The sequence below is a fragment of the Zophobas morio genome, unplaced genomic scaffold, assembly GCF_036711695.1.
Source record: "Zophobas morio isolate AGI-343-1 ecotype UQ-CSIRO unplaced genomic scaffold, CSIRO_AGI_Zmor_V1 ptg000023l, whole genome shotgun sequence".
Lineage (NCBI taxonomy): Eukaryota > Metazoa > Arthropoda > Insecta > Coleoptera > Tenebrionidae > Zophobas > Zophobas morio.
In genome coordinates, this window is record NW_026972128.1 from 3,836,112 (window position 1) to 3,894,389 (window position 58,278).

General features: G+C 34.5%; 7 protein-coding genes across 11 annotated transcripts; 6 read left to right on the top strand and 1 right to left on the bottom strand.

Annotated features, from left to right (window-relative positions):
- The first annotated feature begins 1,893 nt into the window (after positions 1–1,893).
- LOC135134356 (probable cytochrome P450 12a4, mitochondrial) lies at positions 1,894–8,296 on the top strand. Of its 2 annotated transcripts, none has more exons than XM_064063007.1 (10): positions 1,894–2,145; positions 2,187–2,497; positions 6,499–6,592; positions 6,649–6,755; positions 6,836–7,068; positions 7,115–7,280; positions 7,329–7,485; positions 7,541–7,789; positions 7,840–8,055; positions 8,104–8,296. In XM_064063007.1, exons 2-10 carry the CDS (start codon positions 2,196–2,198, stop codon positions 8,215–8,217), a joined length of 1,638 nt encoding a protein of 545 aa, XP_063919077.1. In that variant the 5' UTR covers positions 1,894–2,145; positions 2,187–2,195; the 3' UTR covers positions 8,218–8,296. The 2 variants fall into 2 exon arrangements, with proteins under 2 accessions (XP_063919077.1, XP_063919076.1); XM_064063006.1 differs by having other exon boundaries at positions 1,895–2,145; positions 2,196–2,497.
- Positions 8,297–20,642: 12,346 nt separating this feature from the next.
- LOC135134491 (cytochrome P450 CYP12A2-like) lies at positions 20,643–23,334 on the top strand. Of its 3 annotated transcripts, none has more exons than XM_064063186.1 (10): positions 20,643–21,083; positions 21,143–21,390; positions 21,438–21,537; positions 21,597–21,703; positions 21,760–21,992; positions 22,040–22,208; positions 22,258–22,417; positions 22,471–22,719; positions 22,772–22,987; positions 23,035–23,334. In XM_064063186.1, exons 2-10 carry the CDS (start codon positions 21,173–21,175, stop codon positions 23,146–23,148), a joined length of 1,566 nt encoding a protein of 521 aa, XP_063919256.1. In that variant the 5' UTR covers positions 20,643–21,083; positions 21,143–21,172; the 3' UTR covers positions 23,149–23,334. The 3 variants fall into 3 exon arrangements, with proteins under 3 accessions (XP_063919256.1, XP_063919257.1, XP_063919255.1); XM_064063187.1 differs by having other exon boundaries at positions 20,643–21,079; XM_064063185.1 differs by having other exon boundaries at positions 20,643–21,060; positions 21,110–21,390.
- A 3,099-nt stretch (positions 23,335–26,433) lies between these two features.
- On the top strand, positions 26,434–28,391 carry LOC135133997 (probable cytochrome P450 12a4, mitochondrial). The gene is made up of 9 exons (XM_064062564.1): positions 26,434–26,651; positions 26,700–26,799; positions 26,870–26,976; positions 27,025–27,257; positions 27,301–27,469; positions 27,521–27,677; positions 27,725–27,973; positions 28,025–28,222; positions 28,278–28,391. The coding sequence occupies exons 1-9, from the start codon at positions 26,434–26,436 to the stop codon at positions 28,389–28,391; spliced, it is 1,545 nt and encodes a 514-aa protein (XP_063918634.1).
- Positions 28,392–31,833: 3,442 nt separating this feature from the next.
- Positions 31,834–34,798, top strand: LOC135134493 (probable cytochrome P450 12a5, mitochondrial). Of its 2 annotated transcripts, none has more exons than XM_064063188.1 (10): positions 31,834–31,936; positions 32,281–32,575; positions 32,627–32,717; positions 32,770–32,873; positions 32,934–33,166; positions 33,213–33,381; positions 33,430–33,589; positions 33,638–33,886; positions 34,283–34,498; positions 34,550–34,798. In XM_064063188.1, exons 2-10 carry the CDS (start codon positions 32,295–32,297, stop codon positions 34,661–34,663), a joined length of 1,617 nt encoding a protein of 538 aa, XP_063919258.1. In that variant the 5' UTR covers positions 31,834–31,936; positions 32,281–32,294; the 3' UTR covers positions 34,664–34,798. The 2 variants fall into 2 exon arrangements, with proteins under 2 accessions (XP_063919258.1, XP_063919259.1); XM_064063189.1 differs by having other exon boundaries at positions 31,843–31,936; positions 32,287–32,575.
- Positions 34,743–46,244, bottom strand: LOC135134490 (non-lysosomal glucosylceramidase-like). Its single transcript, XM_064063184.1, has 12 exons — positions 45,802–46,244; positions 45,656–45,744; positions 45,423–45,603; positions 45,215–45,371; positions 36,930–37,053; positions 36,397–36,880; positions 36,196–36,318; positions 35,903–36,147; positions 35,577–35,847; positions 35,282–35,528; positions 35,046–35,234; positions 34,743–34,999 (listed from the first exon to the last, which is right to left on the bottom strand). Exons 1-12 carry the CDS (start codon positions 45,960–45,962, stop codon positions 34,808–34,810), a joined length of 2,463 nt encoding a protein of 820 aa, XP_063919254.1. The 5' UTR covers positions 45,963–46,244; the 3' UTR covers positions 34,743–34,807.
- On the top strand, positions 39,150–39,904 carry LOC135134494 (uncharacterized). The gene is made up of 3 exons (XM_064063191.1): positions 39,150–39,251; positions 39,301–39,635; positions 39,689–39,904. Exons 1-3 carry the CDS (start codon positions 39,204–39,206, stop codon positions 39,843–39,845), a joined length of 540 nt encoding a protein of 179 aa, XP_063919261.1. The 5' UTR covers positions 39,150–39,203; the 3' UTR covers positions 39,846–39,904.
- Positions 46,245–48,931: 2,687 nt separating the features above from the next.
- On the top strand, positions 48,932–52,313 carry LOC135134444 (uncharacterized). Its single transcript, XM_064063122.1, has 3 exons — positions 48,932–49,117; positions 49,174–49,256; positions 49,315–52,313. Exons 1-3 carry the CDS (start codon positions 49,057–49,059, stop codon positions 49,876–49,878), a joined length of 708 nt encoding a protein of 235 aa, XP_063919192.1. The 5' UTR covers positions 48,932–49,056; the 3' UTR covers positions 49,879–52,313.
- Positions 52,314–58,278: the final 5,965 nt, after the last annotated feature.

Sequence of the window (58,278 nt, forward strand, 5' to 3'; positions counted from 1 at the left end):
AAATATATTTGCTTATCCCCTCCAAAAACTTGATGACGTCAGCTCGAAAGTTTGCCGAATAAATCATATCTAAAATGTACAAAAATATGATGAGTCTGTACTTGTCATTTATCACTCCATTCATATTTTTTGGATTTGCATATACAGAGTGACTCAAAAAAATTAATGAATGCGTAAATATATTTTATTGATTTAATCAGGAACTACAAAACGGAATGCTCTGACATCTTGCAGATGTTTTAAGGTTATAAAGAGCATAATAAATGTTTAGTCAAAATATATTTGTTATCCCCTCCAAAAACTTGATGACGTCAGCTCGAAAATTTGCCGAATAAATCATATCTAAAATGTACAAAGTATGATCAGTCTGTACTTGTGATCTATCACTCCATTCATATTTTTTGGATTTGCATATACAGGGTGATTCAAGAAAATAAATGAAAGCGTAAATTTATTTTACTGATTTACTCAGGAACTACAAAACCGAATGCTTCGAAATCTTGAAGATATTTTAAAATTATCATAAGCATGGTAAATTTTTGATCAAAATGTATTTGGTCGTCCCCCCTAAAAAATTTATGACGTCACCACAAAATTTTGCTGAATAAATCCTATCTAAAATGTACAAAATATGGTGAGTCTCTTCTTGTGATTTATCATTCCATTCAAATTTTTTCGATTTGCATATACAGGGTGACTCAAAAAAATTAATAAATGCGTAAATTTATTTTATTGATTTAATCAGGAACTACAAAACCGAATGCTTTGAAATCTTGCAGATGTTTTAAGGTTATAAAGAGCATAATAAATTTTTAGTCAAAATATATATATAGGCATGCAGTCGTCAAGTTTCCGACAGCGAGGGAAGTACTGTCTAAACTCTTTAGACCAATTTTTTTGTATTATTATTTAACACGTATTCTTTGATCTATTTAAGTCAAAAATCTTTTTAGTACTAATGAGTGGGTTTCAACAATTCTGTGCAAAATATAAATTAATTAAAAAGTTTTTGTTTTTTCATTTTTAGTTTAAGTTAAAGCTAATCAACTCATAATCTTTTGATAATATCGATTTTTTAAAATCATTTCTGAAAACAGTGTAAAATCAAATTCAGTCTCATTTTAGGAAAAAAATCATCGTTTTTGTTTGTTTTTTTTTCCCACTAAAATAAGTAATATTTCATTAACAGGAAGCCAAAAAGCCACAAAAGGATAAATCTGCGAAACCATAAACCCGAATGAATCATTAAAAGTCATAATGAAATCATTTTGTTTCAAATGCAATTTCTTATAAAAACTAAAAATCATTTTTATTTTTTCTTAGTTCAAATTCACTATAATTTAAACTAAATGACAGTGACTGTATTACCAAAACAAAAAGAAAAATGTGATCAACATAATTATTGTGAAATGCAGCTGTTTATTTCCTTATAAATCTACTCTCAATGAACAAAAGGAAGAAGAAAAGATAACGAAAGAAAAATGTAAATTTAAGGTTCAACAGTGGTGAAACCAGAGGAATATACAGGCGTGATTGTTTCTTCTTTTCTTCTCTCCTCTCGAAATAAAAACCAATATTTCAACTGAAAAAACGGAAAAACAAAGTTAAAAATTTCGAAGAAATCAAGTGTATTGCATTCTTAAGAGTTCTTTAAATTGTCAAAATGATTTTTTGTAATTCCAAAATTGCCAATTGTTTTGAATTTTAAAAAATTATCAAATATTGATAGACAAATTTCAAAAGTATGTCAGTTTATTCATACATCTTTTTTATTTGGCAACTTAGATAAGTTTTGCAAGTCAAGATTTGTTGGTTCTAATAAATAAGTTTATTCTAAAATTTGATAAGATAACGTTCTTGATAACCTGTAATAGTTTTGATAGTTTCTCCATAACAGATGGTTTCTTTTAATTCACGACTTTAATGGTCACCATTAGATAAAATGCACGTAAAGGATAATGACGTCTGATGGTATGTGGCAATTCTCTCCATGACACACCAACGCGCAGCTTTATTGTTCGTAATCAATTGCTCGTCATCGTAGTTAACATTAACCTTGTTATGATTGCCGACCATTCTGAATGAAAAATACAACGACACATCTAAATACTTATCTCCACTACATGCGGGCACGTGTTTGAAAAGGTAAGAGTGAAAATTTTATTTTGGTTTACACCTCACCGAAGTTATCACAGATGCTCACAAAAATGAATACAAAAAGATTATTTGCCGCCACCCTCAAAAATAATCCAATGAAGCTGCTAATGAGCACACAGACTGAATTCGTGGAGGCTTTGAGCGACAAAAAACTTCAACATTACAGAAATTTGAACGCTTTGGAAAACAACGACACGAAACCCTTTGATTGGGAGCAGGCGAAAGCTTTCGAGGAAATTCCAGGACCTAAACCTCTGCCTCTTGTGGGAAACACATGGAGATTTCTTCTCCCGAAAGTTGGAAATTTTTATGGCATGGATATCTTGCAAATACATAAACAGTAAGCGTAACAGAGGGTATTTTTCACTAAACTTTCATTAAATCTAACATTAAAAGTACTTTTGTAAAGCAGATGTTGCACTTTAGAAAAAAATATCGTTTACTCTAAATGGTCACTGAAATCCCACTTGTTTATAAGTATGATCATATTTGTTATTTTTGTACTACAAAATATTATTTTTGTGCTGTAAGTATTTCACATATGTATAATTAATTCGCCTTGATATATTACAATTTATGGTGTTTGTAATCTAAAAGGAGTTTCTTTTTAGATTAAAATACAGAAACAAAACACCTTTTTGATGTAGGTACTTATCAGCTTATCACAGCTACTCGGAATAAGCAATTTTTTTCTAATATGTATGAACAAGGTTGCTTATATTTTTAATTAGTTGAACAATTCAAGAAAGTTTGGTTGTTGTGACTATCGTAGCTTGGATGAAATTAGTAAAACCATATCAGTATTAAATTAATTAAAAAAAAACACAGATACTCAGTTTAATACGAATTTTTATCAAGAAATGTTAATTCAAACTAAAATCCATCATTCATTTCTTTAATTGGCTGCATCATACTGAAAAACTGTCTAAAGCGAAGAAAAAATATCAAAGCAATTGCACCCATCAATCTTTAGACAGTGATTCAGTAATCTTGAAAAAAGTTTTTTCAAGACCAACCAAAACAAATCTGTCGTTAATCGCACAACAACAAAGTAAGGCGTTAAAATCTTAACCTAAACATAAATCAAATAAACAACTCAGTAGACTTTCCGAAACTGGTCCGAATTGGTCCACATGCGATTTTACAAGGAAGAATCTGTAGATCGTATCGTCAGCGACTTTCGTCGTTTTGTTATATAATTCCTTCGTCGTGGTTTAACCTAATAATCTTTCGACAGATGGTGAACACAACGTGTTCTTCTCATAGTGTTTCTACTCTACATATATGCACTTGTACAATCTTTTAGTAGAATATTGCAATATAAGTCTGACTAACTAATTCGAATAAACATATTTTTTGCAAATAAAACCGAAAATTGAATCAATACCTACCAGCATCCAAAAGAATTTTCGTTGACCGTGATTAACCACTTAAGTACTAATACACTGATTTTAAAATACAAATTTTTGCAACAACTGGTGATTCTTAATAAATTTAATTCCTAGCATCATCGGACAAAAAATAGGTACTTCAGATACATTAACTTTTAGTGGAATATCCCGTAAACAGTCCACACTTCTTACATCCCTGGTGACGTGAATATTGCTATGACGTCATAGAAAGCTGCGGTTACCTATTGTTCATAGACACAAAGTAATATAATAAATAAACGAAAATAAATGTTCAAATTTGATTAGATTTACACAGACAAATTACATTTTTTGCAATTTAACCAAAGTAATTTTCGTTGGTAAATTTCTCTTATACATGACGTATGCTAAAGAACATTAATGGCTGTTTCTTAATATCTTCTAATATATAAAATTCTCGTGTCACAGTGTTCGTAATCGAACTCCTTCCAAACGGCTTGACCGATTTTTATGAAATTTGTTGTGTATATTCAGTAGGTCTGAGAATAGGTCGTAAACTATTTTTTGTACCCCTAAGTGATAAGGGTGGGCCACTCAAAAAATTGTTTGTTGATTTTTTGGACACAATTTTTATTTTTATTTTTTTAAGATTTGGTATCAAAAAATACATATAACTCTAAATTTTCGCCCTTCTACCACGAACCCCCATTTTTTAATAACGATATTAGTATCTCCAGAGGTGCGCAATAGGGTTGCAAGATGGTTGTTGAATATAATCATTCTCGTACGATAAATTTTTATGTATAATTTTAATTATAATTTATTTATTTATTTTAATTTTATTTTTTATTTAACTATCATTATTCACTAGAAATAATTTATATGTATGGCAAAACAAGGTTTTCCGGGTCAGCTAGTAACTACATAATATTTTTGCAAACTAACAGTTAATTTGGTACTCCCGAAATTAATTACAAAACATGTAGTAGTTTTCTTTACAAACGTAAACACAATGATGAAAGTCGAGTGCTCAAGTACTACAAATAAACATAATAAGTGCAAGAGTACTTAAACATAAATAATTAATCTCCATACAAGATAACAAAATGTATTATTTATTGTTTAAATTTAAAAAGATTATGTAACAAATTTTTTATTAACTATTCCAAAACATGACAAAGAACAAACAGTTAAACTGATGTGATGATTTACTAAGTTTTATGAAAGGTCGGCTGTAAAGTACTTTAAACGTCAAAGCCATAAACGCCTTAAAGGTTTGAGGGAACTTCTAATGGTACAGATTCTCGTACTCCTCACATGGTCCGAAATGAAGTCACTTTATTATTATTTTTTTAATACACCGTAATTAAAAAATGTTCGAAGGTTGTTTGATATTGCGATTCTATTTATTTTTTATAAGGACTCCTGTATGTTCAAATAAACATATGTATGTAATATTAATGTAAATGTAAAGAAGCGTGTTACACATATGTTTGAAATGAGTTTTTGCTTTACAAAATTTTGTGATGACGTCTTCAATTTTTTTTTGGGGATAACGTTCCTTTTGTATACAGTAGAATTTTATGATGGTTTATGCCAGTTAACTTCACAGTGGTCCATACCCACCATAAATTGCAATTTTAAAACCGGACAAATATAAGACCAGTAATCCGAGCGGTTCTTAGCTACCCTTCTTCAGGTTGAAAAAAAGCGACGTATTCCAAGCCGGTGGAACACTCAGTGTGTGAACAGCTTAGCCAACCCCTCGTAATGACATTGTAAAATTTCATTGTATAAAAATTGAACGTTTTTAGTATACATTTTGATTACCATGCTTACAATAACTCAAAACGTTTACAAGATTTTAAAGCATTCGGTTTTGCAGTTCCTGAATTGATCAATAAAATAAATTGACTCATTCATTATTTTTTTAAGTCACTCTGTATAAGCAAATCTTAAAAATATGAATGGAATAATTAGTCACAAGGATAAACTCATCATATTTTGCACATTTTAAATAGGATACATTCGGTAAAATTTTTTAGGAGGGATAAGCAAATATATTTTGATTAAAAATTTATCATGCTTATGGTAACTTTAAAAGATGTACAAGATTTCAAAGCAAACGGTTTTGTAGATTCAAAATCACAGTTCTAAATTAATTTGCAAAATGTTTTTTTGTTTCCAAAAATCTGAACGTTTCGGGTCAAAACTCAACACAAATTCATAAACTACACGTGTAGGACTATGCTATTTTATACAATTTAAAACCCATTTGCTATGGACAATTTTGAGGTGACGTCATCACATTATGGGTGGGGACAAAGTTTGGTTAGTTTTACCATCTGCACATAAAACACATAAAAAATTTTGACAACAATAGGTTCAGTAATTTCGGAGATTATCTGTCTAACAAAAATCTACACGGACGGCCAACAGACAGACGGACTAAAACTAGAGACCCGTTTTTTCTTTTTAACTTACGCTCAAGAAGTAAAAATATACATATTATAGATTTACGCAGAAGATTTCTACAGACCGCCGGAATAAAATCTGATGAAACCATTGCCGCCGACTATAGAAATAAATTTGAGTAAGCTACGTAGTTTACTTCAAAATGACATTATGCAAAACGAATTATTTTTGGGAACCATTACATTTTATTTACAAATATGGTGCATATTTACGAACCATTTCATGTCATAAAATTGATTCACTTACTTGTGACTTTTATTAAAAAACTAAATTTTGTTCGTCTGTTTATTGTTTATATGTATCATATTATTAATCTTTCTCGCTCTCTCTAACTCAACTGAGAGAGTAACTACTCTCCTTACATTTTTGTTTTACAAAATGAACACGGCAACACATTTGAAGAGAATCATCTAGATTATTTTACTAGTGTGGTAATGTTACTCGTTACTTCTCATAGTCAAAATCTAGTAGGAAAATGTATTCCATTTTTTTTTAGAATGAGACAACAGTACGGAGATATAACCATTATGAAAGGACTAGTGGGTCTTCAGCCAATAGTCGTATTATTTAATCCATCAGACATAGAAAAGGTAAAATTCTATTAACGTATAAGTATAATAAAAAACTCACAACTAACCGATTCTAGTTACATCGAAACGAAGGCGTTTGGCCAACAAGACACGGACTTCCATCCTTTGCACACTACAGGAAATTAAGAAAAAATATCCTGTCAAGTGGTGGATTAATATGTCTGTAAGTTCACTCAAAAACCAAGAATTTAAACACCAAATTATTTTCCACAAAATTTCCTTAAAATGTTAACACAATTTCAGCCAAGGTGAAGAGTGGTTCAAATTTAGAACCGTAGTAAACCCAATTCTAATGCAACCAAAAAACGTCATTCACTATGCGGACAAAATGAACTTCGTCGCTGACGAGCTAGTCGACAACATTAAGTATTTGTCTGAAGAGAATGAGCAAGGACAGATGCCTGATGACTTCCACAATGAACTGTACAAATGGTCTTTGGAATCAATTGGTGTCGTCACTATGGACACACACTTGGGTACTTTTCACCGATTGTGGTTCTTCGTAACCAAACTGTGTTTTAGGTTGTTTGAAGCGAGGCAGTGTGAACGAAGAAGCCCAAAAGCTAATCTACAGTGTGTTAAGGATGTTTCAACTCATGTACAAACTAGACGTTATGCCTTCTGTGTGGAAGTACATAAGCACTCCATCTTGGAAGGAGTACGTTCAAGTTTTAGACTTCATGTTAAAGTACGTCTCTAAAGTAAAATGTTTTGTGTATTAGGTTGTTTCTTTCAGAACGAATCTGAAGCATATTAACAGATACATCGAGAAAATCGAAAAGGGGGAAATTGATAACAACCAAATAACTAGTGCGCTTCACCAAATGATACAGATAGATCGAAATACGGCAACTGCAATGTCTGTCGATATGATGATTGCGGGAGTTGATACAGTACATATTAACTAATTTTATTAGAAGTTATAAATTCAAAGTGTGTCATTTTCAGACTGGTAGAGTTCTAGCAGCAGCTTTGTACTACTTGGCTAAAAACCCCGATAAACAAGAACTACTGAGATCTGAAGCTAACAATCTACTAAAAGTTAAAGATGCACCTGTTACTAAAGAAACTTTAAGTAAGAATGTCTACACCAAAGCTGTTGTAAAAGAAACCACCAGGTTATCACCTATTGCTATTGGAAATCTAAGAACAACCAAAAAAGATTTAGTCTTGGGTGGATATCAAGTACCTTCCGGGGTAATCTGAGTACTGTATTATTCAGCGTTTATTTAATTTTGTAATTGCAGACAGACGTTTTAACTTCTACTTTGATGCTTTCTCAACAAGAGGAGCATTTCCCAAAGGCTAAAGAATTCTTGCCAGAACGTTGGCTTAAAACAACAACTGGAGAATTCTCGCATAAAAATACGAACCCTTTCGTTTTTGCACCCTTTGGGTTTGGTGCAAGAAGCTGCATTGGCAAGAGATTTGCTAATTTGGAGTTAGAAACTGCGCTATTGAAGGTAGCGTTTTCAACATTTTAAAATTGTTCTTATTTGCAATCTTTGTAGATTATTCGAAATTTTGAACTACAATGGCCGCACGAAGATATGGTGTTTTATACAACAACGCTACATGGGATGGCAAAACCTTTAAAGATTCACGTAAAACCCGTAAATAATTAGTTAAATTTTAATTGTAAATTATGATTCTTTGTGATATATTTTAGTCTAATAAATAAAGAGCGGATTTATATAGATGAAATTTTGTTCAAATATTAGCACGTATGCCTACTCGTGGAACATGATAAAACATCCATATAAAACGTTGAAATGATTTATTTTAGGATTCGTGATGCAGTACCTGTCAGATTGCAGAATTTATATCTTACCTCTGCTTGGACTTTCATCTAAAAAATATGCGACATGTTAAAAATGACAATTACAACTTATAAACTAAGAAATAAAAAATTGGTCTAAAGAGTTTAGACAGTACTTCCCTCGCTGTCGAAAACTTGACGACTGCATGCCTATTATGTTTTTTTTTCTCATTACATTTTTGTAGTGGGAATTTAAAAAAAAATTGTGATGACGTCATCAACATTTTTGCAAGGACACGTATATCAGTTGGGATAGATGTAGTGTAATACTAAGAATAAAATTATTGTGTTCCCAAATTTTCGGGAAAATGAATTGGGTCGTTTTGAATATTGATTTCTTATAATCAATAAAATAACGAAACAATTTACTCACGTATACGGCGCCGGTGTGTAATATCTAGAGAGCGGATTTCTGTCGGGCTAGGCAAGGCCAAACTCGGTACGGCTCGCACGCGATGCGAATTCATTGCCGTTGCGGACTGCACTTCGTTTATTTGAGATTAGAATAACGTTGTTTCGTTGCACTCTGCTGTTAATTCCCGTTCTCATTTACTTAGCCGTTTGATTAATAAATCGTTAATTATATTTATGGAATCCAGCACGTCCCCCCCTATAATCGTGACGTAGCCCGACAGAAATCCGCTGTCTAGTAATATGAGGGGCAACTGAAAATCGTTTATGTATAAACATTCTTAATTTAAGATGACAAGCGTAACAGCATACGTGAGAGCCAAACAGAGAAACTGTAAACAAAACGACCATCGGTTTTATTGCTTCGACTTCCGCTTATTATATAAAACATTGCGTTTTATTTTAATTCTTGACGGTGAAATTCACAATTGGTTGATTATAAACATGTCTATTTCGCATTCGCGGAACCAAGTGACCGCATAAAACAAATGCAGGTCTGTAATGTTAAAGTCGATGTAAATAAGCGTGCTACTCTTATGTTTCAACCGAGTTTTTCCTTTAACAAATTTTGTGTCTACCAAATTGGGTTGGTTGGGGTGTAATACTAATAATAAGTGTTGCCTTTAATTTAATCAATAAAATAAATTGACTTCATTAATTTTTTTGAACCACCTCTTAAGAAAATCTAAAAAATATGAATGGAATGATAAATCACAAGTACAAACTCATCATATTTTTTGCATTTTAGGTAGGATTTATTCAGCAAAATTTAAGGGTGACGTCATCAATTTTTTTAGGAGGGATGAACAAATACACTTTGAACAAAAGTTTACCATGCTTATAATAACTTTAAAATATTCCCAAGATTTCAAAGCATTCGGTTTTGTAATTCCTGATTAAATCGATAAAATAAATTCACGCCTTCATTAATTTTTTTGAGTCACCCTGCATATGCAAATCCAAAAATATGAATGGAATGATAAATCACAAGTACAGACTCATCATATTTTGTACATTTTAGATACGATTTATTCGGCAAACTTTTGAGCTGACGTCATCAGTTTTTTGTAGAAGATAACCAAATATATTTTGACTAAAAATTTATTATGCTCTTTATAACCTTACAACATCTGCAAGATTTCAAAGCATTCGGTTTTGTAGTTCCTGATTAAATCAATAAAATAAATTTACGCATTCATTAATTTTTTTGAGTCACCCTGTATATGCAAATCGAAAAAATTTGAATGGAATGATAAATCACAAGAAGAGACTCACCATATTTTGTACATTTTAGATAGGATTTATTCATCAAAATTTTGTGGTGACATCATAAATTTTTTAGGGGGGACGACCAAATACGTTTTGATCAAAAATTTACCATGCTTATGATAATTTTAAAATATCTTCAAGATTTCGAAGCATTCGGTTTTGTAGTTCCTGAGTAAATCAGTAAAATAAATTTACGCTTTCATTTATTTTCTTGAATCACCCTGTATATGCAAATCCAAAAAATATGAATGGAGTGATAGATCACAAGTACAGACTGATCATATTTTGTACATTTTAGATATGATTTATTCGGCAAATTTTCGAGCTGACGTCATCAAGTTTTTGGAGGGGATAAGCAAATATATTTTGACTAAACATTTATTATGCTCTTTATAACCTTAAAGCATCTGCAAGATGTCAGAGCATTCCGTTTTGTAGTTCCTGATTAAATCAATAAAATATATTTACGCATTCATTAATTTTTTTGAGTCGCTCTGTATATGCAAATCCAAAAAATATGAATGGAGTGATAAATGACAAGTACAGGCTCATCATATTTTGTACATTTTAGATATGATTTATTCGGCAAACTTTCGAGCTTGTAACGGATTTTTATTTAATTTTGAATTGATTTGCATTCGAAGTGGTGGGGCATCTATCACGCGTAGTGTTGGTGCGAGCTACGGGAAAAAACGAGGAGAAAAAGAGAGATAAGAACAAGGGGGGAGATAGCTGGGCAGGGGCGAGCTCGGAGCTCGGGAGGAAGAGAATCAAGTTCGGGGGCTTTTGAAGGAAGATTTTCGGGAAGAGAAGGGACCTGAGAACCGAAGGAAGAGTCAGGAGCCTCCGCCGCCTACGCTGGGGAGAGAAGAGGTGCCCTTCCGCATATTTTAACAGTGATTGGCTTATCGTATGTAATACCTTTAATAATATAATTAGTCGTAAACGTAGTTTTATTGGGCTCCGGTTGAAACCCACTTCGTGAGGTAACAATACAGTAGCATTTATTTGAAATCCTGTAAGTAGGTTACATAATTTTTGGCGCCCAACGTTTCGTAGAGTCCTTTAAACTGCGTTTATGATGGCAGGATCCTATTTTAATATGGAACCAAATTTTTTGAAATCGAGCGAAGTTAATCACTAGTTAAAAGTGCGGGGGGTTACGCCCGATCGCTTAGATCTAGATACAAAGCGTAAACAGCTGCGACGGAGATTACGAGAAGATTTGAATCGTGGTGAAGTCATGTATGCTAATCCCAATTTCGATTTTGAGGCGGAAAAAACGGAGGTTGAAACAACACTAAGTGATATCCGAGCCTTGTTGGATTCTTTTGATGGTCGACGGGGGGATGGGAACAGGAGACTTCTCACCAAGTACTATCATGTAATGGGTCGCTTACATCGATTCCCAGCGACGGCGCCCGTAGCTGTGCAAGAATTCAAACATGATCAAATGGCGATGGCGGAAGCATTGGATGAAACCAGGTATGAAATGGTGGAACAAACCTCTCTACCTCCAGATGATGCGACCGCGAGTCCGGCGGGAGTCAACCAGAACACTACGATCCTTAAGCCTACTCCGGTACACAAGTGGAATGTAACTTTTGATGGTAAGTCTCAGCATGATTCGGTCAATGGGTTTTTACAACGGATAGAGGAATTGTGAGTGGCTCGAAATACCTCAAAAGCGGAATTATTTAGGTCCGCTGTAGATTTATTCGATGGAAAGGCACTTTTGTGGTATAGATCGATAAAACCATCAGTCAGTTCGTGGGATCAGCTGATTCAGGCTTTAAAGCGAGATTTTTTGCCGCCAGATTATGATCAGGAACTTCTTAAGGAAATTCATAATCGAACGCAGGGATCTCGTGAGTCAGTTGTTTTGTATCTGGCGACTATGCGCAATTTATTTAATCGGTTGTCGGATATTCCACCTGAAATTTCCCAATTGCATATAATTCGTCGTAATCTCTTACCGGTTTTCCAAACCCACCTCGCTTTGCACGACATTAAAACGTTTACTCAGTTGTCGGATATCTGTAGGACCCTGGAAAGCGTTTTAGCCAATCAGGAAAAATTTCGACCACCTCCGCGGCGAAACATCGCTCTGCTAGAACCCGATTTAGCTTGTCCAGACGGGGATAACCAAGAAAATAAGTTATTCTCGACCCCTCAATTTCGTAATACCTCTAACATTTCTTCTCCACACCAAAAAAGTGAATTGACATGTTATGCATGTCGGAAACCGGGTCATTTTCGGCGTGAATGTTCTAATAAAACCCCGAAAAAACCTACTTGTGCTGGCTGTGGAAAAGTAGGTGTCATCCACCCTAACTGCCCACGGTGTAGGCCGGAAAACTAAGTGGGGGAAAGCGCTTACCATCGGGCCACCGCTTTCGTTACTTTCCTAAGGCCCCTAGCCAAACTACGTGTTCACAGCGATTAGTTTCAGGGAAGGAAACAATTAATACTTTACTTGTAGAGACATCTCATGATAATCGACCTTATTTGGCAGTAGAAGTTTTGGGAAATTCAATTACAGGACTACTGGACAGCGGCGCGACTCATTCTATCGTTGGTGGGGAAGGACTTGGTTTGTTAGATCATCTAAATCTATCCATTTATGAATCGGAGGAATCCACTGTAGGGACTGCTGATGGTGTACAACAGCAGGTAGTGGGGTATGTATATTTTCCGGTTACTGTCGATGGTATCTCGCGTACGATTAAGTTTTGGGTAGTTCCATCTCTCAAACACTCAGTTATTTTTGGCAGTGATTTTTGCCGTCAGTTTGGCTTAGCGATTGATTTTTCTTCTTTTAGCTGTACGGCTCAAAGATGATATCGTAGTGGCGGCGATGCAAGGTATTCGTTCACTACAGGACTTAAATCCGTCTCAAATGGCAGAGCTTCAGAAGGTCAAAAATCTCTTCTATGAGTTATCGTGGGAAAAAGGTACGAAATTGGGAAGAACCACACGAACCGTTCATTTTATAGATACTGGTAATGCGCGACCAATTAAGCAACGTCATCATCAGATCTCAACTTACATGCTGGTTCACCTCAATCGGGAACTAGACAAGATGTTGGAGTTGGGAGTTGTGCGGCCTTCATCGAGTCCTTGGTCCTCTCCTGTTTTATTGGTAAATAAAACAAACGGTGAGAAGCGCTTTTGTTTCGACGGTCGAAAACTTAACTCTGTGACCAAACCAGATGCTTACCCTTTACCTAAAGTCGATTACATCTTAAACATGTTAACTGGAGCACGGTATCTATCAAAAATTGATCTTAACTCCGCTTTTTGGCAAATTCCCTTAGAGGATACGTCCTGCGAAAAGACTGCCTTTGTTGTTCCCTCTCGAGGGCTTTATGAATTCGTGGTGCTACCGTTCGGTCTGTCGAATGCTCCTCAGACTTTGCAACGTCTAATGGACCAAGTGTTAGGTCCTTCGTTGGAACCATATGTGTTTGTTTTTTTGGATGACATTGTTATCTCGACACCAACGTTTGAACAACATCTTCAAGTGCTTAGGGAGGTTTACCAACGCTTGAAAGAAGCCAACTTAACCATCAATGCAGAGAAGTGTGAGTACTGCCTACCATCTTTAAAGTACCTTGGTTTTGTTGTGGATAAATCAGGTTTGCATACAGATCCAGAAAAAGTCGCCGCCATGGCGGAATTTCCTAAACCCCAAAGAGTCACAGAAATGAAACGATTTCTTGGGCTCTGCGGCTGGTACAGGCGCTTTATTCCGAAATTTTCAGATTTCACCTCTCCTTTAACAGCTCTTCTCCTGGGCAAGCGAAAAAGAAATAGGTTGGTGTGGACGCAGGAAGCGGATAATTGTTTCCACCAACTCAAAAATGCCTTGATAAACGCTCCTTTGTTGGTAAGCCCAGATTTTTCTAAACCCTTTACCATCCAGAGTGATGCTTCGGATGTGGGAGTGGCAGCGGTTCTAACACAACCAGATAGCAAAGGAGGTGAGGTAGTGATAGCTTACGCTAGTCGCACTCTTTCGCCGGCTGAGAAAAAATATTCGGTAACCGAAAGAGAATGCCTGGCAGTTCTATTCGGGATAGATAAATTCAGGCTGTATATTGAGGGGGCAAAATTCACCGTAGTAACTGATCATCACAGTCTCCTGTGGCTTGACAACTTAAAGGATCCCAGTGGTAGATTGGCAAGGTGGGCAGTGAAGCTGCAACAGTTTGAGTTTGTTTTAGAACACCGAAAGGGTTTTATGAACGTGGTGCCGGATGCCTTAAGTCGAGCGCCACTGCCAGAAGTTTCTGTAATTCAGGTGAGGCCGGGAAACACAGATAAGTGGTACCATAGCATGCTTAAAAGTCTTGAGAAACGTCCAAACGATTATCCGGATTATTTAGTTAAGGATGGTGTCCTATATAAACATGCGAGGCCTCGGTATCGAGTCCCAAATGTCCTTCCAAGTTGGCGAATAGTAGTACCCAAATCACAACGGCTGGAAGTGCTTCGTGAAAGCCACGACTCTCCTCTAGCAGCTCACCTTGGATCATATAAAACTCTGGAACGGATACAAGAACTCTATTTTTGGCCTGGCATGCAAACTGATGTTAAACGATATGTCTCTCGATGTTCAACTTGTTCAGCTCAAAAAGCAACTAATGTAGCTGCTCCCGGATTGATGGGTTCTTCTAAGAAGGCTATTTTCCCATGGCAATTGATTTCAATTGATATTTTAGGTCCTCTTCCTCGTAGTATGCAGGGACATTGTTATATTTTAATGGTCTGTGATTGGTTCAGCAAGTTCATTTTATTACATCCTCTTCGTAAGGCAAATTCCAAGTCAATTATCAAATTTGTAGAAGAAAACGTCTTTTTGATGTTTGGTGCCCCTCAAATCCTCACCTGCGACAATGGTACTCAATTTGTTTCGCGTGATTTTCGGAAGCTAGCGGATTTGTACAAATGTAAGATTTGGTATAACGCAAAATACCATCCCCAAACAAACAGCGTAGAACGAGTGAACAGAGTAGCCGGGGCTGCTATTCGTTCCTACATTAAGGATAATAATCATCGGTATTGGGACGTCCATTTACCAAAAATTGTGTTTGCGCTTCGAACGGCCATTCATGAAGCCACCGGATTATCTCCTACGTATATAAATTTTGGTCGGTACGTACCAATTTCAGGAGATTTTTATGACAGGAACAGCGACCCATCGAAAGTTGATTTAACGAACCCTGACCGGAGCCAATATTTTGAAAATTTGGAGGGCTTGTCTGAAATCTACAAGACAGTGCGTCAAAAACTAACGGCCGCGTATAAAAGAAATTCTCACACGTATAATTTACGACGCCGTCCTGCTGATTCCTATCAAGTAGGTGACCGGGTGTGGAAACGCAATTATGTACTTTCAGACGCATCAAAGCACTTTTCCAGTAAACTGGCTCAAAAATATGTTCCATGTATCGTCACCAAGGTTATCTCTCGTCTCGTATATAGATTAGCGTAGGCTGAGAGTCATCAAAACCTAGGAAACTGGCACGTTAAAGATCTTAAACCGTTTCGGGGTGATGATCGTGGAGACAGTAGTACCGACGAATGATTTTTTTTACGTCTATGTGCCTGAGAGAGAGAATATGACGTATGAGTGATCTCGTGTATGTGGTATGAATGTGGTGAGTGGATGAGTAGGTTTTTTTCCGACGCAGGACAATTTGATTTTTTTTCCCAATTACGACGTGTGCACACAATAAAACCCTGATTTTGACAATTTTTTCTCGATTCTGACGTTTACTTCCAGATTTTGACATTTTATTCTCGATTTTAACATTTAACTTTAGCCCTTCGTCGATTAGCAGTCAGAGGTTTCATATTCTCCCGATGGAGGATGTTTTTGTTCGTGACTCTCTGAATCTGCAAATTCTTGGATTCGAATTCCTATTCAAAGAGACTTTTGCTGTTTCACGAAAATGGCTCTCAAAATTCTTTTGTTGTTTACTCCTTAGAAAATTCTGGAGTATGACTGGAATCTTTTTTTATTTACAATTTCTTTCCTTTTTCTTAGGTGGGATACATCTTATGGAAAAAATTTTAATTATGTTTAATTTAAATTTTTTTGTTATCATAGGGGGGTGTGTAACGGATTTTTATTTAATTTTGAATTGATTTGCATTCGAAGTGGTGGCGCATCTATCACGCGTAGTGTTGGTGCGAGCTACGGGAAAAAACGAGGAGAAAAAGAGAGATAAGAACAAGGGGGGAGATAGCGGGGCAGGGGCGAGCTCGGAGCTCGGGAGGAAGAGAATCAAGTTCGGGGGCTTTTGAAGGAAGATTTTCGGGAAGAGAAGGGACCTGAGAACCGAAGGAAGAGTCAGGAGCCTCCGCCGCCTACGCTGGGGAGAGAAGAGGTGCCCTTCCGCATATTTTAACAGTGATTGGCTTATCGTATGTAATACCTTTAATAATATAATTAGTCGTAAACGTAGTTTTATTGGGCTCCGGTTGAAACCCACTTCGTGAGGTAACAATACAGTAGCATTTATTTGAAATCCTGTAAGTAGGTTACAAGCTGACGTCATCAAGTTTTTGGAGGGGATAAGCAAATATATTTTGACTAAACATTTATTATGCTCTTTATGACCTTAAAACATCTGCAAGATTTCAGAGCATTCGGTTTTGTAGTTCCTGATTAAATCAATAAAATATATTTACGCATTCATTAATTTTTTTGAGTCACCCTGTATATGCAAATCCAAAAAATATGAATGGAGTGATAGATCACAAGTACAGACTCATCATATTTTGTACATTTTAGATATGATTTATTCCACAAACTTTTGAGCTGACGTCATCAAGTTTTTGGAGGGGATAAGCAAATATTTTTTGACTAAAGATTTATGATGCTCTTTATAGCCTTAAAACATCTTCAAGATTTCGAAGCATTCGGTTTTGTAGTTAATGAGTAAATCAGTAAAATAAATTTTGCGCATTCATTAATTTTTTTGAGTCACCCTGTATATGCAAATCCAAAAAATATGAATGGAGTGATATATCACAAGCACAGACGCATCATATTTTGTACATTTTAGATAGGATTTATTTGGCAAACTTTTGAGCTGACGTCATCAAGTTTTTGGAGGGGATAACCAAATATATTTTGACTAAAGATGTATGATGCTCTTTAGAGCCTTAAAACATCTGCAACATTTCAAAACATTCGGGTTAGCAGATTCAAAATTAAATTGCAAAATGTTGTTTTATAATTTTGATTTTTTTTCAAAAATCTGAACGTTTTGGGTAAAAACTGAATTCGGAGTCGTAAACTACATGTGTAGGACTATGTTATTTTATACAATTTAAGACCTATTTACTATGTACAATTTTGAAGTGACGTCATCGCATTAGTGGTGGGGATGATTAGACAAATTTTGGTTAGCGTTTTACCATCTACATGATATTCCTAATATAAGTACAAAATTTCACAACAATCGGTCCAGTACTTTCGGAGATTATCTGTCTAATAAAAATCCGGGACGGCAGACGGACAGACGGACGGACAGACGGACGGACAGACAGACGAAAATGGGAGACCTATTTCTTCGTCTTCTAGGGGTCATGAAAGATCGAGAAAACGTAAAAGCAGAGAGTCGGCCGACGGACTCGATTACAATACTTCCTTTGCTTACGCTCGGGAAGTAAAAATCTATCTATATTTAACTAAGTACTTATATGAGTATGAATAACCCTTACTGTGCTTAAAATTTTACGAATGTATATATGCATATGTAATATACTATATGTACTCATTCATATTAACGAATATTACATTTTTTAACTGGTTGAATAGTTTTTGAACACTTTTCCCAATATATTTAACATTATGTTATAATCTTTGTCTAGTTAGCTGTTAATATATTAAAGATGAACCAATTTTAATATCTCATTTTGTTCACTGCGGGATGCTTCAGCAACGTTGTCTAAATCACCTTTATCTTAAACAATAATAATGTCATCTATGTACAGCATGCATCGATTATGTAGCAAACAACAAAGTAAATCATTTATGTAATTTAAAAAAATTGGTCTAAAGAGTTTAGACAGTACTTCCCTCGCTGTCGGAAACTTGACGACTGCATGCCTATTGTGTTTTTTTTTTCTCATTACATTTTTGTAGTGGGAATTTAAAAAAAAAATTGTGATGACGTCATCAACATTTTTGCAAGGACACGTATATCAGTTGGGATAGATGTAGTGTAATACTAAGAATAAAATTATTGTATTCCCAAATTTTCGGGAAAATGAATTGGGTCGTTTTGAATATTGATTTCTTATAATCAATAAAATAACGAAACAATTTACTCAGGTATACGGCGCCTTTTTTTGAACCACCTCTTAAGAAAATCTAAAAAATATGAATGGAATGATATATCACAAGTACAAACTCATCATATTTTTTGCATTTTAGATAGGATTTATTCAGCAAAATTTAAGGGTGACGTCATCAATTTTTTTAGGAGGGATGAACAAATACATTTTGAACAAAAGTTTACCATGCTTATAATAACTTTAAAATATTCCCAAGATTTCAAAGCATTCGGTTTTGTAATTCCTGATTAAATCGATAAAATAAATTCACGCCTTCATTAATTTTTTTGAGTCACCCTGCATATGCAAATCCAAAAATATGAATGGAATGATAAATCACAAGTAAAGACTCATCATATTTTGTACAATTTAGATACGATTTATTCGGCAAACTTTTGAGCTGACGTCATCAGTTTTTTGTAGAAGATAACCAAATATATTTTGACTAAAAATTTATTATGCTCTTTATAACCTTAAAACATCTGCAAGATTTCAAAGCATTTGGTTTTGTAGTTCCTGATTAAATCAATAAAATAAATTTACGCATTCATTAATTTTTTTGAGTCACCCTGTATATGCAAATCGAAAAAATATGAATGGAGTGATAGATCACAAGTACAGACTGATCATATTTTGTACATTTTAGATATGATTTATTCGGCAAATTTTCGAGCTGACGTCATCAAGTTTTTGGAGGGGATAAGCAAATATATTGTGACTAAACATTTATTATGCTCTTTATAACCTTAAAACATCTGCAAGATGTCAGAGCATTCCGTTTTGTAGTTCCTGATTAAATCAATAAAATATATTTACGCATTCATTAATTTTTTTGAGTCACTCTGTATATGCAAATCCAAAAAATATGAATGGAATGATAAATGACAAGTACGGACTCATCATATTTTGTAGATTTTAGATATGATTTATTCGGCAAACTTTCGAGCTGACGTCATCAAGTTTTTGGAGGGGATAAGCAAATATATTTTGACTAAACATTTATTATGCTCTTTATGACCTTAAAACATCTGCAAGATTTCAGAGCATTCGGTTTTGTAGTTCCTGATTAAATCAATAAAATATATTTACGCATTCATTAATTTTTTTGAGTCACCCTGTATATGCAAATCCAAAAAATATGAATGGAGTGATAGATCACAAGTACAGACTCATCATATTTTGTACATTTTAGATATGATTTATTCCATAAACTTTTGAGCTGACGTCATCAATTTTTTGGAGGGGATAAGCAAATATTTTTTGACTAAAAATTTATTATGCTCTTTATAGCCTTAAAACATCTGCAACATTTCAAAGCATTCTGGTTAGCAGATTAAAAATTAAATTTCAAAATGTTGTTTTATAATTTTGATTTTTTTTCCAAAAATCTGGACGTTTCGGGTGAAAAGTCGATTCAGAGTTGTAAACTACATGTGTAGGACTATGTTATTTTATACAATTGAAAACCCATTTACTATGTACAATTTTGAAGTGACGTCATCGCATTAGTGGTGGGGATGATTAGACAAATTTTGGTTAGCGTTTTACCATCTACATGATATTCTTAATATAAGTACAAAATTTCACAACAATCGGTCGAGTACTTTCGGAGATTATCTGTCTAATAAAAATCCGGGACGGCAGACGGACGGACAGACGGACGGACAGACGGACAGACGGACAGACGGACAGACGGACAGACGGACAGACGGACAGACGGACAGACGGACAGACAGACGGAAATGGGAGACATATTTCTTCGTCTTCTAGGGGTCATGAAAGATCGAGAAAACGTAAAAGTAGAGAGTCGACCGACGGACTCGATTACAATACTTCCTTTGCTTACGCTCGGGAAGTAAAAAGAAGAGGGGCAAGAATTGCTCCTAGAAGTTCACCAAAACTGAGTGAGGGCATTGATAAATTTTGAATGATGAGTGAAATAATTGCATGGTTGATAAATAATTTATATCTCAAACCAACTTGGTTTTCACAGAAAAATGTATCCTATAAAGCGGTCATAAACTTGGTTATTTAAAGAAATTTCTGATATTTTTGTGAAATATGGTCCACAGCTTAACACCCGGTATATCGGCGGGACCATACAGCAATGATTATTAAATTTACTGATATTGACTGTACTGATATTACATCAGCCTTATCAGCTTATCACACGGGAGAATCTCTTTAAGAGTCGATAACTTCGTATGAAATTAGTTTGAATATAAAAATTACGACGAAACTTCAATTCGTGGTTCCTTTGTTTGACCAGATAAACACGTGACCACCTGAGGCATCTGTTTACCAAGCTGACGCTAGGAAGGAGTAACTTAAACCTAATAATACTATTTATAAAACACCGTTCATATCTCACACGAAAAACCTTATTTTTAGTAAAGTTACGTCCGTATTCACAAATTCCGTGAAAACAACACAGATCAGAATTCACCACATTTTTTGGTACAATTACATTACATTACATTACATTACACCAAATTTCATTAGAAAACAACACAAATACGTTCAAGGTTGCGCTTATTACAACTAAATAACCACATAAATATAACATTCAGACGCAACGCACGAAACACGTTCTGACATTTTTATTTCGTGAAAACACGTAAGCATATCCAGCTTTTGTAAGTATGTCTTTAATTTTTTTATTGTAGTTTCACAAAATGATAACGACAAATTTATTAAAGAATGTTACGTCCAAAACACCAAAACTCTTCATGTCCACGAGTGCCGAAAGTATCGCATTTGAGAAAAAACTTGAACATTACAGAAATTTGAATGCTGCGGATACAGCAGACACAAAGCCACCTGGATGGGATGAAGCCAAACCATTTAAGAGCATTCCGGGTCCTAGGTCCTTCCCTCTCGTTGGAAATATCTGGAGGCTAATGTTACCGTTATTCCGAGGGCAAGACATTCTAGAAGTTCACAAAGGGTGAATATCAGTAATTTAAAAACAAAACCAAAAGCACTTTTTTGCAGTTTATATAAAGAATTTGGCGACATTTTTGTTCTCAAAGGCATGGCGGGTTCTTGGATTAAAGAAATAGTTACATTGTACAACCCGAAAGATTTTGAAACGGTAATTAAACGTCCAAGAAGATACACATGAATTAAAATTGTTTGTTATTTATTCATTAGTTAGCTAGAAATGAAGGTGTGTGGCCTATAAGAAAAAACCAACCATCACTGGATTATTACCAAAAAATACGAACAAACCTGTTTTCTGGTATAGCACTTGTTGGACAGTACGTACAATCGTTCTAACTGTAACATATTTTATTATTAGTTTATTAATTTTCAGACAAAGAGAGGACTGGTTTAAATTTCGTACTATAGTAAACCCGATTATGATGCAACCGAAAAATATTGCCCAATATACTGATAAAATGAACCTTGTGGCAGACGAGCTTGTCGAAAATATAAAATATCTCGCCACGCAAAATAAAGATGGGGAAATGCCCAGCGACTTTAAAAACGAATTGTATAAATGGGCGTTGGAATCTGTTGCTGTTGTGACATTAGACACACATTTAGGTACTCGTCTTTACGAACTTTACTTTAATTTAAATGGATTTTTTCAGGTTGCTTGAAACAGGGCTTAAAACCTGATGCTGAACCCGAAAAAATGATATACAGTGCCACACAATTTTTTGACTTGATGTACAAGCTTGACATTTTACCATCTGTGTGGAAGCTGGTTAGTACAAAAGACTGGAAAAAATTTGTGGGAGTTCTTGATTTCATGATTCAGTATGATTTTTAGTTGATGCAAATCAGACATTCCAAAGATTTGTTTTAGGACCAACATAAAGTACATTAATCGTGCTTTAGACAAACTGGAGAAGGAAGAAGTAGACACGGAAAACGAAATAAAAAGTGTACTGCAGCAGTTGTTAAAAAAGGACAGAAAAGTTGCCATTTCCATGGCTATAAGTATGATGGTGGCTGGCATAGATACCGTACGGTACTCATAAACCACTAATTTTTTCCCTACTGTTATCTATACTTTCAGACGGGACGAGTTTTAGGCGCTGGTTTATATTTCCTAGCAAAAAATCCCGATAAACAAATTAAACTCAGGGAGGAAGCCATAAGTCTACTGAAAACCAAAGAAACCCCTATAACAAAAGAAGTTCTAGCGAAAGCTCCGTACTTACGAGCCGTTGTCAAAGAAGTTACTCGCTTAGCACCTATAGGTATCGGAAATTTTAGAACAACAGTCAAAGATATAATTCTAGGGGGCTACCAAATACCAAAAGGGGTAAATAAGAATACATATTTGATAGTACACACTAACCTCTTATAATTTTCAGACGGATGTTCTAACGTCTAATTTGATTCTTTGTTCAATGGATGAACATTATCCAAAAGCTAAAGAATTTTTGCCCGAACGCTGGCTTACCACAACCTCTCCTGAACTTTCGCACAAAAGTGCTAATCCCTTTGTGTTTGCACCATTTGGACATGGTTCCCGGAGTTGTATTGGAAGGAGGTTAGCTAATCTGGAGTTACACGTAGCGTTCTTGAAAGTAGGTTCGGGTTCGGTAAATAAAAAAAAATACGTCGTGTGTTTTAGATGATTCGCAATTTTGATATGAGATGGGAGCACGAAGATATGACGTTTGCCACGACTACGCTGTATGGGATAGCTAAACCACTAAAACTTCGCGTGAAGCCTTTAGATCAGTGAAGATTGCTGTCGAAGCGTGCTGAATTTGGTAACGTGTAAGAACTAATAATACAACAAAGAATTATTTTTTGAAGTGTATATTTTTGTACAGTGTGATTTCACCTATTCACTATTGTAAAAGAAAAGTTACAATATTTTTATAAAATTAGAATTGTATCATCCAAAAATAAATTTTTCTTCAGTGTAGTGGGTTATCTTTTTTGTTCTGCTGACACTTGTTTGTTTGTCCGTCGTTGCTGAAGTAATAGAAATCCTAAATAAGTGATTAAAAAGAAGAATATAAGTTTGTTTATTTTAGTAAAAAATGAAAAAGTAATAAAGTTACGAGACGAAGTTCATTTAAACAGTAATTGATGGATTTAACTTTTTTGGATTATTTTGTCACAATGTTCTCATTGTTATCCCAACCAAATTTGGAAATAAACTACGCGTTGTATAGAAATATAATAAAGTTGTAGACAAAACTTAGGGACAAAATGGATTCGCAAAAATAAACTATATTTAATATGTCAAAATTTTTAAGCTTTAGCCACTAGATTTAAGTGCCAAAACGGAATGACATCGGATCCAACGTCTAGTTCTATGTCTAGTATACAGCAGACATTATGGAAAAATCAATTTAGCAGGCTGCCCAACAGCAAATATTATATATATTTTTTTAATAAAAAGTTCATGAGTATGTTTGTTATTATATTGAGAGATTTTAAAAATAAATAAGAGACTTGACTTGCCTTTACGTGGCCTAATCTAATGTGATGTGACCTGACCTACGTATTAAAGTTTTTCTAGATTTATATAAATCATAGAGGATTACATAACTTACACAATAAAATACGTGTTTGATAAACAGAATAAATTTACTACTTTATTACTACTTATAATTTTATACAATGCAGTTATATAAAACCTCTTTTAACAACATCATTAATAACACACAAAATTCTTTTTTTGAAGAAATCGTGATACTTTACTTCATTATGAAATGTACCACCAACATCATAAACATTTTGGCCATTTTTTTCAAAATTTTCAGCCTCATTTTTACCAGATATAGCATTTCGAAAAGCTGCAAAAGATAGCATCAATCCATATTTGGCAAATACTTTCCAGTCGGACAAAAACTGCTCAAAGGAATATATAGTGTGAGGATTACTTCCAAGTTTACCTACAGTTTCAGCGAAACTGTTATAATATACATTTAGAATGTCATCAAACGCCTCCAAACCGTCAGTTGACGCACAAGAATAAACTAAATATGACAAATCTGTAACCGGGTTTCCCACTCTCGACATCTGCCAATCCAATATTGTCACTTTTACAGGCTTCTGTTTGTCAGAATCCTGTAGGATATTAAATCAACAAGAATAGACCAAAAAGTAAAAATTTACCTGGTATTTAAACATAAAATTGTCATTCCAAGCATCCCCGTGTGTTAAAACACAAAAATAATTTCTATCAAAAATCAGTTCTTTCATGATAAACAAGATCTTTTGTCGAAATTTGTTTATCTTTCTTTTGGCGTCATCGCCGATTTCGTGTCGAACTAAATTACATATTTGCTCAATCGGTACCCCAAAAAACTTATCTATATCTATCTTTTCGCTGAGCTTTTCCCACAGATCTTGAATACCGTTCGATAAACGCCAAAACGCTTCCGGTTTCTGGTCTTGCATAGCTGCTGAAATACCGTGCCATTTACCATACTCATTAACAATTAAATTTAAATGATTAACATCCAAGCCATTTTTGAGATCATTAACACAATATCCCAAACTTCTCAAATTTTGAAGAGCAAGAATCTCTAAATTTTCCCCAACGAATGTTCCAAAACATTTAGGAACGCAATCAAAAATTCTGTCCAGCTTTTTATCGTGTTGAAAGTTGACAAATTCGTTGAAAACACAACAATACAAATATATTTCGTTTTCAAACGTTGCCTTGATTGAAAGAGTGTCTCTCAAGCTTGGAATCTGTTTGCTACATTTTAGGACTAAATTATATTCCTTTGATTGGTCTTGTAGTGTTTGCCCTCTTACAGTAATAAAAATGACGTCAGCTACAAAACCTTTACCCTCCTGACCTGTTTTATGTTGTTGGACTAAAAAATGTTTTAACTTTTCATTAAACAGAATATCTTTTAAGTACACTTCGATGTCAACGTTGGATAAAAAATCCATTTTAATTGGAAATAGATGTAGTGGACACTATATTACAATTGTCTGGGTATAATTTAACCAATAGTCTATGACAAAAGGAAGTTACAACGACAAAAATTAGCCTTCTTATCACTTTATGATAAGACAGAACTGCGTCGAAGGGGAGGTAGGAGAGGTGCTGGTATGAAAATTGCAAAAATGCCGTACTAGTATAATTTATTGCTTCCCCAGGTGTAATTATAGGAATTAGTACACAAATAATACTCGTTTACTTAGTGTTTCAAGTTTATAGGATACACGCATGCACTTTAAATTTTAAGTGAAGTGAAAATTTTACTTTCGTTATTTAGATATTTCAGTGTTATAGAAAATCGATGAAATTAATTCAGAATTTATTTGTTAATTTCCACCGAAGAACATTAAATACACTTTAATAGAAAAATACTTAGAAATTATAAAAAACTGTAGAAGTGCTGCAAAGAAAATTTAACAATGTTAACGAAGATTACTCTACCGCTGTAGAATCTAAGCGTCCTTAAAAGAAAACTAGGTACTACAATTTGAATAATTTATACTTATTTTATGCACACTAGACGCAAAGATTTGGTCCGTTTACGGCTTTGACGTTTAAAATACTTTACAGCCAATCCTTCATAAAACTTAGCAAATGCAAACCATGCCACGTGTCAGGGACGGCCAGACAGTACTGCCCTGTGCTTTTACCAGAAAAAAGTCTTTTCAGGTAGGTTATCAGTAAACGGGTTTAAGACATCCGGCTGTGACGGCCTATTGAATAATAATGAATTGATGTGAAGCCATAAACACACTAAATGTTTGCGTCTAGTATAATAATAATTATTATTATAATTATATATAATGTTGCCCATCATCACCAACAAGACTAAAATATAACCAAATAACATCGGATTGCACTTAAACAATCAAAAAGGTTTCCACCAAGGTTGTTTAACTTGAACAAGTATATAAATGGACAATAACCTCCGTTCAACTAATAAGTCAAGAAATAAAATTGTTCTCATTGCACGTTATTTTTTCAGAAGTTTTATACAAAAATATGATAAAAGCAAATGTTTTGAAAATTGTTGCACACAACACATCTAAAACCTTCATGTCTACAAACGTCGAAAATACATCACTGGAGAAAAAACGTGAATATTACAGAAATTTAAACGCTCTGGATACAACAGACGCTAAACCACGAGGCTGGGATAAAGCAAAACCGTTTGAGAGTATTCCAGGAGCTAGGTGTTTCCCAGTAATTGGGAACTTGTGGAGACTTTGGATGCCACTGTTTCGAGGAAAAGATATTGTCGCCGTGCATAAAGAGTAAGTTATGGGTAATTAAAAACGAAACTTGAAACCAAATTTTCTTAGGCTGTGTGCAGAGTACGGAAACATTCTCACGTTAAAAGGTATTCTAGGTTCAGGGTTCAAACAACTGGTGGTGTTATACGATCCAAAAGACTTTGAAACGGTAATCCTCTCTGTTAAAATCCACAACTGGCACTCTACTAAATCAATTAATTCATATATATAAATTGCAGGTTGTTAAAAACGAAGGAGTGTGGCCGATTAGAAAAGGCCAACCGTCACTTGAGTACTACAGAAAGCTGAGAAAAGACTCGTGTCCTAATTTTGGATTTGCGACACTGTGAGTTTTACGGTTCGTCTGTAATTTGAGTTTTTCTCTTATTTACAGACAAGGAGAAGACTGGTTCACACTTCGCACAACAGCAAACCCTATCTTACTACAACCAAAAATTATTAACGAATATACTGAAAAAGTAGATCGCGTAACGACCGAGCTTGTCGATAACATGAAGTACCTTGCGGAACGAGATGAGGCTATTAAGACATCAAGTGACTTCAAAAACGAGATGGATAAATGGGCCTTGGAATCCATCGGAGTAGTAGCCCTTGACACACATTTAGGTATTTGAAGCTTTAAAAATGTTTTCATTTGTTTTTGGTTTAGGGTGTTTGAAAAGAAACTTGGAACTTGAGTCTGAAGCTCAAAAGATGATAAACAGCTCAAAGCAGATATTCGAGTTAATGTACAAGCTAGATGTGTTACCGTCGATGTGGAAACTTATGAATACACCAACTTGGAATAAATATGTAGAAGTGATTGATTTCTTGATCCAGTAGAAATATTCTTTTAAGGATGAAACCGAATAATAATATATTGTTTTAAGGACAAGCGCTAAACATGTTAATCGGGCTCTGGACAATTTTGACAAAGAAACAGACACAACGAAAGAAGCAGGAAGCGTATTACACCAAATTGCAAAGAAAGACAGAAATATTGCACTTTCTACGGCTCTAGATATGATGCTTGTGGGAGTAGACACTGTAAGACACCGCTTGCATTTGTACTTTTTTCAAGTTTAAAATTCCAGACAGGGCGCATTTTGAGTGCTGGTTTATACTTCTTAGCCAAAAATCGCGAACAACAAATCAGACTTAGAGAAGAAGCAAAACGTTTGCTCAAAAACAAAAACACCCCTGTAACCACTAAAGTATTAGCAGAAGCCACCTACTTAAAAGCTGTGGTTAAAGAAGTCACGCGTTTAGCACCTATAGGTGTAGGGAATTTGCGAACAACAGTCAAAAATTTGACTCTAGCTGGATACCAAGTGCCCAAAGGGGTACAAATTCATATTTTTTGTAAAAACAAGACGATTTTGTATGATTTTCAGACGGATATCATGACGGCTAACTTAATTCCTTGTACGACGGATGAGTACTTTCCTAGGGCTAAAGAATTTTTGCCCGAACGGTGGCTTTCTTCACATAAAACCGCTAACCCGTTTGCTTTTGCCCCTTTTGGACTTGGTTCAAGAAGTTGTCTTGGAAAACGATTGGCTAATTTGGAACTACACATAGCGTTCCTGAAGGTTGTTTGGTTATTCTGATGCATCTCAGTGATGTAATAGGTACTGAATATTTCAGATTATTCGAAATTTTGACTTGAGTTGGCCACATGAAGACATGTGTTTTACTACAACCATTTTCTATGGCATAGGTAAACCGTTACAGTTACATATCAAAGCTTTAAACCAGTAAACGTTTCGATGATATAATCATTAAACCTAGAAATGTGAAGCAAATTGCACATTGTCAGACAATAAAGATATTGTATATATATCCAGTTTGCTCCCTTTTACCTAGAACTAGATTTCCTAGATTTCTTTCATTTTTTTATTTATTTCTTTCTAACCTAAAACTAACGTACGTAATGCTATGTTCAAACTTTATGATTATCGACCCATCTTAAAATTAGGTTTCCAGATACCATTTTGACGAGATAGGCTGTAAGTCAGATATTAGAAAAAATGACAGAAAATGAAAATGGGACCACTTTCGTCGGCACAATACAAAATACGTACACGTAATTATTAAAAAAAATGTCGAAAGTTATTTCGACCGAACTTCCTTCGCCCTTAAAAAACAGTACAAGAAATCCAGCTTTTTCGAAAATAATAAAATTTGACTTCATGAATTTTATTTTTTTATGATATAAGTTAAAATAAAGATATGTATATAATGTTGGAGCAAAGGTAAAGAGGCGTGCTAAGCGTTTGTTTCAAGTGAGTTTTCCCATTATAAAAATTTTGTAATACGTCATCAACACTTTTGCAAGTACACGAATATCACTTTGGATAGATGCAATGTAATACTAACAACAACAGTATTGTATTCCTAAATTTTTGGGGAAAATGGAGTGAGTTGTTTTTGATTTATTAATCAATAAAATAAATTGCCCCATTCTATATTTTTTTAATTTGTAATTCGAAAACTGTAAATGCATGGATAAACCAAGTATGGAGTCATAACTGTCATAATATTTTGCATATTTCAGAGGGGATTGATTTATTCGGCAAAAATTTGAGATGACGTCATCAATTTTTAGGAGGAGATAAACGAATACATTTTGAATAGGTAACGATTAACCATGATTACGATAACGTTGAAAGGTCTGCAAGACTTTGTAGTTTCAAAGTTAAATTGTATATATTTGTTTAAAAAGGCTCCTAAATTGTCGTTACTTTAAAAACAATATCTACTTGTTGGCCCTATATAAATCGTATTGTAAAAATTAGTACGAGTACTACATTTCCGGTGGTGCTATTTGCAGCTGATTTTTTTTAGGAATAAAAATTAACGTTGTTCACTAATTTATAGAAAATGTCTCAAACTAAAAAGATGAACATTTCAAAGGTCTCTTGTCTCTTGGACAAATAATAACAGATTCTGCGATTTCATGATCTACTCTTTGTGGACCACATCGATAAAAATAGTAATAATATATTTCTATTACAGAAACAGATTTTTCTATTAGAGAAACATTTAGCTTTTTCCCACAGCGACCAGGGTCCTGTGAATTAGGAGTGATATTAAGTGGAGGTAAAACGCGAAGATCGCGTTTGAATCTATTATTTAAAAAATATATTATTTAATAAAATATTTATTAATGAGAAGGGCAAGGTGTTACATATTTGTATCGCTCTGTAATATGGTCCTTTTTCAAAGCAAGTTGTCCTATGTTTTGGTTGTTACCGATAACGGAAAATTGATTGAGAAAACATGTGGCGAACGCATTGGCTTAGAATTCAAACAAGCAACAATCCCCAATTCCTTTTTAAAAAAATTTCAGTTACCTCCTAAATTTCAAAAACGCTCTACATCAAAGCAATCTTCATCAACAATTTACAAAAATTTTACACACTAGCAAGAAAAATTCTCCTAACTCTGATAAAGTTCTTCAACATGATATCCTTAACATATGGCTACAATTTCACAACAAACACTTTAGTAGTGTTGGAAATTGTCTGTCTAATAAAATCACCAACAGACGACAGACAGATGGAAACAGGGATCTGTTATGTCATATTCTGAGAACTATATTACTACTACTACTATATTAGATGAGAACACTATAGTTGTTAGCCTCATCCTGGAGTAGATCGCTATAAAATTAAAAAGTGAGATAACATGGTATCAGTTAGGTATCTAGATGTCTAATATACTTACTAACTAATCATCAAAAATTGACTGGTGATGATGACTAAACAACACTCTTTTGACAACTCATCGCACGCAAAACAACGGAAAAATCAACAATATACAAACATGAAAAAGAAATTATAACTCTGTACTTTTTTATCTAAACCTTAAAATCTGATAGCACAAAATAACTGTAAGTTATCTTTAAATATATTGTGTGTATTACCCACATACGACATCTTCGGAAACAACACATTAATAAAGTAAATAAGATTCAAATACAAAAAGATATTTTAATTGAAACAAATGGAATATTACTCAGTTCAGTCAAATACTCTTTAGTATAATCTGTATTACTTATTTGTAGTTTCTTTTTAAATCAATCAATATTTCATACTTACTACGTTATTAAAATTTTAAAATAAATAAATAATTTATTAGCATTATTTTTTATTTATTTGCAGAAACTACTCGGGTGGTGTGATATAGACAATACAACAAAAGCCATTATCTAAAATCCGTGCATTTGCTTATATTAGATTTATTTAAAGTATAACTTTTATTAAAATAACCAAATTGGTAATACATAAATAAATACGTATCTTTAGACGGCCAGAAATTTGGATGAAATTACAAAAAAACGTGTAAATTTCTGGCGGACTAAAAAAGTTAATCCTGTAGCTCTGCGGTATTTAAGATTAGTGTTTATCTAAACTGGAATCCGAGATTTCTTATTATTATAAATTTGATTAAAATCAGTTTTATAAATTTTATTTATACATATGTCAATTTAAAGATTAATTAGGGTCACAGCGTTTAATTTTAATAACTGCTTTTTCAGTGAGATAAAAAATATAAAAAGAGGCAAAAGCAACTAGGGTAGTGTTTCACTTTAAAACACGAATTTAGATAAACAATGTGATAACAGTAGCCGAGAAATCTAGATAACTAGAAATGTTTACGTCAGATCCGGCTAGAGACAATTATTAGCTCTGTCAGCTGTTCACACGAATCCTCTAAACCAGCCTAAGAGTGCAAGGCATCCTTAAAAGTCTTAGATCAGAGACCACTGTATGTATTGTAGTGGCTATTAAATTAGTTACAAAAAAAGAAAATCAACTTCAAAAAAAAAATGAACTATTTTCAAAAAAGTACAAAATACAGGACAAATATGTTTTTAAAACTAAAATTTATTCTGTGCTAAAATTAGATTTAAATCGACTTTTTGTAACGAATAAGTCACAAGATATTAAAAAAAATACTTCTTGTCAATGTGAAAATTTAAAACAATGATAAACGTGAAGAGCTTTTGATAAAAATATCCTGATAAGCTATACGTATCGCAGGTGACAAACAAAAGGTACAATAAAATTATGGACACTTGTGCAGAATCAGTCTTCACACGCAAATTAAAAAACGTAAATACTTCTTTCTTATCAACACTTATTTACAACTAATAATGATAAGCGTATCTTTCTTATCAGTACAATATTATAAGTCTCATCATTTATTTGTTATATAAATACTCATCCTAAACAATCTCCTTCAGAAGTCTTAAGTAATTTAAAATTTAGCTCTTTTTGAAGTCAGCACTTAAAATTCAGGTAAGAACCCGATTAATAAATACTTCAAAAAATCACATTGGTTATTGTTATTATCCACTCAAGATTTACTTAACAAAAAAAAATAATTCTAAATAGACAAAATTTTGTACAAAAACAGCACACAACTTGTCTAATAATCCCAAAATTGATTTCTTACCTATACAAATTCATTAGGCTTATTATTCTTTTTTAATTACCCCTCGTACCTACCTAAGCAACACGAAACACAATTGAGTACAAAACCTCTCAACTTTGCTTGTCCGTGTTTTTATGCAAAAATTATTCGTTGATAACGTCTACCTACCTTATCAAAATAGTGTGTCATTTTACATACAACCTTTCAGTTATAGCTTCCAAAATGCTACGAACGAAATTACTAAAATGTGTAAGTTACAACACAACAAAGATCTTCATGTCGACAAATGCAGAAACCGCTGCATTTGAAAACAAACTTGAGCACTATAAGAATTTGCACGCTTTGGACACCACAGACGCTAAACCACAAGGCTGGGACGAAGCAAAACCGTTTGACAGCATACCAGGACCCAAACCACTACCAATTATTGGAAATATGTGGAGATTTGCGGTACCAATATTTGGAGACTTTTACGGAAAGGACTTCGTAGACATCCACAGAGAGTAAGTAGGTACTTTACAAAACCACACATATCTCTTGAAATCTTTTTCTAGTTTAAATAGACAGTATGGCAATATTTCAATCCTGAGAGGACTGTTGGGAAAATCAATCGTTGTGCTCTTCGACCCGAAAGATTTTGAAACGGTATATATGTATTTACATTTTTGCCCAAATTACTATATTAATAAACATTTAGTTATTTAGAAATGAAGGTGTCTGGCCAATAAGAGACAACATTCCATCTCTTGAAAAGTATCAGGAATCAAGGAAAGGTGTCAAAACTTTTGGACTAGTAACACGGTAAGCAAGTCTTCACACTATAACCTTATTGTTTACTTCAATAACTCATTTTTCTCCTAGTCAAGGAGAAAGCTGGTTCAGATTTAGATCCGTGGTAAATCCAATTCTGATGCAACCAAAAAATATCGCGCGATACACAGATAAGATGAACCTCGTTGCTGATGAACTGGTGGACAACATAAAGCATCTCGCCAAACAAAACAAAGATGGTGAAATGCCCGATGACTTCAGGAACGAACTATACAAATGGTCTTTGGAATCTGTCGGAGTGGTGACACTAGATACACATTTGGGTATTCTTTTACTTTTGTTTTTCAATTTCACACATACTTTTTGTAGGTTGTTTAAAACGCGATTTAAAAGCCGACTCCGAGCAGCAAAAAATTATAAACAATGCAATCCAATTCTTCGATTTGATGTACAAACTTGACTTTAGACCTTCGTTGTATAAATACATGAACACTCCCGACTGGAAACAATACGTTTCAGTTATAGATTTTCTCGTGGAGTAAGAACTCTAGTCATTATAAATCCAAATACTAATAGAATGTTACAGGACAAATATCAAACACATTAATCGAGCTTTAGATAAACTGGCCAAACAAGAAAACGATCCCGAAAATGAAATAAAAAGTGTACTGCAGCAACTACTGAAAAAAGACAAAGACACGGCTGTTGCAATGGCCATGGATATGATGCTTGCTGGAATAGACACAGTAATGTTATTTTAAGTGACATTCCTGTTGTAGCTTCTCTTTTTACAGACTGGACGAATTTTGGGTGCAGGCCTATACTACCTAGGCAAATATCCAGAAAAACAGGAACAACTCCGAAAGGAAGCGCAAGCTTTGCTTAAAAATAAAGACACACCGATTACGAAAGAAGTATTGGCAAAAGCTCCCTACTTGAAAGCTGTGGTTAAAGAAGTCACCCGTTTGGCTCCCATAGGTATTGGAAACATGCGCAGAACGCAGAAAAAACTGGTCCTGGCAGGTTACCAAATACCAGAAAACGTAAGTATATTATTGTGATTGAAAATTGGCTAACAGACTCAGGTCCAGTTAAAGCTCAACATAATTAAACAATTAGGTACTGAAGAATCATCTTTACAAATGCACCAAGTAGCTGGAGATCACTACGGAATTATAAAATATTATTTATATACCATATGATCGAAAAAAAAACTTGCTCTTGTGCATGATACAAGTAAATAACACGGTTTCAGTCTATTCTTGATTTTACAATATGAGATTCATAATCTTTTTGTCTTCCCAAATTCTTGAACTTTAACAATTGCAGAATACAGCTCCCAAAAATTTGTTTTTCTAAAATTATCTTCAGACGAAGTGGAAACAGATTTTTTTTAATATATCGAAAAGTGAATCATTCTTCAGCTTTGTAATTTTCAGACAGACGTTATGTCATCAAACTTGGTGATTTCCCTGATGGATGCCCACTTTCCCAAAGCTAGAGATTTTTTGCCTGAACGCTGGCTATCGCAGTGTCCGGCTGACATTTCCCACAAAAATGCAAATCCATTCATTCTGGCACCATTTGGGTACGGCCCAAGAAGCTGCATTGGAAAAAGATTAGCCAATTTGGAACTGGATGTGGCATTTTTAAAGGTACCTAACTACTATCAATCAAAAAGCACTTCGTACGACAAATATTTTTAGATCGCCAGAAATTTCGAGATAAGTTGGCCCCACAAAGACATGAAATTTGCAACGACTACTCTATATGGTATTGCGGACCCTTTGAAAATTCGTGTGAAACCCGTAGACGACTAAAAGGACTGTTATCCTTTTAATTTTATGTTTATTCGTTGATATAGCTGTAAATAAGAGTGTGATGTTAAAATAAGGTACGTTTGTGAGATTTAACTTGAAGATTTATTTCTAATTATAAAAACAAAGCTACAAGTACTGATGTTTTTAATTCTTTGTCTTCTTTAATTCATTGATAGCTAGTTGCATCGACCAGATACTAAGTGCTCGCATATAACCTACAGCTCTGTAACACTTAGTGGCGTATAGAGCCTCAGGGGTTTGAAAAGCAAGTCCAAAGCGATCGGTCATCGATTTATACATACCTCCAGCTGTATTAAACCCTTCGCTCCACATTCCCTACAACGATTCCATTACGTTCCACCACAAAGTATACCTTTATTACCTCTTGAAGCATACTGGCGGCTAACGAATATGTCACACCGGTCCACACTTCCTCACTCTGTATAGTAAACTTATCAACAGCTCCATCTATAAACCCATTAACTGCACCCATTCTACCATTACAAAACGACTGTACATTATTTTCATAAATCGTCTTCAAACTAGTCTTGACACGATCTTGCGGAAACACCTGACAAACAACAATACCACATCATTCTTCACACAAAGTAAAGTTACCTCATATGCAAAACCGCTACTTCTCAGATACCACTGACCGCATAACTGATCCGCCATGATAGACCGACACTCCACGTCCGAACAATCAAAGTTGTAACACCTCCCGTTCCACAATTTCCGTTCAAAAGACGCCTTCCCTTTGTCTAGAAGTTTCTGGAACTTTTCATTATCTTTGGTTTTTTGTAACGCGTCAGAGATTTTGGTCATAGCGAAGAGAGCAGCTAGCCATAGACCACCACAATATGCACTTAAAAACACAAATTAGTCACGGCTAACCCCAATTTTGAGTATGTACCTAGAACCCGTCATAACCCAAGTGTCAAAAGTCTGATCCGGACTACCCGTATTTTCGATTAGCCCATCACCATCAATATCGAATTCTTCGCTCTTGTGCATCACGGCGTAGCAAGCGTCGTACATATCATTCAAATATTGTACAGAGCGTTCGTTTAAACCCGCTGTGAAAGCGTCTCTGAACACTTGCAACACGAACTTGGAATTTAAATCTCGCCAGTGGCTAACGTCGTGGATGGGGTAAGAATTAAGCAAAATGAACGGTTCCTCACCTGTTGACAATTAAAAAGTCGAAAATAAGTTTTTGTTTGCTTTATCGTCGCGTACCAGGATCTCCTATATCGTGTGGTACCGTATTCGGTACTTTCCGTTCCACCATGGAACCATCGTACAACATCTTCACTTTATCCGGGATCTCTGTGAAAATGGCGTCCCTCATGTCGTACTGAAGAACTGATTGCAAAAGAGGCCAGTTTGGCACGAAAGCAAACGAAGCGTAGAAATGTACATCGTACGTGTTGTACATTTTGTATTCATGTCCCTCCAAGAGTGCGAACTTTCCGAACTCTATTCTAAAGGAGAATGTTAAAGCGTGGGTTAACCGTCGGGCAAAAATTTACCGGGGGTCGCTTTTTGGTAGCTTTTTGGCGTCCTCATCGTCCAGAGTGACCCAAATAGTACCACCATCGCTCACAAAGTACGATTCGTTAAAGAGCGCCGACTTATACCAGTCGGGTAGTTCTCTGTAAATGTTTGGATTATTAAACGGTTCTACATGGAATTTTTTGAATCTATATTTGGTACTGTGCCCATTGTCTTACCCATCTTCGAGAATGGCACCCTGCCACCTATAAATACCATCTTCCCACTCTCTATAATTCTCAAACGCGTATCTCGTAATTCTCAACCCGGCGTTTTCGTTCCCAAAGTACTTTGTGTAGTACCTCGAATACTTCTTTTGTTTGTTGGGGAACTGGACCGTCGGCATATCCCAGACCAACGCCATCTCAGTACTGAGACAGTTATTGGGATGCACTAGGCCCTTAGCAGCAATACCACAGGCCATTTCCCCAAAAACCTGTCCATAATTCTTATCGGTAATCTTATCAAAACACCCATTATTTTTAAGTTGGATCCAAGGCTCAATTCCGCTAGAATTCGGATCGAAATAGAGACACTTGGAAATATCGATGTCGGGGTTTGCTTTAGCTGAAAGAACGTAGGAACATTGCATTTTGTCGATGGTGTGGTAGAGAACGACTCCTTCGGATTCTCCAAGGGAAAAAGCCTTGGAACTACAAGTCGCTGAAAATGAAATTAGTAGTTGGGTTAAAAATGGTGGAGGCGGTATTACAGGATCTATCTTTGCTTTTATTTCCGATGCCGTTTTTAAAAGTGAAAGCGATGGTTACGGTTCTATCTTCGTCGCAAATGTTTTTGATGTCCCAGACGAAGACAGAGCATGGTAAGGAACTATCCTGTAAAGGCATACAAAGAAATCGTTTTAGATGTCAAGCAGTGACTTGACAAAGACCTTTTATCACGAACATACAGAGTACTCGAGAGCTAAGTTCTGTAAAACGTCATTGTTTTACACCAGAAGGAGAAGAATATTCTCAAAAAATGAACGTCGTCCAAATTGAGTAGTTATTGTAATTTCAGATATTGCATAGCATGATTCCTTGCAATCTTGGTTCTAAGACAGTCGTAATTTACGAAAAATATGTACACTACTTCAAATTAAAAACAATGGCGTTCACGGAATTTCAATATTCTAACGCGTCCTACGCTTTATGCTGGCTGTATTTTATAACGATATATAATATGGATATGGCTACAACAAATTGACTTTGACCCTTCTTGCGATAAACCATTCCGCACGACTGAGGTGATGGTCGAGTTGGATTTAAAATTTTGTACCTGACATGAGATTTGTATGGTGTTCACTTAGCATAAGAATCAATTCTGATAGAAAGGTTTAAGCACACGTCTTCGCTACTCGTTTTACTTTCCAGTTGGGTCCAGAAAGCGATACGTACTCATCGAACAGGAAAATACTTTGCTTACAATTGATATGGGTGGGCTAAACTTCCACTTTTGTTCTAAACTAGTGGGTGTTAGAAACCTATATTACACCAAGAAAGATAAAAGTCAACTTGCTTTAGCATAGTGTATAAATTAGTAATTGTTTGGTTATAGACAGAAATAAATTATGAAATAGACAAAAACGCATCACACATTAGAAAACAACGAATATCATTTCCGCCAAAACCATAAGAATCCCACAAAATTCATCATTTTTATTTATTTACTCATAAGTAATCCTATGACTTTACAAACCACTGATAAATTAGCGTTGACAAAATTTTACACTACCCGGAACTTCATTAGAAATTTATGACTACTCAGGATATAACCATCAATTGGTTCAGGACAGTGATACGTAAAAAATTACACTGAAATAACAAAAGATAATCACTTATTGATTTAATATAATAGACGCTTGTTATTATTTAAACAATGGTTAATTCAAATGCATTGTTATCTCCGCAACACCGAAAAATATCAATATACTATCACACCTTTCAACAGGTACCCTTCATCTTTCAGTATAAAATTCCGCAACAGAACTGGATAAACTTGATCTGACCTTTGACGCATATGATATTTCTACTAATATGGTTTTCCTCGTATTACAGAAAACCCTATGAAAGTATTTACAGACGTCCCTCGTCCCTGAAGTGCAGCAGCAAATACCACGTCTGCAGGAAAGCATATTCTCCAAAATACATATTTTATATATACGTGTACTTTTGATATGGCGTCATCAATGCATTGATAGAGATAAGTAAATGTATAGTACAATGTTACTGTAATTCCCAAATGCGGGGAATTTGATAGGTTTAAACAATTTTTCTAAATTAATAAGATTTTTTTCAAAAAAACATATTTGATGATTTTTTAAGATACACGTTTTCTAGGGAGAAGTAATTTTAATATTTACAATGATCTGATGATAACGAACTGTTTCGGATACTTCACACTTTCTAAATAAATTTGGATGAAGTTTAACATATTTATTTATTTATTTCATGTTAACAAATGACAAACTGGCTATCCATATCGATAAATAAGTTTATTAATAAAAAAAGCATATGTCGAAAACAATTAATTTTAACACGGAACTTAGCACAACGCACTCAATAAATGTTATCGCCTTAAACATTACAAATATCAAATGTTATTTTATTGACATAAATTTAGTACTTTTACGTGTCACTACATAACTGCATAGTAAAATTTTATTGTTTTAGTGTCCTAAGAGCTTTAATTCGCAGTAATTGTACATACATATTTCACATAAAACTACAAAAAAACTTTGTTGTGAAATAAAAATATAAACAGACCCTGACATCTATCATCAAAAGATCTTTTTAACATTTTTTGTTTGTGCACACACCTATATACAAATATTTTAACATTTTTTTTTGCATCCAAGTCCGCTCTTTGATGATTACCCAACGAAATTCCCTGCTAACCACAATGATAATTAGTCACTGGACCAGTATTTATATAAATACCGACTGGTTTACATCTACATCAAAAACATCGTCAAATTTCATACAAGATGATGAACCTAACTCCCCTTTTAATGCTCACTCTTGCGCTTTCTGCGGTAAGAACCAACCATTCTTTTTAAAATTTCCAACATCATTTTTTTTCAGAACTCGCATTCGCTTGGCCGATACAACAAGAACGCAAAACCCAATCTGCCGAAAAATTGCATTTTCAACATGTGCCAAACCGTATCCGACTATCCAGAAGAAAAGGTGGACCAAATGATGAAAAAAGCTACAATTCTGGAATCTTACTTCGGAACGATTTACTCAAGCTCTGATCCAGTAAATGACAGACAAAAACGTAGTGACACACAGGATACTAGGTGTCAAGGTATACATGTGGAAACTGCTCCAAAAATGATCAAAGATGTCGATGATGTGGAAAGAATCATTGCCAATACAGAGATGTACCGGCAATTGGTAACTTTCGAAATATGCGGGTAAGTATCACTTAGTTTGTTATCGTTACTTTTGATACATTTTTCGTTTTTAGTAATCCTTGTTTTGACTCACGATTGCTCGAGAAGAACATACGGTGTGTACAAAAATTCAGAAATGAAAAACTATTAACAGTTAATGAGAATGATCAAAGTTTGGAGTTTCGGACTTTTCGAGTTCCTAGCCACTGTACATGCAGTGCAACCATTTAAAAAACAACATTAGTATGTAAATAATAACGCAAAAGAATGATCTCATTAGGAAGTAAAAATGTTTCATTACATTAGTATACATAATTATGTAACACGTTCTTAATTTTACTAAAAAAAGTGTATACTTTTAAAACGTTGAAAACACTGAAAAAAACTTTTATATAGGAAAATTATCCGCTAAATAAAACATCAATCATATTTTAATGTCGATTTCCCGTTTCCGTCTATCTGTCTGTTAATGATTTCATTGCATATACCATCTCCAAAATTACGCATTCGAAATCTTAGATATAATCAAAAAACTAATGACGTCACGTCAGAATTTTTTCAAGTAAATCTTTCAAATAGCTACTGCAGCGTGCTCCTGTATCAATAATAATGTACCCGTATTTTTACCCCCGTGTACTAATTACAACAAAAAAAAAACAAAATCTGTAGAAAGAACGTACCGATTTTATTTATAATTAGTTATTAACATACCCCCCGGCTTATAATTCTAAACCCTTCGTCTATCTGAAGTGCCGTGTAGCTCCCCAAGGGTTGAATCAGTTTCAATGCACTTATTTTGTTTGAAGACTGGTTTAATCGGGATGGCCGTTAACTATAAGGAATTCACGTTCGGTAGATGTAACTAGATTTGGTAACTTTTTTTTTTAAGCTGTGTAACCGCGGACATAATTGTTCTAGTGTATAATGTATAACTGGAATGTCAGAAAGTAGGTATCAAAAATGTGACATGTAAGTAAGTAAATGGCAAATATCGAAAATGTGATGGTTTTGTGGTGATCTGCTGAATCTACTTTTGAATCCAAGAGAAAATTGCATCCCTCTAAAAGCCCAATTAAAGAGCAACCCGCATGTAAAATTGTGAATCTTTTCCCTTCACTAGTTATTTTAGGAGGACAAGCTTTGATGTCATCATCATGGATCCGCAATTTTACCATGGATCCGTTTTGGTATATCCATGTCTCATCCAAGAAAATGAAAAATAAATCTTCACCACTATCACGCAATTAGAGATACCGCTTTAGAAATTTGATTCTGGTACCTATTTAATGTGAAAACCTTCACCTTCGGAAACCTAAATTTATACGTGTACGTATTACGTACAATTATTCTCCAAGCCGAGTATTTTCCCTTTTACAAAACAATAACGATTATATAAAACTAAAAACCAATTGTAGAGCGGACCCAACAAAGCATGTAGGTATATAAATCTGGGCAGTCGTCTTTCTGATTCTGAGTATAATATTAACGGCACCGACGCCGTTGTATCGGTATTGTTTTAAAATTCGAAAAACACTCGAGAACACTAGCGAACTTTACGGAAAATATTTCTGCCACCAGTTTAACTGTTTCCGTTTTACCCAAGCATTGTCTATTTTTCCCAGTAATTTTTTCAAAACCACGAAATATTTCTTGTTTCTTTTCCTTTAAAATGCGCTTTCTCGTGACTACTTTTGTGGAAATTGTTTCCACGCTGTATTTAAGGATTTTCTTCAAACGAAGCGTGTTGAAATTAGAAAAACATCGTTTTTTTCCAGACAATTCAGATTTGACATTTGAATTAGAAAACTAGACAGTTGATACCAATCTTTAATTTCTAGTGATCTTAAGATTGCAACTTAACCACAGAAAAATTTCTGTCAGCTACTTCTACCGAACGTGAATGCTTATTACATTTGATAATTACTTCAGCCATTTCAAGATCAGCTCATAGCACAATTGGCGCAGGAATCGGCTCAGTTCGCGTGAAAGTGAAAACAGCGCGTGGACAGTCGCAACGAATCTTAACCAGTTTCAGCTAAGAAAGAATAAAAAACAACAACTAAATATCCTATCTAAGAAGAAACAGCTGGGTTCAAGCGAAGGTCTACCGTCCCAGCGGTGCGTCGACTGGCGCAACTAATCTTAACCAATTTCAGATTTTTCATCATTGTTTTTTGTCGGAGGTTAACACTTGTTTATCCTCTCGTAATTTATAAATAAAGTTCTTTGAACTGTTTGTACCGCTGTCTCACAAAATATAACAAAAAGTTTACCTAATTTATAGCTAAAATTCTAGCTACACAAGAATATTATTACTTATTTTTACAATTATACACAGCAAAATTTATGTACCTACTTGTATCAAAACTGATGACATTAAGTATCACATTTCTTTATTTAAAAGGTCTATATACAAAAACACCAAAAACACGCTTCGTTACCTATGGTTTAACAATTTATTCCTACTTTTGAAAATTATTTATACATTACTCTCAAAACTTTTGCGAACCTATTTATTTTATCAAATACATCCGAAATGGCTCGTCTAATTTCTAAAATTAAAATCAAAAATTACTCCCAGACAAGAACTTAAATTTATATTGAAAAATACACCCGGCACAGGCGCGGATCCAGGGGGGGGGGGGGGGCAATGGGTGCAATTGCCCCCCCCTGACACACGACCGAAGTACTTTATTTTGACCAATTTCAAAATTTCATTTTGTAAATACAGTACAACCTCTATAATCCGAAGTCACGATTGTCTCAACATCCAGTAATCCGAACAGAGGCTATTTGAAGTCGATGCCTCTTTAATCCGAACAAAAACTGAACTTGAAAACATGCATCTACTTCCAAAAATGACGCAAGATCATTCTGCATATGTTGTATGGAATATTTTGAAATTTTTAAAAATTGCGATATTTCAAAGCACTGAATTAATTAACTAATTCTGGAAAAACGGATGAAGTTATTGGAGACCTACAAGAGAAAGTATTTGGTTAAACTTCGAAAATCGTCGAAAATGGGTCGAAATTTGCATGAGAAAAATTTCATTTTTGAAAAAATTTCCCAAAAATTCTGAAAAAATTCAGGGATATATATCCCGACTTGCTGATTCCAAAAATATACCATGTTTATGGTAACAGAGCAATTCGCAAAATTCGCTGTGAAATTCGAGTTTTTCGAAATTTTTAAAAATTGCGATATTTCAACTGGACGATTCTGGAAAAATGGTTTAAGTTATCGAAATGAAGCTAGAAGTGACTTCTGAGGTCCAAAATCTACAAGAAAATATATTTAGTTAAATTTCGAAAATCGTCGAGAATGGATCGAAATTTCCATAATGGAGGTAATACGAATACATAATGGAAAATTTCATTTTTGAAAAATTCATCTAAAAATTCTGAAAAATTTCAGGATACAGATCCCGGGGTGTTTATTCCAAAAAGATAGCGTGTTTATGGTCACGGAGTAATATTTTTTTTGAATGTATCTATTATCATCCATTGTTGCTTAAGAATTCTTTAATTTTTGTTTAATAAAATTTAGGTTTAATTCTTGAAGTTTGTTTTCAGTTGTGTATGAAGTTGTTATTCAATTCCCTTTCAGATTTTTGGGAAAATTGCTGATCCGAACAAATCATTAATCCGAACACACCTTTTTCCCAATTAATTAGGATTATCGAGGTTCTACTGTACACTATACGTGTACCTAATGAAAACAACCAAATATCACCCATGTTATGTGGAAAAGAGTATACTAGCTAAAATTTTATAAATTTTTTTGTTTAGAACGAATTTTTGGTAGATAGGTAAAATCGCACAAAAATTGCCCCCCCCCCCTGAACGAAATCCTGTATCCGCGCCTGACCCGGCAACGAACTTCTATGTAGTGATGAAATTAAATAAATCTAATATTTATTTCATTCAGACGTCAGGTCAAAAAATTATTAAATAAACATCGTTTAGCAACATGTTTTTCTTTATTATTAATTGCGTAATGGGCAAAGTATTTCTCAAATCAAAAATAAAGTTATCCCCAGCACTGCAAAACTGATATAAAAAAAATGGTCGAGGGTTATTTCGACAGAACTTCCCTCGTCTCTGAAGTACAATAACACATATCCAGCTTTTTCGAAAAATTAGAAAATTTGACTTTGCGAATTTTATTTATTTTTATGGGAACCCTTATGAGTTAAAATAAAAGAAATGTATGTAATGTTAAAGTAAGCAGCGAAAAAGCATACTACGCGTATGTTGCAATTAAGTTTTCCCTTTAAAAAATTTTGTGATGACGTCATCAATATTTTTGCAAGGACACGTATATCAATTTGGATAGATGCAGTTATTGATTCATTAATTGTTTTAAGTCACTCTGTATAAACAGTTATAAAAATAAATAGACTCTGTCATCATATTTTGGACATTTTAGACAGGATTTATTTGGTCAGCGTACGCTGAAGAAGTAAACAGCATTTTATAACCCTTTTGATGTGCTTACTATAAAACACATACAATTTTTTCTGGTTTAAGAATTTCGTTCTAACAAATAAATTCATAAACATTTCGACATGCAATGAAAATCTGTAGATTGCAGTTTCGACCTCCTTGGCACTCATCAGTACAGCATATTTCAATGGTTGTTTAATATTCGAATTCTTGTCCTTACAAGCCTAAGTTAAGCAAATTAACGTTAGCGAGATTCAAGAAAAATCTGATCAAATGAGTGATGGTGGGTGTAATCCAGCGTCCGGTGGGGCTCTTGTCCGGGAAGTAGCTGTTTCCACCCACTGGTTGGTCCAAGTCGTTTAACAAGTGCACAATGTTTGTGACAAAAGTGATAATGGAACCCAGTAAATTCATTACCAACACATATCTCTTATATCTCACTAAATAAATTTATAGTAGTAGCATATACAAGGTTATTCCAAAATATCGTACATCAAGTTGGTTGAAAATGTGTCACTAGTGACTGCGTTTTTCTGATAAGATAATAAGCATCAGCCGAGCTGAATTATTAGTTACCTAGCTATTAAACAACAAATACATTACGATCCTGATTACCTACAACTGACATTTGTGAGTTGTGACAAGCAACTACGTATATAGTAGTTACAATCATCACAAGGAGGCGGCAAATGCACAAAATTTCAAAGCTAACTTTATGTTACGATCTTTTATAACTACGTTGCATTTCCAAATAAATAGAATACAGGAAAATATCATAAAATCGCATAAAAAAAAATCACAAACATTTCTTGTATTTTGTTCTATAAGTCTTGGTAATACGTTTTTAAATTTGAAGTTTGTAATGAGCTGTTTACTATGAAACTGAGAGACAAATACTGCATTGATTACATCTTTTCAACAATCTAGGATTTTGAACCAGTATCATTCAATACAAGTTACTCATGCTCGTGACATTTCTGCGCTTCTAATTACACATGGACTGGACTATAGACTGATTGTTTGTTTGCACCAGTGTGATTAATTTGAACTCTTGATCACTTTTCAGCACAGCTAATTATAATTATCTCAGAATCATTTTGTTTTAGTAAACGCTGATTGAAAATTTAATGAAAATGTGTGAATAATAATTACCTTGTAATTATGGGGAATAATGGGGCTAACTTGCCTGCAGGTCAGCATTATTCCATACCTGGACAAATCAAATTCGGTCCAAGACCTGGGATAAAGCCCAGTGTAAAAACACTCTGAACCATCAATCGAACTTTCCCAACTTTTCAAACTTTTCATCCTTCAAAAAAAACAACTCAAATTCAAAAGACACATTCGACTACACACATACGGAAACGTCGATAACAAACTATGAAAAATGGTTTCATGGTGCCCATCTTTAACAGTAACAATAAACTGATTTGCATCAACTGTACTGTATTCATACAGCCCCGGTCTCAACTGAAACCTGCAAAACTCGCCCCGGAAGCCCCTCCCAATCGTGCCACAACCAATACCTCCGATCGGGACACCTAAAACCGCTTTTAATATCAAATGGGGCCCTCAACCTGTCAATTGAGTTACCGTATATCTGCTGCGCTCTTAGCGTCTTGACATAATCCATTACGATGGATTTGCCCCTGATTCGGTGGACAATGTAGTACCAAATGTACCTGCAACATCGTTGTGATTATTTTTGGAAAAACATAAACATAACCTCAAAATTGTACCGCAAAATTAGCGGTAACATAGCCCATATTTGTTTTATGCTTGGTATAAAATCTTGAGATCGATCTTCGGGGTAAGTGTGGTTTAATCTCACTTTTAATCCGTAATTGGGAACTTCGGTTTCACATTTTTGCGAAATTTTTCTAACCTGTGCTGAGCTCATGGTTACCACTGGAAGAGTAACAAGGGGGAGTGACGATAAATGAGTTCACAGTTTCATTTTAATTTAGAAAATAAGTTTACACTAGTACATCAACTGTTATCAAAGCGTTATCAGGACGTGGTAATTTTACGACGCTTTAGATTAAGTATAACCTACAACACTTCCCTTGAGTCAATGAGTCATTTAAAATGTGTCTGTTAACGCTAAAATATTATCGGATTCCTGTCGATGATTCGCGTGTAAAATACTAGTTTATTACTGCTACTATTTTTTGTGGCAAAAAACTCATTGGTGGTTATCATTACCAAGGTTACAGTGACAAAGTCCATGAACATGCAATATGCATTTATTTAATAACAACTTAAGGAAAACCAAACATCCAGTAATTCTAACAATCTCTACGCTACGACATTGGAAACAGAACAGTGAATCCTCTTCAGATCCTCAAACTATGTCCAGCCACCACTGGGTTTGCGGATTCACCTGTGGTCGTAGGTATGGGGTACACCAGTATTCATGATGGGTTTGGAGTCACCCGTGTCATATGTAGGTTCACATTCAGTTGTGGGTACACTGAAACGAGTAGACGCTGTATTTATACAAAATGAAAAATTGTAACATTCCCACCTGCCGATACACTTATAAAAGACATGTCCATCCAGGAGTTTACATGTATGCTAGGCGGCGTATGTAATTCAGCATAAAAGACACCTTGCTTGTGAAATTGTACACGACCATAAATAGATAAAAGAAGCGCTCAATAGGATGATATTTTGAGAAAAAGTTTTCGTGTGGCATTTTTGTGATATTTTTAAATTGTAAACGATTAAAATTGATCGGAATGTAGGTGTGTGGCACGGATTAACAAGAATACAACAAGTGCAACAAGAAATGCAACTGCATTGCAGTAATGCACAGAGTGTGCGCGCTGCAGTTGATTTTTCCTAATTTGCCTTTAAAATTCAACAAAATCCACAAAATTTATGTGCTTTGAGTAGTATCGTATATCGATGTCATTGTTACGTAGGTTTGTCTGAAAGTTGTTGCTTTGTAAAAGTAATAATTATGCATCTATAACGTGCGCAGGACAGCTCGTGAATCGGATCTTTCAACTTAGACCTAAAGATAACGTGTCATTATTTAAAAAAACACTTGGTCAGTATTTCTGCCGAAATGATAACATGCTAACTGTGTTGAACTCTATGTATAAGCGCCACAAAGAAAAAACTAAATCTAATTATAAAGGTATGTATGTACAATTGTATTGGTACTGTCTGGAAAAATATATCCAAACCCAAGCTGCAGCACACACAATAAACAAGTTTTTTTTTTAATAAATTACAAATTTGTTTTGCGACTTTTTTTTGTTATGACATCTCGTAGATGTTACTCGTAATATAAAGGAGACTATATAAGAGCCTACACGAATCTTTGAAATACTTTTAAAAATAAAACACATAGGAATCCCTAAGGTCTTCAAGTTCTTAAAAAGAAAAAAGCATAGAAAGAACCCCAAAGATTCTTCGACATATTTAAAAAAAATCGAGACAGCAGACAGACGGACAGACAAACAGCGTGAAACGCTAGACCTATTTCTTCGTACTGTAGGGGTCACGAAAGGTCGAGAAAACGTAAAAGTAGAGAGTCGGCCAACGGACTCGGTTACGCTCAAGAAGTAAAAAAAAACACACTAGGGATCCCTGATATTCTTGGAAACTGTTAAAAACGAAACAACAAACACTATGGAACGGACTTGCGATATTTTTAAATTTTACTTTTATTAGTCGCATTCATCAAATATGAAAATCTTCGTGGTCCTTGTGCCCGACATGTAGTGAAAATATTAGAATGGTACTTAGCACATTCTAATGACTGGACATAGGAAATATTTCAAGTATATGCATTTTACTTGAATAAATAATTTTAATTATATTTAATTTAGAAACGACTCTTTTTACTTTTTGGTATAACATTTTCAGCGTAGTTTAAACATAAAAATTTTATATAAAGTATAGAGATGAACTTCATTATTAAATCATTAAGGTAAATTTAAGAAAACTTTGTAAATATGAAACCAAATTTTTGAATGAATAGAAAAAACAAACATAAAGAAATTTTAAAGAAAAATATAACATAACTCAAAAATGGTAAGGAATACCCACCGTAGTATGTGTGTCAGGTTCATCAAACAACATTAGCGTTTAACCAATAATTTAAATGCAAATCAATCTTGAAAAATATGAAACTCAAAACGTTATCCATTCGAGAATACAAGTAAGGCGATTTATAATCAAAATTAAACTCAACTTTGAAAGTAAAAACAAAAATGTAAACACTTTATGAAATCATGCAGATTTTTGGAGATATCAACACAAACACACACTCTGAACTGGTAGCTGGTTAGGGGACTCTAACCTTTAATGAATCTTTTATTGTCTTTTATAAGTAAAGACCCCTCCAAAAAAGTTGTTTTTGCAAAGTTGTTTATACTTACTATGTTTATTGTTTTACTAGTTACCAGTTTATTTGTGGTGTCATAAAAGTATTTGTGCTTCCACCAAATTAGGCTTACTTAATTAACTTTAAAATGAATATTTTTATTGGCTAAATGTGTTTTTGCTAATATTAACAAATTTAAACTATGAAACTATAAAACTGGACAAAGACATCGTGCTCAGTCAAGTGGGGCCAATATTTAACTGTGAAATTATAAACCTTGATTAACATGGTATGAAGTACAACCTTGATTTTTACGACAATGAGTATTATTGTTCGGACCACGGTGGTATAAGTAAGGTGTTTCAACTCCATTCATAAATTTTCATAAAACGGGCGCTTAAAAACCGGTATCGTAGTAGGTTGTGGGAGCTAAAGTCCCTAGATAACCAAAGTAACGCAATTGAATGTTTCAATGTGTTAGAGAGAGAACGTGTATTTCGGACACAATATGGCGACCGACAAACGTCAAAGTTAATTGTGAAACTCTCTTTAACGCATCACCTCGTGGCGTAAGTCCTGTTTTGTAAAGTTGTTTGTGTTTTTTGTAAAGTTGTTTGTGTTTTTTTTTGTGGTATTTTATAACTTTTATTTTAAAATGCCAAGTTGTTGTGTTCCTTTGTGTGGAAATAAAAGCCGATTGTTTCGTCTTCCAACAGGTAGGTTACAACTGAGTTTTCAATTGAGTTTTTTCAACTAATTTAAATTGTTGCAGGTGTTAGTAATAGGGCTAGAAGAGAGATGTGGGAGAATTTAATAGGCCGGGACGATTTGAACGACAATTCCAGAATTTGCGAAGTAATTTGTTTAAACCTTGAATATGTAATTGCACAATGTTAAATATATTTACTTTTAGTTACATTTTTCTGAACAACAATTTGAAGCAAAGCGAGCAGATGGAAGGAAACTGTTGCGGCCGAATGCTGTTCCAGATGTATTAAATAAAAATGTTGGTGCTTGTGTTTTAATGGACGGCTGTACTCCTTTGACAACTGCTAGGGAAAATGAAATTTTTGAACTTGAAAGCTGTAGCAACAATGAAAATGTAAATGTTGGTTGTTTCCCTGAAGTGGACCCGTTATTGGACCAAACCAACATAGTGGAAGAATCTCAAACGTTGATCGAAAATTTACGTAACGCTTTGAGAAAAGCTTTACGGGAGCGCAATAAATATAAAAAGGCACTGGAAAATTGTGTCAATAATTTACAAGGGACATTAAACGAGGATCAAATTCAATTTATTCAGACTGGCACTGCCAGAGATCAACTATGGTCAGAAGATACAATGACAAAAGCACTGAAATTGTATTTAGCTTGTGGCGCGAAGGGTTATGAAGAAATACGACGGCAGAAATTGCCATATCCGAGCATTAGGACCATACAACAACGTCTTCAAGGAATAACGCTTAAACATAAATAAATGTTTATTTGAAAAAAATCTACATTTACGCTTTGTACGCAAGTATCGAGTCCGTTAATTTTTATTTATTTATTTTGAATTTGGCGCGGACACAATATGGCGCCCAATTGCGGTATAATATCTAGTGACTTTAGTGGGAGCTTAAGATGACCGCCACCATGCGGTAGTTAATTGTACTATTTGCACTATCAACTGATGTTTGACATGACATTTGACGTATATTCCCCCTCATATTTCAAAAAGACGTCACAAAACTTAACCTATAAAGCTGACATTTTTGACAACTTGCATTCAAGGACAGTTTTACGCAAATTTCATTCATTATTGGTCGACCTTTGTGAATAGTTTCATCATAGTGTCCAGTAGACGGCGCTAGGAACTTTAAGTTCCCGTGGCCTCCTGGGATCTCTTCCAAAAAAGACCATTTTAAACTGGGAGTTCGCAGACCTGTTATATACGGCCGTGGTTCGGACTATTATTGACATCTCCAAAAATAAGTCATTTTTCGCCTGCTACAAAAACATACGGTACTTCAAAGATTATTTTAGATTATCTACCAAATAATACAGTAGGAACCCCTAAGATTCTTTGAAAAACAAAACACAAGGAATCCCGAAGATTTTCCCATATTCTTTAAAACTAGATACTAGAAGCCCAAATATTCTTTCATAAATAAAACACGAATACTCTCAAAGGCCCTTTCAGTCTTGAAAAGGATAAACAAAACAATGCCTGATTAGCATTAGCGATTTACCATATTTACGACACAGTATTTATTGTGTTTACTACTATAACCTTAACTGTATGCAAGATTTCAAAGTAATAGGTTACAGTTTTTAAATTAAATTGTAAAATAGTGTTGTTTAGAAGCTAAGAAAAGGTAAAAAATAAGGGCAGATTAATCCACTACAAGTACATAAGTAAAAATTAAGTATGTTTTATTTTGCAAAATTTTCACGGCATCATTTGTCTTTTAGGCATAATACTTTTGTTCGAGAGCTCAGAGATAAAATGATGATAGCTTCGAAGGACTATAAAATAAAAAACACTGTGTGATAATAAATGAAGAAGTATTTAATTTGCACTAGCGAGACACTACCCATACAATTTGTCACCTTAACGGTTCTGTTACAAGTCTGAGAATAATTTTAAAAGTAGTTGGGGGGGGGGGGGGGGGGTTTCACCACCACTGCACTTGCGTACATTGCAAAGATCTTAACAACTTTTTTTTAATATAAGATTTTTTCTACAAACCATAAGAAACCAACACAATATGAACTGGCGCTATTAAAATGCAAATATAATGGGAAGAACATATTGAATCATCACAATTGGTCACTTAGGTTTTGAACAGTGATGTTTCATGCATTCTGAAAATATGGAAAATCGAAAATTCAATCAATTTGAAAAGGATTGATACAACAAGGAAAGACAATACAGAATACTGTTTCGGTTTCATCCCCTTGAATTCGCAAGTCTGGACGTTTTTACGTTTATTTTTTTATTAAGTACCTACTTTATATCAAACTATTTCCTGTATCACCACGACCACGCTAATCTGAAAAGAGCTGGAATTAGACCATAATTTGTTAATACATACTTTCGAAGATTAATTTTTGTTAAACACTGTCACCAACACACAGATAGAAAAGGAAAACCTACTTTTTTATATTGTCGGATCTATGAAAAAGCACAAAATTAACCTATTGTCCGTAGACCGTGTTACATATGTACAGTTGTGCTCAGATAAATCCCATTCAGATGACAAAGTGAATTTGTATTCATGCTAATGATTTTGTAATGATTTTGACACAACGCAAAAGCGAAATTGTACCGTGGAGGTAGGATGAGAGGAGAGAGCATGTCTCATTTAACCAATGTCAACGAAACGTCGGCAAAAGAGATCCACGCAAGAGCCATTTATGACCCTTTCCGTACTTCATCGGAAACGGTCGGTTGTCAACACAGGATCAGAGACGATGCACTTTGGTTATGAATGGGTTCACAGGTAGCAAATAGTAGAATTTGAACCTTACCCATTCATGATCTTTACCATCAATTAAATACAATACATATGTACTTAATCAATGTCATTAACTTGCTACATGTTAATTTTTGTATCGCATGTCCAACCTCTCGACAAACGCTTTCGAGCAAGCCGCTGGAACAACCAGTTTCTCGGAGGAGCTGGAAGAGGGATTTATGATCCCAGTCGAAAGCGGGTATCAGGCGCATTTTCAAACTGTCTTCCCTCCTTTCATTCTACCTCCATGGGTTGTACGGGATTTATATGAGCATGCTGTACTTCCCAATGAAATTCGAAAAATAGATTAAGGTCAAAGGTTCTGCAAAGATGTATATGTATTACTTGCATGTTTTGCAAACATTCTAAATATGTATTATAAACTGTATGCCTCTAAAGCACGTTTCTGTCCAAAGACAACGATTGTGTCCATCCAATAACCTGAAACTTCTTCATCAGTTCTAAAGATAATTCTTCATATTGTGTCTAATCAGGTAATAACGATTGATTCATATTTGTTGTCAAAATCGCAATATGACCAAGATCTAAATGTTTTCAAAAACAAAAAAATTGGTTGATGATATGTTGATACTATGTGTGTCTTATCATTATTTTTGAAGTTCGTTTATTTATAGTTATAAATAGTCGGCTAATAACAAAAACTATTGTAAGTTAACAGTGAAAAAATTTATAATTTTGAAAAATAAGAAAATTGTTGTGGTGATCTAAATTTGAAATTTAAATTCCGCGCTGAGAAAAAAAACACCTCAAAACCGCATTTGAAAAATTAAATTATACAAAAAAAAACATTGATTGAAGTAAGCAACCATCCATGTTTTAGTGCGTTTAGGAAAGTGGACGAATGCCATTCTTGGTATGGGATAGAAGGACTATAAAACGCAAAGGAGGTAAATTTTTGAAGGTCCACCCACTTCCTGCTTTTTGCGGTTTGGTATGTAACGACTATACAGGCCCCCTCAGAACACAACACATTTTTAATGCTTTTAGCCTGGTTTTCAAAGTAACTTTTGAAAAGTTAAAATTTTTAAAGAAATTGCCCGGGTTTTCGAAGTCACCCTTTTTTAAAAAAGTCAAAATTTTAAGAAACATATCCTGTTTAATCAAACGTAAATACGGTTTCGGCCAAGAAAAATTACCATTTAAAAACTCTTAAAATTCGCCTTTTTACCGTTTTTTTGTTAGGCCACTTCAGCACACATATGAACATGATTTTGGCCAAACAAATTCCCCTTTTAAAAACACTTAAAATTAAGAATTTTGCCCTGTTTTTAATGTATATTTTAAAATTAACATTTTTCAAAGACTTTACCCTGTTTTTGAATTTTGTACTAGTAGGCCCCTTCAGAACACTTTGTTTCTTTAACAATTTTGTCTTGTTTTTTAAAGGTCTATTTCAAATGCAAATACTTGAATGATTTAGTCCTAATTTTATAAGGTAGAAGGTATACTATACAAATTCATATAGATGGCGATTTAAAAAGAAAATTGAAAGATTTTCCAGACAATGTGGTGACCGAATTTAAATCAAAGTTTTCGCGCTGAAATTAATTAACAACGGCGCGAAATCACATTTGAATAATTTGAATTTGAAAAAAAAAGTTCAATCACGAAAATGAGATCCTTAAACATAGGCAACCAAATATGCATGTGTGGTCTAATCCACGTAGCGCTTAGGGGTTAGTTTGCATGATCATTGAGTTAGATGGTAGCACGTAGCGCTAGGGTGATTTCAGTTAGAGGGTTGGTAGAGGGAAGCTGCATGGCGTAGAATGGTTCATTCGGAATGTGCTGGTGTGAGTGTGTAACCACGTGGTAAGCGCTAGTTTTAAATTAGTTGGTTTGGTAGGTAATAAAATTGGAGGAAGCCTTTGTTTAACGGCAATCAATCGTAATTTTCATAATGATACAGTTGTCCCCAACCCGCGCGGTTAATTCTTGCGCCCTTTTAAACAGAGAAACGCGAACACGTGCTGGAAAATTTGTTTCTTTGTTTGTAAATTCACCAATCAAGCTAGTTTTTCTTAATACTCAGCTAGAGCAAACACAATTTAACGATCAGGATTATTTAAATAAACCATTTGCTAGAAGATTTCATGAAATTCACTTAGTCAGGAAAAACACCTTATGTTTAATTACGAATAGGTCTCTGGATGCATATACGTAAGTGTTACATTATAACACTTCTAAATTCTTCACACAAGATTGCTAATAGTTCATTTACGGCAGTTAAACAAGTTCATTATACTGCGAACTGGCGGGGGGGTTATGATATTTTCTCCCCTTAGGTGGTTATCGTCGTTATCATGATTAATTCATCGGGGCATGCTTCACAACGCCAGATTGATTAATTAATCAAGGCATGCCCCCAACGCTACAGAAAATTTACATCACCGAGACGCTTTTTCCTCGCAACGATTTTGGAATTTACATCACCGAGACGCTTTTTCCTCGCAACGATTTTGAAATTTACATCCCCGAGACGCTTTTTCCTCGGAGCGATGATTCGATGTTTTTGTGTTTGTTTATTATGTGTTTTGTTGGGGTAACCAGTTCGTGGTATTTTAAACTTTCAAAGTAAATTATTTTTGAAGTAACCAATCACTTAGATCATGATATAATTTGGCATAATGTAAACTCTTTGTTTGAACCGTTGATAAAGTGTGGCAAATATTAATCTCCTGTAAATTTTGTTGACTCTGCAATTTTCCACCTCATATTATATTTCTTAACCTCTTAATTTTAACCTCAGTAATTTTATTTGTTGTATAATTTTAATTGAACGTAAATTTCATGTTCGACAGTTTTAACCTCACATAATATTTCTATTTGTACAAGTTTATTTCACACCAGATCTTCTGTTTCATAAATCCTTGCTAAGTTTTGTTTTGTAAATACTTTGTTGATGAATGTTTCTATCATATAAATTATTTGATGTCCAACTTTAATCCCACATAAGAATTATTTGTTGTTTAAAATTTCACAAGATTGTATGGCGAATTTAAGTGTTGTTTATTGCTCTTTGAAACTTTAACATTTGTTCGGTTGTAATTTAATATTAGAGTCATAGAGGTAAATAACACAATGACACGTAGTGTCGGCGATGGGCGCGGTTCCTAGTTGAGGTAGCGGAATGTATCGCGCTATCTGCACAAGATGTGCAGGCTTTGAACAAGATTTCAGTGGGAACGGTCTGGAGGACGAAGTAGTTGTCGACCGGACTTCACCTCTAGTTTTTCGGCCGAAACGGCCTGCTAGGACGGCATGTTCGTCATGGAGGGGTGCTGTGCGGCAGGCTTGGTGTAGATAGAATCACCATCGCGGGGGAAACCAGCCCAGACCGGGAGCTCCAAACTTCGCTCACGCTACGACGCCCCCTCTGGGTATTTTGTTGTGCTCGTAAATGAAATTGATATATTTTGTGATATATTTTGTTCGATCGCCACACGCCTGTAATAACTTGTGTATTTGCATCCAGTTACTTGATTCAGCTTTTGCTTTGGTTTATTAAATTTGTGATATTCAAATATTTGCATTGATCCCAAACAGATGTATAGAATTTTCCGTTTGTTCGTTTTTCATGTGTATGTCAATTCGCGAGTGTTTTTCCTTCATATATCTTAAGGTGTTTGAAATGTAACATGTCGGCGGTGATCTGAACTTCTGGGGTAAGTCCAAGAAATGCTACTGAAATATGTGTGCAACTACTAATGAAAATAATGAGACGTAATGTCCAACAAACGGACGTAAAAACCCCAGGGGGTTTTGGGGAATGAAGACCGATGACGCCTTGACCCTGCGGAGTCGTCAGAAGCGCAAGTTGAGGCCCTGTCGTTCTTCGTTCCTTTTTCCTCCTTAGGAAGGCTTTTGACCTACCTAATTTTGTCTATTATTTCTTGCGCTCTCGACAGTGTATGCACTTGTATGAAAGAACGTCTTCCCGCCATTTTTCAAAAACAAAAAACAAACACACAACGTAGGTTCCTATTTGTTAGACGATCACAGCCAAGGCCAAACTTTGAATTTTTAAATTTTTCGCGGGCCTTTCAAACTTTTTCAAGGTCAAATTTAGAGGCGGGAAGTTTGGGTTATCACAACAGGGTAAAACACCCCCTCCAGAAAATTGATGTCAAAACAGTATTTATTAAGAATTTTGAATTTTGTACTAGTAGACCCCTTCAGAACACTTTGTTTATTTAGCATTTTTCCCTGATTTTAAGAAAAGTTAAAATTCGCTTTTTTGCTCTGTTTTTCTATTGGGACACGTTTCGTCCAAACAAATCCGGACAAGATTATATTAAAAATGACTTATGACCCCGTTAAGCACAACAGTTAAAATATTAGAAATTCTGTCCTATTTTTATTAGGTAGAACATATGCTATACAAACTCATGTAGATTTTAAACGAAAATTGATAGATTTTTCTGAGAGGATAAAACACCCTGTCTGTAAAATTGATATAAAAACTATTTATTACTAAATTAAAATCAGATAGTTTATCTAACGTTCTAACGAGATCGAGAAAATAACTTTCTTCTGAGCTATGAACACAAAAATTATTTATTCAGCCAAATTGATGTATGTATAACAAATAATCCACTACTGTAATACACTATCCGCACCACTTGAACTGCGATCATCTGAATCCGAGCTACAAAAATAAAACCATGAGAACATGAAACTTATGTTCAGTTGTACTTACCTTAGAACAGGCGTTTCTAATTTGCAGACCACAGTTTATCTTGCAGACTGGGGGTTAAAAATGCTCCAATGACGTTAGAACTCGACATTTGCTTATTTCTCAATACGAAGATTGTTGATACAAAATTTCAACCCGTTCGGAGAAACCGTTAAAAACTACCTCCAAAACAACCTTGCAGACTGGGGCTTAAAAATACTCTAATCAAGTTGAAACTCAACATTTGCTTATTTCTCAATACGAAGATTATTGACACAAAATTTCAACTCGATCGGAGAAACCGTTAAAAACTACCCCCAAAATAACCTTGCAGACTGGCACTTAAAAATACTCTAATCAAGTTAAATTTTGACATTCGCTAGTTTTTCAATACGAGGATTATTGATGCAAAATTTCACCCCATTCCGAGAAACCCACAAAAATCACCCCCAAAACAACCTTGCAGACTGGGGGTTAAAACTGCTTCAATCAAGTTAAAACTCGATATTTGCTTATTTCTCAATACCAAGATTGTTGATTCAAAATTTCAATCCGTTCGGAGAAACCGTTAAAAACTACCTCCACAACAAACTTGCACACTGGAGCCTAAAAATCCTCGAATCAAGTCAAAATTTGACATTCGCTAGTTTTTCAAATCGGGGATTATTGATGGAAAATTTCCCCCTCTTCGGAGAATAGGGGTTAAAAATACTCCAGTCAAGTCAAAACTCGACATTTTCTTATTTATCAAAACGAGGATTGTTGATACAAAAATTTCAATACATTCGGAGAAATCCTTAAAAGAAACAGACTAGGGATTAAAACAGCGTCGAACTGACTCGCCCGGCTACCCGGCGATCGCCCTAAAAGCTCAGGGTCCGTAACGAATCACTTCAAAAAATTATTTTATTATTTAAATTTAATTTAGTTTTTTTAATTTATTTTTTTATTATTTTATTGTTAATTATTAATTAATTTATTAATATTTAAATTTAAAAAATATATAAATTACGAATATAGGAGTATTTGTTATAGATACGTGAATTGCGATAATTTGAGTTCATGTTTATCACTGTTAGATAATAATAATAATCAGTTGCTACTATGTAAGAATGCATAAGTTCGGCATTTTTTCGTCCAGTCTCTCATTTTAGGGTGTGTTTGTACACGTCATTTTTGCTGTTATACTATCCTCAAACATATTTGGCGTTTATGACTTCACACCAATTTGACTCCCATTATAATTCAATAGGCCGTCACAACCGGATGTCTTAAACCCGCTCACCGATACCTACCTGAAAAGACCTTTTCTGGTAAAAGAACAGGGCAGGACTGAGTTTTGCATTTACCGACAACTGCGCCTTTCGAGTTTTTTATTTTAAGTAAAAACAAAGTAACTTTGTACTCAATCATTTTTTATTACAGCACAACTATTTACTTATTAACTACTACTGCTTATTTATTGATCGAAATAGTCACTGTCATCATCACTCGACTCTTCTAAATTAATAATTAACGGTGTTATCAACCGTGCCCTGTACTGGTCTTCTTCTTTTGTGGAATGTCGTACACAATTGGCCCACATTTCGGCAGTTATTTTAGAAGCTTCTTCCCTAATTATGTCAATTGTTGCACTACTAAATTTTGGTGCCGTATTATTCCTTCTTATATTATTTTTCAT

Excerpts from the sequence above, each read along its gene's own strand:
- LOC135134356 (XM_064063007.1), top strand. The coding sequence starts at position 2,196 with ATGCTCACAAAAATGAATACAAAAAGATTATTTGCCGCCACCCTCAAA. Across the intron at positions 2,498-6,498 it reads ATCTTGCAAATACATAAACA|AATGAGACAACAGTACGGAG; the intron begins GTAAGCGTAACA and ends ATTTTTTTTTAG. Across the intron at positions 7,790-7,839 it reads GATATCAAGTACCTTCCGGG|ACAGACGTTTTAACTTCTAC; the intron begins GTAATCTGAGTA and ends TTGTAATTGCAG.
- LOC135134491 (XM_064063185.1), top strand. The coding sequence starts at position 21,119 with ATGATAACGACAAATTTATTAAAGAATGTTACGTCCAAAACACCAAAA. Across the intron at positions 21,391-21,437 it reads ATTCTAGAAGTTCACAAAGG|TTTATATAAAGAATTTGGCG; the intron begins GTGAATATCAGT and ends ACTTTTTTGCAG. Across the intron at positions 22,988-23,034 it reads TACACGTAGCGTTCTTGAAA|ATGATTCGCAATTTTGATAT; the intron begins GTAGGTTCGGGT and ends CGTGTGTTTTAG.
- LOC135133997 (XM_064062564.1), top strand. The coding sequence starts at position 26,434 with ATGTCTACAAACGTCGAAAATACATCACTGGAGAAAAAACGTGAATAT. Across the intron at positions 26,977-27,024 it reads AATTTTGGATTTGCGACACT|ACAAGGAGAAGACTGGTTCA; the intron begins GTGAGTTTTACG and ends TCTTATTTACAG. Across the intron at positions 27,974-28,024 it reads GATACCAAGTGCCCAAAGGG|ACGGATATCATGACGGCTAA; the intron begins GTACAAATTCAT and ends TATGATTTTCAG.
- LOC135134493 (XM_064063188.1), top strand. The coding sequence starts at position 32,295 with ATGCTACGAACGAAATTACTAAAATGTGTAAGTTACAACACAACAAAG. Across the intron at positions 32,576-32,626 it reads TTCGTAGACATCCACAGAGA|TTTAAATAGACAGTATGGCA; the intron begins GTAAGTAGGTAC and ends ATCTTTTTCTAG. Across the intron at positions 33,382-33,429 it reads GTTATAGATTTTCTCGTGGA|GACAAATATCAAACACATTA; the intron begins GTAAGAACTCTA and ends AGAATGTTACAG.
- LOC135134494 (XM_064063191.1), top strand. The coding sequence starts at position 39,204 with ATGATGAACCTAACTCCCCTTTTAATGCTCACTCTTGCGCTTTCTGCG. Across the intron at positions 39,252-39,300 it reads TCACTCTTGCGCTTTCTGCG|AACTCGCATTCGCTTGGCCG; the intron begins GTAAGAACCAAC and ends ATTTTTTTTCAG. Across the intron at positions 39,636-39,688 it reads GTAACTTTCGAAATATGCGG|TAATCCTTGTTTTGACTCAC; the intron begins GTAAGTATCACT and ends TTTCGTTTTTAG.
- LOC135134490 (XM_064063184.1), bottom strand. The coding sequence starts at position 45,962 with ATGAGCTCAGCACAGGTTAGAAAAATTTCGCAAAAATGTGAAACCGAA. Across the intron at positions 36,319-36,396 it reads GGTGCCATTCTCGAAGATGG|AGAACTACCCGACTGGTATA; the intron begins GTAAGACAATGG and ends AAACATTTACAG. Across the intron at positions 35,235-35,281 it reads GTAGCGGTTTTGCATATGAG|GTGTTTCCGCAAGATCGTGT; the intron begins GTAACTTTACTT and ends GTTGTTTGTCAG.
- LOC135134444 (XM_064063122.1), top strand. The coding sequence starts at position 49,057 with ATGCCAAGTTGTTGTGTTCCTTTGTGTGGAAATAAAAGCCGATTGTTT. Across the intron at positions 49,118-49,173 it reads ATTGTTTCGTCTTCCAACAG|GTGTTAGTAATAGGGCTAGA; the intron begins GTAGGTTACAAC and ends AAATTGTTGCAG. Across the intron at positions 49,257-49,314 it reads ACAATTCCAGAATTTGCGAA|TTACATTTTTCTGAACAACA; the intron begins GTAATTTGTTTA and ends ATTTACTTTTAG.